Below are 72,089 nucleotides of genomic sequence, written 5' to 3'. Positions count from 1 at the left end.
TTGCCCAGCAATGTATTTAGCTAAATTTTACCAAATCTTTGAATCTTACCTATCTTTGACTTTTCAAGCAGTCTAACCAAACAACAACAATTTTCTCTCAAGTTAGGCCCCTTTATTACATGCTCTCAAATGTCCAGGAATTTTATAATTCATTTGAAATTGTCTTTTACACTAGGATATAAGATCTATGGGCTAGCACTATGTCCCCTTTGTTTGCTGCTCTTCCCTTTGTCCTGTTGCACTGCTTCCTTGTTGAGGGCTTTGCAGGAAAAAGTTAACTTAATAGGCCTGGGTTGCTCATACTCTGCACATTCTCATGATTGGCCTGTTGTCAGGACTGGCCCTTGGCCTGTGCCTGGGAGGTAAATGACCACTTAGCCTTTGGAATATTTTTCCTGATAAGAGTGTTTTTGTATGCCTGAGGCTTGGGTCGTGCGGTATCATTCAGGGCAGACAGTTTCACAATGTGATGGTAAATGCCTATTTTTGTATGCCTAACTCCTTGGGTATATTGTTTCAGCATGACCAGATGGTTTATAGGAGCAATGGGATTTCTGGTGAATGCCTTTTTTTTTCTGGAGGGCTGAAGTCTAGTAGCTGAGATTTGTCCTGTGCCTGCATGTCTATGTGACTGACTTCTTATCAAAACCCTGAACACCAAGGCTTGGACAAGCTTCCCTTGTTGCCAACATCTCACACATGTCACCATACATTGCTGTTGGGAGAATTAAGCTAGTACTTGTTACTTCACTGGGACAACACACCTGGCAGCTTGCACCTGATTTTAAGACAGGGAGCAAAGGCCCTGAGATCGGAGGGTGCCTGTTTGAGGAATACCGAAGAGACTGGTGTGGTTAGAGGAGAAACAAGTAAAAGAGGAATAACTATTCTATCAGGGAGGTAATAGGGGGTCGAGTGTGGAACCTAGGGACTTATTAAGGCAAGAAACAGAGGGGCCTCCAAATCTGCAAAGTAACAAGAAATGGGCCAGGGCGCAGAAACAAAGCCATCCCCCAGAACAATTGGGGCAGGCTATCTAAAAAAGCTGGCAAACTTCTTTAAAGTTGTCTTTCAGAAGCAGCTGGAGAAAACCAGGCCCAGGGACATGTGCAGAACATCCACCTGTGACCTCTGTGTGACCTTCCACCAGGGACAGTGAGGGGCTGCAGCCCCAGCCAGGGAATCAAACCCAGGGAATGAGAGACTGTGCAGGCGTGATACCCCATAATAAGTCCTGCTATGAATCCCACAGGCATCCGGGACAGGAGCCATCTTGGAAAGCTGCTGGGCTCCGCCAAATCCCACCCAGCCTGTGTCTGTGAATAAACATGAATCTTTTCCCATCAGAGAACTTTTAAAAACTCAGGCCCGTCTTTTGTTCTGTGAGACGGGGGTGTGCGTTGCTCTAGGCCCTTCTTGTCTCTGCTTGCAAACCTCTTCAATAAACCTTTGCTCGTGTGGAAAACTACGTGCCTTACCTGCTCATTCTTGACCAGTGAGAGGCAAGAACCTTATTCCGGTAACAATTTCACTCAGATTCCACCCCATGTCAAATCCCTGCTCTGCCCTTGAGCAGCTCTGTGACCTTGGGTAAAAACCCTCTTCTCTGAGCCTCCATTTTGCAATCTGTAAACTGGGATTCCTCAGACTACCTGCCTTCTTGGTTTAAACCAAAAAACCAAACCAGTGGCCTTCGAGTGGATTCCAACTCATGGTGACCCTATGTGTTGAGAGTAGAGTTTTCAAAGAATTCTTCGTAGGGTTTCAAAGCTGTGGTCTTTCAGAAGCAGATCACGTGGACTTTCTTCCAAGGCACCTCTTGGCGGGTTTGAATTGCTAACCTTTTGATTAGTAGTTGAGCATAATTTGGAGAGCGGAGACCTCCTAAATTTTATAGGGCTTGAGCATAGTACGGAAAGCTAGGATAAGTTTCAATTTCCCGTTCCCCTAGTTATATCATAGAAAAACTGGCACAACAAGTTTCCCCTCTGGTTAATAAATAAGTATGCCTAAGTAAAACAAAGAAGAAAATGCTCCATAATGTATGTTATCTGATTTAGGTTAATGGTTCGGGTTCTCATATTGTCTTATAACCACCTTGTGATTATGACTCTGGTTCGCATGATCGTGAGTCAACCACAGTCAGGTAATTAAAACCCAAGAACCAATCTTGTAACCTTTTTAAACCTGTAATTATGTACCTAACCTAGGCATGGTCCCTTCCCGCTTCTGCAGTCCCACCTACGACAGTGATGAATTGACCTGCTATCAATCATGACCTTGGGATGAATTTCCTTGTCCTTTAAAAAAAAAATTTTTTTTTTTTTTTAATAGAATGCAATAGACATCATACTTATGATGCAGTGAATTCCTCCGGCCCCTGTACTGGGTACATGCTGATGGTCTCCCTCATTCAAATGATTGTCTTTGTCTTGGTTTAATAAAAATCTCTTTTGATTAAATTTGAGTCTGGCGTCTTTTTCCCCTATGACATTTTGGAGACAAGGATGGATTCAAAGCCGTCTTCCTTCAGTGGGACACTCGAGGGGCCAAGGAACAGAGTGGGTGCCAGCAACAGGGCCTTTTGTGCCTTACTGTTTCCCTAGACCCCGTAGACCTTGCAAAGGTAAGTGCTCTTGGATTTGAACCCTATAATTTGCAGCATGGTTCTCTGAGATCTTTTTTTTTTTTTTTTATTGTGCTTTAAGTGAAAGTTTACAAGTCAAGTCAGTCTTTCATACAAAAATTTATATACACCTTGCTATATACTCCTAATTGCTCTCCCCCTATTTTTTTTTTTTTTAATGAGACAGCACACTCCTTCCCTCCACTCTCTATTTTCGTGTCCATTCCATCAGCTTCTGACCCCTTCTCATCTCCCCTCCAGATAGGAGATGCCAACATAGTCTCATGTGTCTACTTGATCCAAGAAGCTCATTCTTCACCTGCATCATTTTCTATCCCATTGTCCAGTCCCATCCCTGTCTTAAGAGTTAGCTTTGGGAATGGTTCCTGTCTTGGGCTAACAGAAGGTCTGGGGACCATGGCCTCAGAAGTCCTTCCAGTCCCAGTCTGACCATTAAGTCTGGTCTTTTTACGAGAATTTGGGGTCTGCATCCCACTGCTCTTCTGCTCTCTCAGGTGTTCTCTATTGTGTTCCCTGTCAGGGTAGTCACCGGTTGTAGCCGGGCACCATCTAGTTCTTGTGTCAGGCTGATGTAGTCTCTGGTTTATGTGGCCCTTTCTGTCTCTTGGGCTCATAATTACCTTGTGTCTTTGGTCTTCTTCATTCTTCTTTGCTCCAGGTGTCTTAGATGGCCACTTGCTAGCATTTAAGACCCCAGACTCTGAAATCTTTTATTAAGCCTTTTGTAGTATTTTTCTGTTTGGATCCTCTTGGACATCTTGGTAAGCTTTCACTTGTTTGTGCTGTCTAAATTTGAGCATCTCAGTTGGCACAGAGGTAAATCTACTTTCAAAGAATATTTCTTTGTGGTTTGGGAGAAACTGAGGTAGTTTTTGTTTTTATACAGGGGGCTTGTTTCTGAGATTGCTGCAAGGGTAAGTTAGTGCGCCATCTAGTGACGTATGGCTGTATGTGCATATTTCTGAAATTTTGAGGTTGCACGTGGCCGAACTCTGGTGAACTGGGAATGCCTTTTAGCTCAGTAAATGAGCAGTGGATTTAAAAAAAGGGGCTCTAGAATAAGCCAAAGCTACTGTTTCAGGCACCAAATAAAAGCCTTCTTTCACTCTCCCAGTTGCAGCTGAATGAGCTTGTTGAAGGTTTGTGCTCCCATTTGACAGGTTCTTTTATACTCTTTGGAAACCCTGGTGGCGTAGTGGTTAAGTGCTACGGCTGCTAACCAAAGGGTCGGCAGTTCGAATCCGCCAGGCGCTCCTTGGAAACTCTATGGGGCAGTTCTACTCTGTCCTATAGGGTCGCTATGAGTCGGAATCGACTCGACGGCACTGGGTTTAGTTTTGGTTTGTTATATCCTTTCAGTTTGCTACCAAACTCCTTTGACAGGTTCTGTTGTATCTCTGCTATAAATAAAAAAAAAAAAAAAACTTTTTTTTTTTTTTAAATAGCATCTGTTTAATGGTCTGTTTAACAGCTTTTTGTTTCTTTATTTTCCGATTGCGCACGGTTTGAAAGGCTGCCAAGACTTTGGTCTTCTATTTCTGTTTGTGGTTTGAAACTTTGAGCATGACAATTCCATCATCTAGGGGAAGAAAGATATGACTCCCCATGTAAACCTTTCCTTTTGTTTCTTTAAGGGTGCATTTTAGCTTAGTGCACCTTTCTTTTGTTGGCAAGTGCTGTTGCTTAGTAAGACGGGGGGATGCCACGTCTAGCACACACTAAATTTTTCCACTTGCAAGTTTGAGTTCAAGTTTGACCTAGGTCCGGTAAATGTTTGAGGTTGTGCCTCACAATTTGGCATTGTGGAGGTTACTCTAAGAAATGAGAGACCTAAAGTAACACTCCTCACAGTCATTTTTCTTTTTCCTAACTCATTGAGTGCATATTGGCTAAGTTCTTGCCAAAAAGAGGGCAATGCCAAAGCCCTGCCATGGCACCTTCAGTTTTGTTTTGTCCTGAGAGCTTGCCTCTCTTACTGTTTTTCATGAGACTGAGTTTTTATCTTCTCTATCCGGGCCTTTAGTTGTGTTGCTGTTGTTAGGCACCGTTGAGTCAGTTCCGACTCGTAGCGACCCTATGCGGAACAGAACTAAACACTGCCCCATTCTGTGCCGTCCTCACAATCATTGTTATGCTTGAGGCCATTGTTGCAGCTGCTGTGTCAGACCATCTCATTGAGGGTCTTCCTCTTTTTTGTTGACCCTCTACCAAGCATGTTGTCCTTCTCCAGGGACTGATCCCTCCTGATAACATGTCCAAAGTATGTGAAACATAGTCTCTCTTCCTTCAGTAACATTGGTTCCTGATCATATATTACCTCTGGAAATGGTTGAATGTCGACCAGTTCTTTTTGGCATTGTGACTCTGTGTATTCCTTCCATCTTCTTTTGATGTTTCCTGCGTCGTTTAATATTTTTCCATAGAATCCTTCACTATTACAACTCGAGGCTTGAATTTTTTCTTCAGTTCTTTCAGCTTGAGAAATGTTGAACGTGTTCTTCCCTTTTGTCATAATATTTTACTTATCTTCTCAAGCCGCCCTTTCAAATCTTCTGTTCAGTTCTTTTACTTCATCATTTTTTCCTTTTGCTTTAGCTACTAGACCTTCAAGAGCAAGTTTCAGAGTCTCTTCTGACATCCATTTGGGTCTTTTCTTTCCCTCCTGTCTTTTTAATGACCTTTTGCTATCATCATGTATGAAGTCTGCTGCTATTTATAAGGTTTTCACTGGTTAATTCTTTTCAGAAGTAGACTGCCAGGTCCTTCTTCCTCGTCTGTCTTAGTCTGGAAGCTCAGCTGAAACCTGTCCACCATGGGTGAGCCTGCTGGTATTTGAATACTGGTGGCATAGCCTCCACCATCACAGCTACATAGAAGTCCCCACAGTAGGATCAACTCACAGACCTGTGGGGGTTGTTGATATGGAGACCCTAAAAGCCAGAAAGATGTGTCTGACAGGAATAAATTAAGCTGAAATAGTGTCCAGGTTTGAAATCCATTTTGTGTGAGAAAATCTGTGGAACCAGTTTTGCCTGTTATGAAAATGTGGTTTTTTTCTTTGTAACCAAGCCAAAACTTATTGATGCCAGTTTATTTCCATGTGGCTTTTATATAACTGTGACCATTCTGTGAACTTTTTATGATAAGTGACAGCTAACTAACAAAGCACCCATATCACAAAGTAGAATCTATCTTACTTCACCAAGCACTAATCAGAATTTTGTTAGCTTGTTTCCAAAGGAGCCTTAACCCAAACAGCTTGTCTCTACAGTTTGTTCCCAAGGAGTCTTATAAGCTACCAATTAGCATAATGTCACTAAGTAGGTAATGGAACCCTGGTGGCTGCTAACCAAAAAAAAGGTCGGCACTTCGAATCCACCAGTTGCTCCTTGGAAACCTTCTGGGGCAGTTCTACTCTGTCCTATAGGGTCACTATGAGTCGGAATTGATTTGAGGGCAATGGGTTTGTTTTGGTTTTGGTTGGGTAGGTAACTAGTCAACAAAGCTCTGTAAACCAATCATGATTAAGGTCCCACTTTGTTATCCCACCTTTGTCAATGATATACCTTTATTTCCTTCTGTAACGGTACATTAGAAGCTCCCTGATTGTGATTCAGTGGATTCCGCTAGTCTCTTGTCCCTGGTTCACACTAATGGGTCCCTCATTGTGATGACTGTCTTTATCTTGGCTTATTGACTTTAAGTCTGGGGTATTTTTCCCCTACAACACTGCGTATGAGTGAGTGTGTGAATAGGTGTGTATGTGTGTATTGGGTGTGCATGTGTATGAGTGTGTGTGTGTGAATGTGGGTGCATATATATATAAATAGATATGTGTGCATGTGTATGTGTGTATGTGTGTGTGGGTGCTTGTGTATACGTGTGTGCATGTGTGCATGGCTGCATGCGTATGGGTGCGTTTGAGTGTCTTCTGTGTCACTACTCTCAAATGTTGTTCACAGGTCCTTTGGTGTGGTCCTTTGGGAAATTATCAGCTTGGCAGAGCAACCTTACCAAGGCCTGTGTAACAAGCAGGTGTTGAAATGGGTCATGGATCGTGGGTGTCTGAATCAACCTGACAATTGTCCAGAGAGAGTGTAAGTATAGAAAGGGTGTGAAGTGTCCGGGGTTTTCATGGAACAGGGATTGCTGTTTACACAAATGTGTGTATTTGCATAGCCTATCTTTAAATTCTTGCTTGTATTTGCATATTCTGTCTTTTCATGTGTGCTTTATATATCTTTATAATGGGACTTCTGGAACACTTAATTGTGCTCATGAAGAACCTGTACCTAGACCAAGAGGCAGTTGTTCAAACAGAGCAAGGGGGTACTGCATGGTTTAAAATCAGGAAAAGTGTGTGGCAGGTTTGTATCCTTTCACCATTCTTGTTTAATCTATATCCTGAGTAAATAATCCAAGAAACTGGACTATGTAAAGAAGAACGCAGCATCAGGATTGGAGGAAGACTCATTAACAACCTGTGTTATGCAGATGACACAACCTTGCTTGCTGAAAGTGAAAAGGACTTGAAGCACTTACTAACGAAGATCAAAGACCACAGCTGTCAGTATGGATTACACCTCAATATAAAGAAAACAAAAATCCTCACAACTATATCAATGAGCAACATCATGATAAATTGAGAAAAGATTGAAGTTGTCAAGGATTTCATTTTACTTAGATCCACAATCAACACTCATGGAAGAAGCAGTCAAGAAATCAAATGATGCATTGCATTGGGTAAATCTGCTTCAAAAGACCTCTTTAAGGTGTTAAAAAGATGTCACTTGGAGGACTAAGGTGGGCCTGATCCAAGCCCTGATATTTCCAATTGCCTCATATGCATGCAAAAGCTGGACAATGAATAAAGAAGACCAAAGAAGAATTAATGTATTTGAATTATGGGGTTGGTGAAGAATATTGAAGGTAAGAGGAAGACCCTCAATGAGATGAATTGACACAGTAGCTTCAACAATGGGCTCAAGCACAGCAACGATTGTGAGGATGGCTCAGGACTGGGGAGTGTTTTGTTCTGTTGTACATAGGGTTGCTGTGAGTCAGTACCGACTCAAAGGTACCTAACAACAACTAACAACATCTTTATATGCATGCCTGTATCTGCATGGAAACCCTGGTGGTGTAGTGGTTAAGTGCTACAGCTGCTAATCTAAAGGTTGGCAGTTCAAATCCTCCAGGTGCTCCTTGGAAACTCAATGGGGCAGTTCTACTCTGTCCTACAGGTTTGCTATGAGTCGGAATCGACTCGACAGCAACGAGTTTGGGTTATTTTTTTGTATCTGCCTAGCCTGTCTTTACATGCATGCTGTATTTTTATATCATATATGTACCAGCATGCCTGTATTTGCATAGCTTATCTTTACATATACGCTTATATTTTTATTTCTTATCTTTATGCATGCTTGTATTTGCCTATCATGTCTTGACATGTATGTATTTTCATATCCTGTCTCTACATGTATGCACACATTGGCATATCCTATCTTTACAGGAATGCTTGTATTTGCATACCAGGGTCTACAGGGTGGCCATGAGTCAGACTTGACTCAATGGTAACAGGTTTTTTTTTATCTTTAGAACATTATGTAAGAAACCTGTAACAGTGATTGCCTCAGGAGAAGGGAGCTGTGGTGCAAGAGAAGCTTATGTTTAACTGTCTACTCTTATACACATGAAGTTTTGTCAAGCATATGGATATATATTCCAAAATTAGTTTTTTGTTCTGAATCTTAGCTAAATGACCAAATGGGCAACATGCACACATACACAATTAAATTCTGGGAATATTATCCAGCCTGACTAATAATCCAATAAATACACAGTAAAATAAAAGAAGGCACTATCCTTCTAAATTAGTAAATTAGCAAAAACAAAGAAAAAAATTAATGTACTATTCAGTGCTATAGTGCTTGCCAAGGTATGTGTAGATAACCACTCTCATTCCCTTGTTGTGATAGCTATTCACAGCAATATTATTTAAAGTTGCAAAACAAAATTGAAATGACCTAAATATCCGACAATATGAGAATTGCTAAGTAAATTGATAAATTAATATGATGTTGCAATTGAGATTTTAAATGACGCTTATGAAACTGTAACTTAGTGGACATGCTTATGTTAAAATACTAAGTAAAAAACTCTGTATATATTATATTCCCAAATATGTACAGGTAGAAAAGACCAGGTGTGTACATATATATATAAATAAAACACATACATATATATACACACATATATATACATATATATATATATATCCCCCACGTGTCTATCAGTTTGTCATACTGTGGGGGCTTGTGTGTTGCTGTGATGCTGGAAGCTATGCCACCAATATTCACACACTACCAGGGTCACCCACAGTGGCCAGGTTTCAGCTGAGCTTCCAGACTAAGACAGACTAGGAAGAAGGACCCAGCAGTCTATTTTTGTAAAGCATTAGCCAGTGGAAGCCTTTTGAATAGCAGCAGAACATTGTCTGATATAGTACCAGAAGATGAGTCCTCCAGGTTGGAAGGTACTCAAGAGACAACTGGGGAAGAGCTGCCTCCTCAAAGAAGAGTCGACCTTAATGACATAGATGGAGTCAAGCTTTCAGGACCTTCATTTGCTGATGTGGCATGATTCAAAATGAGAAGAAACAGCTGGAATGTACGAAGTATGAATCTAGGAAAATTGGTAATCATGAAAAATGAAATGAAATGCATAAACATTGATATCCTATGTATTAGTGAGCTGAAATGGACTGGTATTGGCCATTTTGAATGGGACAATCGTATGGTCTACTATGCCAGGAATGACAACTTGAAGAGGAATGGTGTTGCATTCATCATCAAAAAGAACATTTCAAGGTCTATCCTGAAGTAAAACGCTGTCTGTGATAGAATAATATCCACATGCCTACAAGGAAGACCAGTTAATATGACTATTATTCAAATTTAAACACCAACCACTAAGGCCAAAGATGAAGAAATTGAAGATTTTTACCAGTTTCTGCAATCTGAAATTGATTGAACATGCAATCAGGATGCATTGATAATTACTGGTGCTTGGGATGCGAAACTTGGAAACAAAGAAGGGTCAGTAGTTGGAAAATATGGCTTTGGTGATAGAAAAGATTCAGGAGGTCGAACGATAGAGTTTTGTAAGACCAACAACTTCTCCCTTGCAAATACCTTTTTTCGCCAACATAAACGGTGGCTATATACGTGGAAGGAAACCCTGGTGGCGTAGTGGTTAAGTGCTATGGCTGCTAACTAAAGGGTTGGCAGTTCGAATTTGCCAGGTGCTCCTCGGAAACTCTATGGGGCAATTCTACTCTGTCCTAGAGGGTCGCTATGAGTCGGAATCGACTCGACGGCACTGGGTTTGTTTGTTTTATACACATGGACCTTACTAGATGGAAAAGCTCCGTATCATCAGCCAGAACAAGGCCAGGGGCTGACTGTGGAACAGACCATTAATTGTTCATATGCAAGTTCAAGTTGAAACCAAAGAAAGTTAGAACAAGTCCGCAAGAGCCAAAGTACTACCTTGAGTATCCCAAAACCCAGTGCCATCGAGTATATTCCACCTGAATTTAGAGAGCATCTCAAGAATAGATTTGATGTGTTGAATGCTAATGATGGAAGACCAGATGAGTTGTGGGATGACATCAAGGACATCATACATGAAGAAAGCAAGAGGTCATTAAAAAGACAGAAAAGAAAGAAAAGACCAAAATGGATGTCAGAAGAGACTCTGAAACTTACTCTTGAATGTAGAGTAGCTAAAGCAAAAGGAAGAAATGACAAAATAAAAGAGCTGAACAGAAGATTTTGAAGGGCAGCTCAAGAAGACAAAGGAATGTATTACAATGAAATGTGCAAAGACCTGGAGATAGAAAACCAAAAGGGAAGAACACACTTGGCATTTCTAAAGCTGAAAGTACTAAAGAAAAAATTCAAGCTTCAAGTTGCAATATTGAAGGATTCTATGGAGAAAATAATAAATGACACAGAAAGCATCAAATGAAAATGGAATACAGAGAATTACTATACTATAAAGAATGGTCGATGTTCAACCATTCCAGGAGGTAGCATATGATCAAGAACCAATGGTACTGAAGGAAGAAGTCCAAGCTGCACTGAAGGCATTGGCGAAAAACAAGGCTCCAGGAATTGACGGAATACCAATTGAGATGTTTCAACAATCAGATGCAACGTTGGAAGTGCTCATTCATCTATGCCAAGAAATTTGGAAGGCAGCTACCTGGCCAATTGATCCATGTTGTGTTGTTAGGTGCCATCGAGTTGGTTCTGACTCATAGTGACCCTACACACAACAGAGCAAAACACTGCCTGGTCCTGTGCCATCCTTACCATCCTTGCTATTCTTGAACCTATTGTTGCAGCCACTGTGTCAATCCACCTCATTGAGGGTATTCCTCTTTTCCACTGACGCTGCACTTTACCAAGCATGATGTCCTTCTCCATTGGGCAAATACACAGCAAAGGACCTCTTTAAAGTGTTGAAAAGCACCTTGAAGACTAAGGTGCATTTGACCCAAGCCATGGTATTTTCAATCGAATCATATGTGCCAAAGCTGCACAATGAATGAGGAAGACCAGGGAAGAATTGACGCCTTTGAATTGTGGTGTTGGCGAAGAATGTTGAATATGCCATGGACTGCCAAAAGAACGAACAAACCTGTCTTGGAAGAAGTATGACCAGAATGCTCCTCAGAAGCAAGGATGGCGAGACTGCGTCTTACGTACTTTGGAAATGTCGGGAGGGATGAGTCCCTGGAGAAGGACATCATGCTTGGTAAAGTACAGGGTCAGTAGAAAAGAGGAAGACCCTCAATGAAGTGGATTGACACAGCAGCTTCAACAATGGGCTCAAGCATAACAATGAGCGTGAGCATGGCGCAGGACCAGGCAGTGTTTCGTTCTGTGGTACAAAGGGTCTCTATGAGTTGAAACCGACTCGATGGCACCTAACAACAACAACATATATATGTGTGTATATCTCTATCTATATATCTCAGAGTCAGAGTCTGTAGGCAAGTTGTATTTTCTCTATATTTTTGAATCCCTTTCAATTTTTATGATGAGCATTTATTACCTGTAAAGTTCTTTTTCAGCATTTATTAAGAACAACTGTTGCCCACCTGAAAATCTATGGAGGGGACCCATTTTAATGCTTCATCCTTCAAATAATGAGATGTCAACTTAAAAAACCTTGAAAAAGTACAAGGCAGAGTTATTTAGAAACTCTGAGCAAAATATTTCTAAACATTGGCTCCTGGTTTTCCTTTTATAGCCATGACAGTTCATCGTCAGCCTTAGTTCTAGGTCCAGGGAAATTAAGCAGACCTTAGGGTAGAGGTCATCAATTTGAGTAAGAACTGACTCGATGGCAATGGGCTTTTTTGGTTTTAGGGTAGAGGTAAGGAGCCCTGGTGGCACAACGGTTAAGTGCTTGACTAGCTCACCCAAGGTCTGCTGCTCGAACCTACCCAGTGGCTCCATGGGAGAAAAGACCTGGCCATCTACTCCCATAAAGATTACAGCATAGGAAACCTTATGGGGCAATTCTGTTCTGTCCTATAGGGTCTCTACGAGTTCAAATCATCTCTACAGCATGTAACAATGACAGGCTGGGAATCAGCGAACTTTCTGGGAAGGGTCTTGTAAATGTTTTCAGTTCTGTGGACCATATAGCTTCTGCTGCAACTTCTCGGCTCTGCTGTTGTAGCACCAAAGCAGCCATAGACAATCTGGAAACAAATCAGCATGACTGTGTGCCAATAAAACTTTACAAAAACAGTCAGGGGGCCAGATTTAGTCCATAGGCTGCAGTTTGCCAATCCTTGCCCAAAAAGGAGTTAGAGTAGGGAGAAGAAGAGGTAAAATTGAAAGCACACCCCCTCTGCACTTATCCTGAGTGTTCTTGGCTGAGTAAAGTCACAGCTCTGGAGGTCCCAGGTGGCCTGTGAGGATACGTGGCTGGGATCTTCTGTGCCGTGGGGCTTGTTGAAGATTTGCATAGTATGCATCTGCAGATGAGACCTGCAGCATGTCTCTGTCAGATGGATGCCATGTAGCCCACGTGGTGGTGGGGACTGGTCCCTTGCCTGAGTCCCCTCGAGCCACCCACCCGGGTGTGAGGGCTGGGCTTGCAGGAGGGCCTCTGGATCTGGTCCTCTCTAAGTTTGATCCACACAGGTCCCAAGCACCCCAACCCTGAATGGTCTTTTTGCCCACAAAGATTGCTGGTTGGCACAGGGAAGCCTTGTCAAGCGGCCCCCAGGATCATGGTGACCCTGTGTGTGTCAGAGCAGAACTGTGCTCCGTAGGGTCTTTGTTGGATGGTTTTTCAGAAGTAGATCATCAGGCCTTTCTTCTGAGGCATTTCAGTGGACTCAAGCCTCCAACCTTTCAGTTAGAGCTGAATTCATTAACTCTTTCTACCACCCAGGGACTCCTATTCAGTTGCCATGGAGTTGACCCTGACTCATGGGAGCCCCATGTGTTTCAGAGTAGAGCTGGGCTCCATAGAGTTTTCCATGGCTGATTTTTGGGAATTAGATCACCAAGCCTTTCTTCTGAGGCACCTCTGGGTGGACTCGAACCCCCAACCTTTCCATTAGCAGTCAAAGAGTGTTAACCATTCACTTCACTCAGAGCCTGGGAAATAAACCTCATGAAATGCAACAAATGGGAGAAAAAATTAGGGACATCACTACAGAAGGATAAAACGTGTTCAACAAGTGGCAACTTCAGAAGCCCTTCTTGACCTGGTTTTGGAATGGGACAGCTTTCTTTGCAAAAGCAGCTTTCAGCACTAATAGAATTGTCGTTTCAGTCTTCACTGCTGCCCAAACACATGGCTGCCATCTGATGTGAGGACTCATTCTCTGTGGTTGGCAGCCAAAAGAGTGGCAGGTTCTCAGTCCCATGTCTGCCCACTGACATGTCTCTCTCTCCCACAGCACCAGCCTTAAGCGAGCGTGCTGGCAGTTCAACCCCAAGAGACTGCCTGCTTTCCTGGAGATCGTGGACAGCTCAAAGACAACCTGCATCCCAGCTTTCTGGAAGTTTCCTTCTTGCACAGCGTGGAGAACAAGGCTCCCGAGAGTGAGGAACTGGAGATGGAGTTTGAGGACATGGAAAACATCCCTCTGGATCGGTCCTTCCACTCCAAGAGGATGGCGGGTCCTCGCTGAACCTAAAGCACAACGGTGAAGAACACATTCCCTATACCCATAAGAACAGGGACAAGGCAGATTCCGTCACTGCTGTGGTGCAATATCCTTCCTAATGGTGCCTGTGGAGGAGGGGTCCTGTCACCGCTTGCCTCTGGTATAAAGGGCTTCAAAAAACTCAGGATTCTAACAACTTTCCTACAGTGTCAGTCTGAATCTTTGCTGCAGTGTCAACCAGAACCCAGAGATAATAACTACACATTTGTGGTCATTTTGTAACTTAAAACACGTTTGATTGCCAATTTGATTCATCATCAGCGGGTTTAACTGTGAACATGGCGGGCAAGGGATTGTGCAACTGTGGCTTCAGGCCAAGATGTTACATATTTTTTTTCTTGTAGATGGAAAGAAAGCACTTGCTCTTACAAAGACTATTTTTGGAGGGGGTGGGGGCAGGGGCTGGCATCTGAGCTGTAGTATAAAACCTGAAGATTCTTTGTGGAGTAAAAGTTTGAAAGCAAAAAGCCTGTTGCAGCAGAATCCCAAGCATTACAGCTTCAAGAAGTTTTTTTTTTCCATGCAGGCTTTTTTTTTTTTTTTTTAATTTTCACAAAATCAGTTCCATGCAGACTTTTTTTTTTTTTTTAATTTTCACAAAATCAGTTCCTTAAGTTGACCAATAGCTGCTGCTTTCATTGGATGAGTTTAAAGTTTGGTATGTGCTTATGTGTGTGTGCGTGTGTCCAGGTTAGACAAAGGTGGCGGTGTGTGTACAGGTTAGATATAGCTGGCTGTGTGTGTGTGTGTGTGTGTGTGTGCACGCGCATGTGCAAAGTACTCATGGTGGGTTGGTGCTTTAGGGTTCTGCTCTTCTCGAGTGTGCGAGCTCATTTTCATCTTTCCTTTCTTCCTCATCCCCTGGGAGATTGTGCCCGGGACAGAATTTTCTGTGTCTGAGCTGTGCCTCAGGACTCTTCTCTCCCTTAGCTTTGGTGAAAAACATTTTCTGGGAGCCGAGGGAGTAACATTTAGTTTGGAGTGATGGATCTTTTCAAGACCAAACAAAGCCAAGACAAAAAGGGAAAAAAGGGACTGAGATGATTTCAGAATATGCCCAGAAAATGTTTTCAGAATGTATTTGTAACATACTGAATTTTTAAAAAATGTCCAGCATTAACCTCATGAGTTGTCGACTCCTTCTCTTTCCCGAGGGGTCGTGGAGCGAATGGCCTCTTTGTTAGGTCTGAAAGTTATCCATTTTCTGGGAATAAAGCCACATTAGCTGCTAACACTTGTGGACATTTTAGGCCATGTTCAGGGTACGGGTGACTGTGTCTTATAGGTGGTTTGGTTGTGACAGCACCGTCTGCCTGAAGATTCCTGCTTGGTTAAACTGATAGCGACCCAGAGCAGAGCCCTGCCTTTGCTGCCATCTGTGGCTGTGCAGTCCTTTGGTTCCCTGTGGGTACCAAAGGTGCTTCCTTTCCTGGGTGTGCATTTGTAGTTACTGTGCAAACACGACAGCATCCGATCCGAAAGAGCAACCTATGCAGATGAATTTTTGAGAGCATTAAACACCATAAAGCAGGGCATACTGAAACATCTGTTGGTCCTCTCAACACTTTTTTCCCCCACAAATCATTGGTTTATTAGAAAGTTTACAGTATATATATTTCTATCATATGTGATAAAGTTAAAAACAGTGTGTTATGCTTGTAAGTAAGGTCATTTTGTTTTTCCTTCCTTTTTTTTTAAGTTTTAAAATCACTGTTCTGGAAGTTAGAGAAAACTACCCCCAGGAAGGCAGAGAGGACGCCAGAATATGGCTCGATCTGCAAGCTAACGGGAAGCAGCATGGAAATGTTCATACTGTATTATTTAAATATTTACATGCGCTGAAAACAAAGAAAAATAAGTCCCTTCACTTGAAACAGATGATTTCCTTTTTTTTCCAATGCTAGTCATCCAAAAAACAATGCTTCTGAATCAGGTGAGGAGCACCGAACAGGTAGGGGTTGCGTTGCACCCAGTGACCTCAGATGTGCCAGCTGTGGGCAGAACTCTCAGGTGCCTACGGCGTTGTAATCCCAAGGAGAGTGGAGTCTGGAAGCGTAGTCAGCAAGGGACCTTCACACCACCGAGGAATCGCAACTGGGAGTGAATTCATAGTTTCTTCTCTTTGGGAAAAGAACCACAGCTGTTCAAATAAAGGCCACAGTGAACTCTTTCCCTGTCGCCCACAAGTGTGAGAGTATTGCCTCACAAGTCTTTGATTTCTTCTCCTCTTAAGAATTGTGGGACTAAGTGAGACAGAACCACCACAGCGCTGTATTCCTTACCTGGCTTCCTCCCCTACAGTGTTGTTTTGCAAAATTGTTTCCTTTGCTGGGCTCCCCTCCCCCCTCCCCCCAGCGTTGCATTTGAATCCTGCTTTTGCTTGGAGGTTATATGTAAGCCCCATCGTGCCTGTGTAGTACGATTAAGAATGTTGCTGACATTACTTGTATGAACTCTCTACCTATAAACCCCTTTAAAAGTAACTTGCCTGCCCACCCTTGGCAAGCAGGCTTGGCAGCAGTAAGCACCGACTGACTCCATTTCCTTGTACAACGAAATAAAGGTGCCTTTTTTTGCTCTGTCACCCTCAGTCTCTCCTTTACTGGCCAATATGAGTCATGCCGAGTAAGAACCTGGGGTTTCCACCTGGTAGCATTTCTGGTGAGCCAGCCAGGAGCCATCTACTTGGTTCCCCGATGTCTGGCACCACCAGAAGATTTCTCTTAGAGACCTTGGAACAGCTCTGAAAGCTGAGCCCCCACCCCAGGACTCAAATGATGGCTCTGTGAGAGACGTGAAATGTACCTGGGTTGCTTAGTAAGTGCGTAGGTAAAGCCTTAGAAGAGTCTCAAGAAGTGGGAGGAATTGACTGCTGAGGGCATAAAAGGCTCGGGTACCTGTTAAGTTGGTGTACCGGATTGTGTGAGTGTATATGCATGTGTATCTAGAGAATGGAGACCGTTCAAGGGATTCTGAAATGTGGCCCGCTAAGATGTATCCTTAAGAACTGGGAACAGAGACTGGGAAAGACATGGCTCTGGCAGCATGCTTGTCCACTTCCCACTTTTCCCATTTTGAATATATGCTAGATAAAACTTTTTGTTTTGCTTTACTAAACTTTTCAATGTTCTCACCCTACAAGAGTTAGTTGCTGCAGGGATTCTAAAACCATGAACCCAGTTGACCTCGAGGAGACCTGGACTGCGGAGCAGAAGCAAGCATACGGAGGTCCTATCTTCTGGACCCATGTGTTCCCTGTTCCATGTCCCTTCGACACTGACGGGATAAGTGCTCTCAGAAAACAAGAATTTGCTTATTCTTTTTGTTCTTTTTCTCATGTTGTTTAAAGTTTTGTTTGGCATATTGTTTGAAAAACTGGTTGTTTGATTAAGGAGACTCTTTCTTAGATTTTTGCTTGATCATTTGCTTTAAGAGTGATACCTAGTAACCCTAGGTGAACTGCAGTTTAAGTCCGGATTTGGGCATTTGAAACATCAGAGAGGTAATTCTATCTTCAAAGAGTTCTGAGCCACTAAAAGCTCCAAAAATTTGGGCACAGGTCAACCAGTAAAATTTATTAGGGTGGTCACCAGTGCTCATCATGAGCATTAAAGACTTCCGTGACAGGATAAGGTGGTGGAAAAACAGGCTCGAGCACTAGGCTGCCTGCCATCCACAAGAAAACGCTCATGGAATGAAGGTACACCTTGGTCTAAGCAAAGCACTGTTCAAACCCTCTGGCACATTTCTTGCTAGGTTTCTTTTTGTGGCTCAGAGAAAAACTGGAAAGTAGTAGTCTGTTCTGCCAAATTTGCAGGGTGAAGTGGTACTTCCATACCTGTTTTATGATACAGTTTCTTGATAAAGAATCACAATGTTAAAATTAAAATCATCAGTACATACTTATTTCCAATTGGAGCAACTAGTATATTTAAGGTCTAAAGTAAGAGACTAAGTCTCTAGCTATTAGAATGAGTTAAGTTCAAAAAAAAAAAGAAAACAAAAGCTTGAACCATATATAACATTTTTGATAAATGAGCTTAAATTCTCCCCCTACTACTGAGACACTGGTTTGGGGTTCACATTTAAAAACACTATAAACTGAGTATGTTGTTGTTGTTTTTGTTAGGTACCATCAAGTCGGTTTTGACTCATAGCGACCCTATGCACGACGGAACGAAACGCCGCCTGGTCCTGCACCATTCTTAAAATCATTGTTATGCTTGAGCTCACTGTTGCAGCCACTGTGTCAGTCCACCTCGTTGAGGGTCTTCCTCTTCTCCGCTGACCATGTACTTTGCCAAGCATGATGTCCTTCTCCAGGGAATCATCCCTCCTGACAACATGTTCAAAGTATGTAAGATACAGTCTTGCCATCCTTGCTTCCAAGGAGCATTCTGGTTGTACTTCTTCCAAGACAGATTTGTTCATTCTTTTGGCAGCTCATGGTATATTCAATATCCTTTGCCAACACCACAATTCAAAGGTATCAATTCTTCTTTGGTCTTCCTTATTCATTGTCCAGCTTTTACATGCATATAATTCGATTGAAAATACCATGGCTTGGGTCAGGCACACCTTAGTCTTCAAGGTGACATCTTTGCTTTTCAACACTTTAAAGAGGTCCTTTGCAGCAGATTTACCCAATGCAATGCATCATTTGATTTCTTGACTACTGCTTCCATGGGTGTTGATTGTGGATCTAAGTAAAATGAAATCCTTGACAACTTCAATCTTTTCTCCATTTATCATGATGTTGCTCATTGATATAGTTGTGAGGATTTTTGTTTTCTTTATGTTGAGGTGTAATCCATACTGACAGCTGTGGTCTTTGATCTTCATTAGTAAGTGCTTCAAGTCCTTTTCACTTTCAGCAAGCAAGGTTGTGTCATCTGCATAACACAGGTTGTTAATGAGTCTTCCTCCAATCCTGATGCCCCGTTCTTCTTCATACAGTCCAGCTTCCTGGATTTGCTCAGCATACAGATTGAATAGGTATGGTGAAAGAATACAACCCTGACATACATCCTTCCTGACTTTAAACCAATCATTATGCCCTTGTTCTGTCCGAACAACTGCCTCTTGATCTATGTAAAGTTTCCTCATGAGCACAATTAATTGCTCTGGAATTCCCATTCTTCACAATGTTATCCATAATTTGTTATGATCCACACAGTCGAATGCCTTTGGACAGTCAATAAAACAAAGGCAAACATTCTTTTGGTATTCTCTGCTTTCAGCCAGTATCCGTCTGACATCAGCAATGATATTCTTGGTTCCACGTCCTCTTCTGAAACCAGCCCGAATTTCTGGCAGTTCCCTGTCGATACACTGCTGCAGCCGTTTTTGAACGATCATCAGCAAAATTTTGCTTGAGTGTGATATTAATGATATTGCTCTATAATTTCCAAATTCAGTTGGATCACCTTTCTTGAGAATAGGCATCAATATGGATCTCTTCCAGTTAGTTGGCCAGGAAATTATCTTCCATATTTCTTGGCATAGATGAATGAGCACCTCCAATGCTGCATCCATTTGTGGAAACATCTCAACTGACATTCCATCAATTCCTGGAGCCTTGTTTATCACCAATGCCTTCAGAGCAGCTTGGACTTCTTCCTTCAGTATCATATACTAGAAGTAATTTGGGATATCAGTGACTACTTTGAGAAAATGAGCTTTCATTTATTGTCTCTTTCTCTTTGGGGAACTTTGCTTGATGCTCAGGTTTTGTCAAAGGGTCTAACATTCCTTCATCTGAGGCTCTGGCAAGTTAATAAGTTTATCTAGAACCTATTTTTTTCTATTAAATTGAGTCAATATTACCAAAAATTGCTATATACATAGCCTTGTTTTGTGTGATATTTGTTCAATGAGTTTATGTGGTCTTTCTGTCTCCTTTTGTGCTGAAGGTTTTCTTCTGGTCTAGAGCATTGTGTCTAAGTTTCTGTCTTTATCAGGTTGGAGGCTATGGCTGAGAAATGCTGTTTTTTTTTTTTTTTTTTTTGGTAAGGCTGTCTTAGAAACTCAGTTCTTTCCTTATCCAAGAAAAACTGTGTCTTGTGTCTATTTTATGATTTAAATTTTTAGTAGCTATACTGAAAAACTTTATGTTTAAGTCAATCAGAAAAACAAAGCCTTTCTAAGTAACTTAAGCTAGACATTATACAAAATGTCTTTTATTTAAAGAAAAAGGACAATTTTGTCTTAAAGTTAAACAGTTCCAGAGCATGAAAAAGGAGAAAAAAAAATTGCTAAAGGTCTTTGGTATTGACTGGGTAGATAAAAGTTTGTGATAAAGAGAAAGCAAAACTGCTTTTCAAGAGAATAATTAAAGGGAAAAAATTAGTTATCTTTTGCCTTTCAAAATGCCTAGATCAATTTAAACATATGTAAACGAATCAGAATGGCCTGATCTTGTCTTCTATCGTGAGTCAAAAAATAGAAAGGGTAGGACAACATCAGGGTTCCCTAGCCCCCAGTCTCCAAGGTCAAATAGGAATCACAATGAGACACACCTGAAATGGCCTGGGAGAATGTTTTAATCCTAGACAGACACTTAAGGTTATACCTATGTCAATGAATTCGTCAGTTCAACAAAGACTTTGTGATTTCTAAAGCCAGTTGATAAAATCTTTAAGGGCTAAAATTAGATTGGGAAATATTAAAAATTGAATGAAAACTTAGAATGTTTAAACAGACTTTCTTTGAACAAGTTTTATGGTATAAAAACAGGTTTAAAATTATTTCTAACAACTTTTAGGTAACTTACCGATGTTAAATTGAGTTCTTTTATCCTTTTGCTTTTTATGCCACAAGAGATTAAAAAAAAAAGTGTATATTTGGGTATGCTAATGAGTGTTTTTTTTTTAATTTAATGAGTGTGTTCATTTTTGCCATTTAAAGGGATGCAACATAAGAGGTATGCAACAAAGACAATGTTTAAGAGGTTTATTAAAAATAAATTTAATATGGTAAAAAGTTTTATCTGTCTGACTACAGTTTAATGATTTAATTTATGAGATTTTAAGGAGCTTTAAAACATTAAATAAAATATAAAACAAAGAACTGGATTTCTTGCTGTTAAAATAAAATTTTCTTTGATTTCTGAGTTGAAGGGTTAACGTATTCTTTGTGTAATCTGCCTCGAAGGCAGATGTTTGGCCTCTCATTAGAATAAGATTCCTGAGCCACAAAAAAGCTTCGGGCCTTTTAGAAAGAAGTCAAGGTTTTTTTTTTTTTTTAATTTAAGATCTTTGGTTAAATAACTTAGGTACTGTTTCACAGTGACCTATAATAAACCCCTGACAACTTTGAGACTTCATGGAAAGGCACAAAAAATTTTTATAAAAGTGCTAAAAAGTTTTATTTAATAAATTACATGAAGGGTTTTGTCAAAATCAAGAAAAATGCCTGATCCTCTTTGGGTTAAGATTTATATGTTAGTTATTTCCTCTTGTGTTTTTGCCTAATATTGGACAGGAAACACATAGTATAATGTCATAATTTTATTATTACTTCTTAATTGCTAACTTGCTCACAACTTTATCAAAGCCAATTCTTTGAGAATTCACATCATTCATCTTTGAAGTTTTCTTTTATTGTTATTAAAGTATTGGAAGATTTGATAATCTTGGTATATCTCAATTTTTTTTAAAGCATATTTGGCCTTTACGTTATGCTTATAATTAATTTCTATCAGGTCTTTCACTATAAGAGTATTATTTTTATAAGTTAATCATGCCATATTAAGTTTCACCACATGCAGATAAGTTTTTATTTTGCTGATTTGCTAAGAACGTTTGACTAAAATATTTCAACAAAAAGAAGGACTATATTGGACTTGCGAAATAGACTGTGACTAGATTGAATAAAATTTTCAGAACTACTATCAGAAGCTTACCGTGGCTCAGCCAGGATCACATGGAACAAAAAAATTAACTACATAAAACTGAGTAAATGAAAGTATGGGTTTTATGTGGGAACACTGCTGATGTTTTAATGACCTACTTTTGAGGTATCGAAGCCATTTTCCTTTCTCCTAAATGATTTTACTAACAGGTTTAGACATTGTAACTCTTGAATTAGAAGGTCTTCTCTCATAAAAACAGCTTCGTGACACTACTGCTTCTGAGAAAGTGACCCACAGCTGTTAATAGGTGGGCCAAAGAGGGACAGCTGGTCCTTGAGAATGCTTAGTATGTTTTAAACAGATTAACTGAAGGGCTCTCTAACAGGAGAGGTCCATCCTATATCTTCTTGTTAATCATGTATTCTCTAATGAAAATCTGGTTGCCACATGTGCATTCTTCTATACCTCCTGTTTCCTCTAGACAAAATTTGTGTGTGTGGATCCAACTATACTGGTTTTAAATGATCCCTTTCCAACTGACAGTGAGTTTACGTGGGCAATCTCTTGTTTAGATTCCTGGTGAATGCATGGGAGACGCACTTTGAGAATTTTAAGATTACCCTTAGATATTCATAGTAATGATACTAGTAACTATTGAAAAAGTAATATTAAATTGTTACACAGTATAAATTTACTTTCTTTTATAAAATGAGAGTCAAAAGGAAACCCATTGGTCCAAAACTCAAGGTATGATTGGTAGCTTTAACTCCTAGTTATGGTATAGTTGAATTGGAAAAAGTTTTAAGAAATTTGTCAATCATTATGGGACAAATAACAGACAAAGTTACTAATGAGTTAAAAACACAACAGTACTCTCTGACCTCATTAACCAAGGTGATGTGAGATAACAAAATATTCTTAAGATTTTTTATTAGCCCAAGAAAGTATAGTCTGTGCTGTAGCAAATACCTCTTGTTGTATTTGGATAAATAACACAAGAGAAGTAGAACAAGATATACATAGAATTAGACGGCAAGCTACTTGGTTACACACTGTCACACCCTTACAAACACCAGATTTATTTGGTTGGCTACCATCAGGAGTAAATACACGGGCTAGAGGACTACTGCAAGGGACAGTAATTTTCTTAGTCTGCATCCTGATAGTATTAGGCATAATAAAATTTATCTTCTATTGTCTTACACATCTAAAAGGGCAAAAGGTGGCCTCGGGCTAAAATGTTGATATACATTGAGTCTGCTTACTCCGGCAATGCCACTGAGAACATGGCTCTTTCTTAACATCCTGGTGAAGAGTCAAATGGTATCCGGTGGAAAACCAGCACTGTGAGTTTAAAAAGCCTGCAATGGCTGCCATTTAGGAGCTCGAATAAGTCCAGGTATTCATCATCATGTGTTATTTCCAATCTCCAAGCAACAAGAGGGAATGATTTAAAAAATAATATTGAAATCATTATTCCCTGTCCTTGAGCATAGAGAATGTGACCCAGCTGGAGCTGGACTCACAAAGACTCATAAAGACACATCAACTGGGCCCTGAGATATAAAGACAATAGCTAACACAATCCGAATTAAAAAGGGAGACAATCACATACATAGGGCAGAAAAGCCACTCTTTTTCTTTTAATATTTAGTAAATAGTTACAAGGCAACAAGAGGTCAGTAGCCTAAGTTCAATATTTGCCTCTCTCTAAAAATATGCCAAATAATTCTAAGCCTGGCTATAGTTCAAAATGGACACTGGTCTTGAATGACCAATGTCCAAAAAGGAATGGGAGTGAGACAGAACCCCCACAGGCCTGTATTTTTTACCTGGCTTCCTCCCCTACAGTGTTGTATTGCTGAATTGTCTCCTTTTCTGGGCTCCCCGCCTCAGCTTTGCATTTGAATCCTGCTGTTGCTTGGAAGTTGTATGTAAAACCCATTGTGCCTATGTAGTATGGTTAAGAATGTTGCTGACATAACTTGTATGAACTCTCTACCTATAAACCCCTTTAAAGTAACCTGCCTGCCTGCCCTTGGTGAGCAGTCTTGGCAGCAGTAAGCACCGACTGACTCCATTTCCTTGTACAACAAAATAAAGGTGCCTTTTCTGTTCTTTCACTTTGATTTCTCGTTTATTGGCCAATACCAGTCATGTTGAGTAAGAACCTGGGGTTTGCACCGGGTAACATAAGAATGGAATAGAGGCGTAATCACAACATCCAAGCTTTGTTGGTTTTTGGTTAATAATGAGATACAAATCCCAATAGCCTGTTGCTATCTCATTTATATGATTTGAGAAAAAACAGCATGTATAACATTGCCAGTGAAACTCAGTGATTGTGAAAGGGGCAGCGTGAGAAAGAGATTGTAGGCAGCTAACATCCTGGGTACTATAGCATTGTTTCTCCATGGCTTGCTTTTGCATACCCCAGTGATTTTGTGATTTGTGGTTTGTTTCCTCTCTTCTCTCTCCTATTCTCTATGTTCCTCTTGAAGAAGCAGAACAACAATCTGGGACGAGACAACCCGACAATGGGGGCCCATCTTGTGACCGAAACCATCTCAGAGAACAACTGACAGATTCCAGATTCTTCAAGCCTAAGCCCTAACCCTATAAAACCCTCCGGTCGGTCTCTGGCAAACAGACAGATTTTGGAGGAGCCCATTCGCCTCTGTCTCTTGTGTACCAATATACAATAAAGCACTCTTGCTGCTTACCTCACCCCTGTCTCAGTATTGGCTTTACGGCAGGCTGCCTGAATCCTTGTTTTGCGGTAACGACTGCCTACAAGAAGAGTACAAAATTTATTTTCACCAAATTCGTTGTGGAAGCAGAAGAGGGTCTGTTAGTAAAATAGAAAACATGCAGATACAGATATCTGGTACTTTTCCGCCTACTCTCCAAGCTCTCAGTCCTTCCCCCGCCTCAGCCTCTTCTCCGCTGGGCTCTCTCCACCTGACATTGGTTTTCTCTACCACTCCCCGCCTCAGCGGGGCTCTCTTCCTTTAGTCTGCATTCTCTCCGCCACAAATCGGCTAGACTCGGTTCTTCCCGGCACTCTCCGGCTTTTCTCGGTAATCTCCACCGGATCTCAGGTCCCTTCGCCTCCTTCCGGCCCTCTCCGCCACTTCTCGGCTTGGCATGGGCTGGCTTTCTCCCCGAGCCTCGTCTTTCTCCGCCATTCCTGGCTGTGATCGGCAATCTCCGCCTGATCTCGGCTCCCTTTGCCTCTCCCAACTCTCCTCAGCTCTCTCCGCCTGGCCTCGGCTCTCTCCGCCACTCTTCGGCTGGTCTCGTCAATTTCAGCCTAGTCTCGGCTCCCTAGGCCACTCCCCGTTCTGTTCAACCCGCCTCTCTTCGACTGGCTTCGTCTTTCTCGGTTTCTAGCTGCCTCAGCTGAGCTCTCCCCGCCTCTCTCAACAACTCCCTTGCCGGCTTACCTCCGCTTCCTTAAAAATTACAGCCTTAGGAAACCCCACGGGGCCGTTGTACTCTGTCCTATAGTGTCGCTGTGAATCGGGATTGACTACATGGCAATGGTTTTTCTGGCTTAAGGCTTTTTTTGTGTGTGGAGGAAATAAAAACAAGAGGCAGACCCCAAGTCCAAGGGAAAGTGAACGTCCCAGCCACTGGGCGGAGCCCTCTGCGTCCCCACGCGGAATCCGGCCCTTCCTGCGCCGTTTGGCGCAGAGCTCAGAAGGGGAACTGCGCGTGCGCGGCCCGTAGCCTTATTTCGTAGAGGTCCTGCTGGTGTGTGAGGTTCCTTTTCATCGCCGTGGGCGTCTGGCCTGGCCCGGGACCAGGTGCAGCACGCCGGACACCGAGGCTTGTTGGGGTTCTAAGGAAGTGGCTCCGCTCCCGCCCAGTCCTGGCCTTTCCGGCCTCCCTGGATGGTCCAGAGCCGCGGGAGCCCTACTAGCCGGACTTCGCCTGGAGCCTCCTCTTTCCCGCGGCTTCAGACTCGGCTGCCGGCGCAGCGAAGCGCCTGCTCTGACAGCCCCGGCTCAGTACTCCTGCACGGCCGAGGTCGGGACGGCCAGGTAGGTGGGATCGCCCCGAAGCTGGGAGATTGTGAGAAATACAAAGTCACAAGCCTCAGTGAAACCCAGGGTAGGGAGTCCGACGCTATACGTGCTGCCCCCACCTCCTCCAGTTTGCCCCGCACCATGCTTCATTGCATTTCTGTGCCTCAGCAAGCAAGGACATTTGTCAAGTTTTTCGTGATTATAAAAAAAAGTTAAGATTACTGTGAAACATGCCCCCCTCCTCCCCCGGCTTTTAATTGTTAAGGAGCCCCGGTGCTAAGCGCTGGCCGCATATCTGCCAGCCACTGGGCGGAGAAAGATGTGGCAGCCGGCTTCCGGAAAGATTTATGGCTTTGGAAAGCTTATGGGGCAGCTAGCTTTACCCTGTATTATACGGTCGCTATTTTTTTTTTATTAGTTGAGATTGACTGATGGCAGAGGATTTGATTTTTGTTACATTGTTACAGTCGTGTTTGAGAAATCTTTGCTAACTCCAAAGTTATTAACATAGTCTATTTTTGTAATGTTTAGAATTGTGATTCATTGGAGTTGCTATTATGGAATTAGTCTTGTTATTTTCTTTCCCTATTAATAACCACTTGACCCAGATCGATTTACTTTCAAGAGTCCACTTTCCTCACTGCAGTTTCTCAAAGGTGATTTGGTTTCTATGAGTTATCCCTACCTAGGGTTGGCATTTAATCTTTGAAATGCTTGCATACCTGTCTACATTGCCATGATATCAATCCCGTGTAGAGTGAAAGCCATATATTTTACTTTTGGTAACAAGATCTTACATAATCAGGCTTCTGTGTAGCTCTCTACGGGGGGAGTGGGGCGGGAGGGAGATCTTATAAGGAAGAAAGAAATGTTTATTGCAAAATTGACAGGAAAAGTGGTGACGACATCTTACCAAAAAAAAAAAAAAAAGTTTAACTGCCAATAATGAAAAATTAAGGAATCATGATGGATTCATTGACCAAACTGGAAAAATACATTCTCACTGAAAATTCACCCTTGTTGATATCAAATATAAATGTTCATACGAATTTAGAGGGAGCACAGATACCCAGGTGAAACCACAGTCTGAACCGTGGGCCTTTGATACCCAGGGGGAAATCAGGTTCAAGTTTTCATGCCTGTCCAGGCGTGGATGCTTTTCATGCTCTGGGATGAGGAAATTGCTCTATTTGTGATATCCTTGCCCTAACGTTGAAAACTGTAGAGCTGCATGAAGAACATAAATACCCTTAAGGTGGAGCAATACCTTAAGCCTGGGAGAAAGCCTGCCCAGGGAAAGAGTTGGAGCCAAGAGCCTGTTACCCCTGCTTACTCAATACTGTCTCCCCCAACCGTACCTCCCATTTTCTTCCATTTCAGGTCCCAGGTGTGGCTCTGGAAGGACTGGTCCAATCTAGGCAGCTGGGGGTCTATGTCAGACATCTTACACATCTGTAAACTGCAAGTAAGGATTTCAAGTGCTGATTGGCTTTGTAGACGAAACACTATTCATCTGCCTCTGGACTGCATAGTGGCCTAGCTGTCACTCCCATCCCTCTTGCTTTAATTGGCTTTTTGGGCTCAAAGAGGACTTTCACTTAGACTCGCAGAGGCTGGAGCCAGGAAATGGTGAGTACTACTGAGAACTGGGTTATTCTTAGCATAAAGGGGTGAGGCTAAATATGATATCATGGGGAACCAACTGTGTGCTCCGTGTTCCATGTATTTCTGTGGTGTAAAAGGTGGCGGAAGAGGCCAAGGTGTAAATTCTAAAAAGTGCTGTTGTCACAGGGCACTGTCTCCACACACCTATGGTGTTTTAGCCTTGAATGCCTGAATCACCTTCCTTCTGTGACTTCCAAGTTGGCACCATGGGGCTTTACCCTCCCACCCTGGGTCTTGGTGCACTGTCTGCGTTGAATGATGGAATCTCCTGAGCAGAGTCTGAAGATGGAGCAGCTGCGGTTGAGGAGACTGAGCCCCAGGCCCTCCAGAGCCATCCTTGTCCTATCATTGCAAACTGTTCTTGGCTTCCCCCAGGAACTGCAGGCTTTTCTGTACAGTTCTGATACTGTAGCTCCAACTTTCACACAGTGTAAGGGAGTAAAGGATGAGAGAGAGAGTTATTCAGGGGAGGACCCTGACTCTTTGTGGGTCCTGTGTGAGGCTTGGCATGCTCATGACCTCACCAAGGGAATGAGCAGGAGAGTGAGTCCAGCTAGATCATGTGTAGGGTCTCCAAATCCATCATTTTTTCCCCCGCAGTGGGTGGTGGTTTTGGTTGAGGCTTTCAGGTGTGTGAGAAGTATGGTACCCAATCCTGGCCCCTGTCTTCCCAACCTGATTCTGCCTAGAGCTGGTACTAAACTCCTAAATTATTTCACTGCTCCTCACTGTCTTAGATTAGAATCTAAGAGTGGTTTTTTTTTTTTTTTTGATAAAGAAGCTCAGGATGGGGGATGGTTGTATTTAACTTCTCAGGGTTGCAGTTTCCACTGGAGGCAAATTATGGATTCAGGTTGTTATGTTTCTACTAAGAATTTTTCCATTTAATAGTTATAAAACATTCTCACACAGATACATGCCTATTTACTGATGTGAAAGTTACTCTAAAGCTTACCTAAATCTTGAGAAGAATCCTTAAAATTTGTATCACATTTACCATGTCACATAGGAACTCCTAATGTTTTAAATCTTCCAACCATTTTAGAAACATGCTGACTGAGATAAAGCGGAAGTCCAGATTGATGCCTCTGGTCACTATTTAGAAAGAGATCTCAGACTTACATTTTTATGATTTGTTCAAATACATTAGACAGTTTAATAACAGTTAGGTCCTAGGTGATTACATCTTAAATGGTTTTGTACATTTGAATGGAATTTCCTTAGAAACACATTAAGTATCAGATTTGATTTATATCACGTTTAAAAGTAAATGCATATTACTGTATTTTCCAATAGATAATGCCTTCAGAGTTCGAATCTCGTTATGAACTTAAAAAGGATACTTTATCAGAGTTGTTCAAACTCTTGGCTCCTCTAGACTGTTTTGTTTTTCCAGCAGCTATTGCTAGATAGCTGGCTTTATTGTAAAATATCTTAAGCACCTTGCCAGTATTTCTGTATGTAACGTAAGAAATTAGAACTAGAAATTTTTATTTCTCCTACTTTGTTGCACATAAGATCGTATGGAATTTATATTTGCTTTTTACCGTTCACAGATTGTTCTGGAGATTTGTTCATAACAATACATAGACAGCTTAAACGTAAAGTTTTATAAAATTCCATAATACTGCATTTAATGGATCTTAGATTTTACCGATTTTTGTTGTTATTATTGGTGGTGGTTGTTTTTTTAGCCTCACCATCGTGGATGGACACTTCCATGGTCTCTAGTATTTTGTTTTACAAACCTTACTGTATTTTATAAGTTTAAATTTTTAAGATTTAGGCATAAAAAATTGTGGACTCAAAGCTCTTGTGATCTAATACAAGTTAAATCAAAATAAAGGGATTGTCACATTACTAGGTAAAATTAATATATGAAGATCACATTTCTTTCCAGGTTTTAAATAATGCTTTAAGTTTTCTATTATAAAATACATTATAAACAAAGAATGCATAAAACTTTTCATGTAATGTTTTAATAACACTAATATGAACACCTGATTATAAATAACACTTGGGGTGTTCTTAGAGCCTCCCAGTGTGTCCTGGCCTGATCTCATTAACCTGAAGGTAACTATTGTTAGGTGTCATCTAGTCGATCTGACTCGTAGTGACCCTGTGAACAACAGAATGAAACACTGCCCGATCCTGCGCCATCCTCACAGTCCTTCCTATGTTTTAGCCCATTGTTGCAGCTACTGTGTCAGTCCACTCCTTTGAGGGTCTTCGTCTTTTTCACTGACCCTCTATCTTGATAAGGATTATATCCTTCTCCAGGAACTGGTCCATCTTGATAACCTGTCCATACTACATGAGATGAAGTCTCACCATTCTCGCTTCAGAGGCGTGCTCTGACTGTACTTCTTCCAAAATGGACTTGTTCGTTTTTTCTGGCAGCCGAGTCTTTGCCAACACTGTAATTCAGAGTCATGTTTCTTATTCTGTCTTCTTTATTCATCGTCTAGCTTTCACATGCTTATGAGGCTTTTGAGAATATGGCTTGGGTCAGGCACACGTTAGTCTACAAAGTAGCATCTTTTCAACACTTTAAAGAGGGCTTTTGCGGTAGAATTGCTCAATGCAATATGTCGTTTGATTTCTTAACTGCTCCTTCCGTGAGCATTAATCGTGAATCCAAGTAAAATGAAATTGTCAGCAACTTCATTGTTTCCTCATGATGTTGCTTATTGGTCCAGTTGTGAGGATGTTTGTTTTTATGTTGAGGTGTAATCCATACTGAAGGCTGTATTCACTGACCTTCCTCAGTGTTTCAAGTCCTCTTGACTTTCAGCAAGCAAGGTTGTGTCGTCTACATAATGCAGGTTGTTAATATTCACCAATCCTGATGCCACATTCTTCACATAGTCCAGCTTCTTGACTTAACTTGCTCAGCATACAGATTGAATAAGTATGGTGAAAGGATACAACCCTGACACACACCTTTCCTGATTTTAAACCATGCAGTATCCCATTGTTCTTTTTGAACGACTGCCTCTTATTCTGTGTACAGGTTCCTCCTGAGCACAATGAGCTATTCTGAAATTCCCATTCTCTGTAGTATTTTCCATAATTTGTTATGATCTACACAGTCAAATGCGTTTGCATAGTTAATAAAACACAGGTGGACAGGTTTCTCATATTCTGTGCTTTTAACCAAGATTCATCTGACTTCAGCAATGATATCCCTTGTTCCACGTTCCCTTTTGAATCCGGCTTGAATTTCTGGCAGTTCCCTGTCAGTGTTTTGCTGCAACCGTTTTTGAATTACCTTTGGCAAAATTTTACTTGTGTGTGATATTAATGACATTATTCGATAATTTTTGCATTTTGTTGGATTACCTTTCTTTAGAATGGACACAAATACAGATCTCTTCCTCAGTTGGCCAGGTAGCTGTCTTCCAAATTTCTTGGCATAGATGAGTGAGCACCTCCAGCACTGTATCTGTTGATACATTTCAGTTGGTATTCCATCAATTCATGGAGCCATGTCTTTGACAATTCCTTGGACTTCTTCCTTCAGTACCATCCTGTTCTTGATCATATGCTACCTCCTGAAATGGTTGAATGCCGACCAGTTCTTTTTGGCACAGTGTCTCTGTGTATTCTTCATCTTCTTTTGATGCTTCCTGCTTTATTCAATATTTTCCCCATAGTATCCTTCAAAATTGTAACTCGAGGCTTCAATTATTTCTTCAGTTCTTTCAGCTTGAGAAATACTGAGTGTGTTGTCCCCCTTTGGTTTTCTAACTCCAGGTCTTTGCGCATTTCATTATAGTACTTTGTCTTCTTAAGCCACCTTTTGAAATCTTCTGTTCAGCTCTTTTACTTCATTGTTTCTTCCATTCAGTTTAGCTACTCTACTTCAATAGCAAGTTTCAGAATCTCTTCTGTCATTCATTTTGGTCTATTCATTCCTGCCTTTTCAGTGACCCTTTGCTTTCTTTGTGTATGATGTCCTTTATGTCGTTTCACAACTTGTATTTGGTCATTAGTGTTCAACGTGTCAAATCCGTTCTTGACATGGTCTTCAAATTCAGGTGGGATATAGTCATGGCCGTATTTTGGTTCTTGTGGACTTCTTTTAATTTTTTTCAGTTTCGACTTGAATTTGCATATGAGCAGTTGATGGTCTATTCTGTAGTTGGTCTCTGGCCTTGTTCCGACTGATGATATTAAGCCTTTCCATCGTCTCTTTTCTACAGATGTAGCCAGATTTGATTCCTGTGTATTCCACCTGGCAAGGTCCACGTGTATGGTCATCATTTATGTTGTTGAAAAATGTGTTTGCAGTGAAGAAGTTATTGGTCTTGCAAAATTCTCTCATGTGATCTCCAGCATTGTTTCTATCACAAGGTAGTATTTTCCGACTACCGATCCTTCTTTGTTTCCAACTTTCACATTTCAATCACCAGTAATTATCAACACATCCTGATTGCATGTTCGACCAATTTCAGACTGCAGAAGTTGGTAAAAATCTTAAATTTCTTCATCTTGGGCCTTAGTGGGTGATGTTCAGATTTGAACGATAGTCGTATTAACTGTTCTTCCCTGTAGGCTTATGGATATTATCCCATCTGTTGTACCTTGGGATAGATCTTGAAATGATGTTTTTGACGATGAATGCAATGCCATTCCTCTTTGGTCATTCCCAGCATAGTAGACCCATATGATCATCCGATTCAACATGGCCAATATCAGTCTGTTTCAGCCTAGGATATTGATATTTATGTGTTCCATTTTATTTTTGACGATTTCTAATCTTCGTGGATTCATACTTCATACACTCCACGTTCCAATTTGTTTTAGTAGTGTATTATTTAATTTCCATGTATTTATTCTTTTTTCCTTATTTATCCTGTTGTCGAATATCAGCTTCGTATCGTTGTGGTCAGAGAAGATGCTTTGTGCGATTTCAGTCTTTTTAAATTTGTTGAGATTTGTCTTGTGTCCTAACGTATGGTCTGTTCTGGAAAAGATCTATGTGCGTTGGAGAAGGATGTGTATTGTTCTAATATATCCATTAGATCCACTTGGCTGATGGTTTTATTTAAGGTCTCAGTGTCCTTAGTGATATTCTTTTTAGGTATTTGAAGTGTCTATAATTGAACATGGTGTGTTGAAGTCCCCTACAGTTATTATGGAGTTGTCTATTTCTCCTTTCGTATTACTCAGAATTTGTTTCGTATATTTTGGTGCATTGCTATTAGGTACCTATGTATTTATAGTTGTTATGTTTTCTTGCTGAATTGACCCTTTCATTGTGTAATGTCCATCTTTATCTCTTTTAATACATTTTGATTTAAAGTCTCTTTTATTTGAGATCAGTATGGGCTGCAAAATACCATGGCCAATTTGTGCCGCTTCAAAACTCGGGCTAGAGCTTCCTCAGATTAGCTCCTTTTCTGTGTTCCCTTTTTGGGGTATTACCCATCCCCATCCCAACATGGCTGCAGTGAACGAGTATTCCTGTTGTTAGCTGGTAGGATCTCCTGGCTTCTTTGGCAATCTCCATCCTCTTCTCCCCAACTTTTGGACCCACCCCGACTCTCCAGTTCCTCAGCTTCTGTTTGGAGTTCTGAGATCTCAGGCTGTGCTTAGTTTGATTTATTGTTTAGTGAGTTAATTGCTGGGGGAGTAAATGGGAGCATCCACTCACTTCACCATCTTGCTCTACCTCCTGTGTTTTCCATTCGAGTTTAATTTTTCAACTGCTTTGAACTAGTGTATATAAATATGTAAAATAAACCTTACATTGATATTTTCCAACCTGAAAAACATGCTTAAATTTCTGAGTTCTAGAATCATCTGTGTGTTCTTTTGGGATTCTGTATGTATGTTATTTATTTATGCTATAAAATTGAACAGGCTGTGGTTTTTTCCCTTTAAAATGCTTAATACTTTTTTTTTTTTTTTGAAGGGAATGTACTGGTTAAAATCTCTAGGATAAGGTTTGTTAGGAATGGAATACTGGATATTCTTGTTTTTCACCTGCTGTTCTGGAACATAGTTGAACTTTTCACTGTCTACATCGATGCGCCCATTGTCATGGATTGAATTGTGTCCCCAAAATTATGTGTTATATCCTAACCTCTATGCCTGTGGTTACAAGCTCATTGGGAATGCGTTTTCTTTGTTATAATGATAAAGCAGGATTAGTTTAGGGTATGTCTTGAGTCAGTCTCTTTTTGGGAAATAAGAGATTACTGTAAAAAAGCAATTGAGCAAGCAGAGATGGGGAAAGAGACAGCCAAGCCACGTGAAGATTGCCCAGGAGCAGAAGCTCAGAAGAGAGAAGGACCTTCCTCCAGAGCTGACTGAGAGGGAAAGCCTTCCTCAAGAGCCAGCACTCCAAATTGGATACCAGGCCTCCTAAACTGTGAGAAAATAAATTTCTGTTTGTTGAAGCCACCCATTTATGGTATTTCTTTTATAGCAGCCCTAGGTATACTGTAATAATTTAGCAATTCTATTTTTTGACAGTATTTGGGAAATTTCCATTTGGGACTATTGTGAAGAGTGCTTTTATGGTCTCACCTCTTAAATTTAGGTTGTTTGATCTATTTTGAATTAATTTTTGTATATGGTGTGACATGTAGGGGTCCAACTTAATACCTTCGCATGTGGAAATCCAGTTGTGCTTACACCGTCTGTTGTACAGACTCTTCTTTCCCTTTACAAACAGTTCTTTAAAGTACATTTCTTGTTTTCTATATCTTAGATGTGGTATCCTCATTTCAGCCTCAGCAAACCCCAAGTAACATCTGCATTCTTTCCCATAAAGTGTGCTTCCTTCAGGCTTCACATCTATGGTAATGGCACTCTACCTTTTCACTTTCAATGGCAAAAATCTTGGATTCATGCTTGCCACCTCTCTCAACACCAACCTTTAGTCCATAAGGAAGTTCTTTTGACTCTACCTTGAAAGTATCTAGGGACCATCCCTTGCAAACTCACTTTTATTGCCACCACTCTAGTCTCAACATTTCTTTGTTTTATTGTACTTTAGATGAAGGTTTATAGAACTAGTTTCTCATTAAACAGTTAGTACACATATTGTTTTATGACATTGGTTAACAACTCCACGGCATGTCAACACTTTCCATTCTCTACCTCGGGTTCTCTTTTACCAGCTTTCCTGTTCCCTCCTGCCTTCTAGTCCTTGCTGGTGGGCTGGTGTGCCCTTTAGTCTTGTTTTGTTTTATAGGCCTGTCTAATCTTTGGTTGAAGGGTGAACCTCGGGAATGACTTCATTACTGAGTTAAAAGGGGGCCTGGGGGCCATACTCTCAGGGCCTCTCCAGTCTCTGTCAGACCAGTAAATCTGATCTTTTTTTTTGTGAGTTAGAATTTTGTTCTATATTTTCCTCCAGATCTGTCTGGGACTCTCTGTTTTGATCCCTGTCAGAGCAGTTGGTGGTGGTAGCCAGGCACCATCTAGTTGTACTGGACTCAGTCTGGTGGAGGCCGTGGTAGATGTGGTCTGTTAGTTCTTTGGACTAATCTTTCCCTTGCATCTTTAGTTTTCTTCATTTTCCCTTGCTCCCGAAGGGGTGAGACCAGTGTTGCATCTTAGATGGCTACTCAGGCTTTTAAGACCCCCAGTCTCAATGGTTCTTGAGATTATGGCCATAACCTTCTCACAAATCTGCCAGCTTCTGCATTTGCCCCTACACAAGATCTTTTAAGAGCTGTCACATCAGTTTCCTCTTCTACTCCAAACCAAACCCAACCCACTGCTGTCGAGTCGATTTTGACTCATAGTGACCCTATAGGACAGAGTAAAACTGCCCCATAGAGTTTCCAAGGAGCACCTGGCAGATTTGAACTGCCAACCTCTTGGTTAGCAGCTGTAGCACTTAACCACTACGCCACCAGCGCTTTCCTCTTCTATTCAAAAGCCTGAAATTGCTATGCGTTTCACTCAAAAGCCAGAGGCTTTACAATGGCCAACAGGTGTCATAGAACATATGTCCACCTACCCTAATCACCTTTCCAACTTTCTCTACTATTGCCCTCCCATGTCTCACAATGCTCCTGTCACCATCAAACTGGCATTTGGCACACTTTGGCTAAGGCACATTCTAACTGTTTGGCATGCTTCCTCTTCCTAGAATAAACTATTGTCAGATATTTACTTGGATAACTCCTTCACATCCCTAAACAGAAAAACCAGTTGCTGTCGTGTCAATTCCAATTTATGGTGACCCCATATGTGTTCAGAGTAGAAGGCTCCATGGGGTTTTCAATGGCCATTACCTTTTGAAAGTAGATCGCCAGGCCTGTTTTCCGAGGCACTTCTAGGTGATATAATCTGTCAACCTTTCAGTTAGTAGCCTTGTCCTTACTAGTTTGTGCCAATCAGAGACTCACTTCACAACTCTAGGTAAATGGCAATTCTGTGTTTATCTTCTTGAGGAATTGCCAAATTGTTTTCAACAGCGCATGCATCATTCTACATTACTGCTAGCAATGGATGAGGGTTCTAATTTCTCCACACCTTTTTTTTTTTTTGGTTTTAACAAAGAGAAATTTATTTCTTCACAGTAAAGCAGGCCAAAAGTCCAAATTCAAGGTGTCAGCTCCGGGGGAAGGCTTTCTGTCTGTCGGCCTCCTCATCAATGTTCCCTGGAACTAGGAGCTTCTTCACACAGGGATCTCAAGTCCAAAGGACATGGTCTGCTCCCGGCACTGCTTTTTGGTGGTATGAGGTGCCCAACTCTCTGCTTGTGTCCCATTCATCTCTTGAGAGAGAAAAGGTGATGTAGGCCACACCCCAGGAAAACTCCCTTTACATTGGATCAGGGAGGTGACCTGAGTAAAGGTGTTACAATCCCACCCTAATCCTCTTAACATAAAATTACAATCACGAAATGGAGGACAACCACACAATGCTGGAAATTGTGGCTCAGACAAATTGATATACACATTTTTGGGGGGACATAATTCAATCTATGACATTCCACCCTTTGGCCCTCAAAAAATCACATCCTTGCAACATGCAAAACATATTCAGCCTATCATATAATAGCAAAAGTCTTGAATTAACTCCAGGTCCAAAATCCAAAAATTCCTCTTCATCTGTGAAATCTAGAATACAAGTTATCTGCTTCCAGTGGTACAGGGGTAGAACAGGCACAAGCTAGACATTTCCATTACAAATGGGAGACACTGGAAGGAAAGAAAGCATAATAGGCACCAGACAAGTCAACAGAACATATTACAGTAGCCCTCAAAACTTTGAAAATACTCCTCTCTTCTCTGAGACAATTTACATAATGGCCCTGCACTCCAGATTCTAGGTATTGTCCACATTCTCTGGATTGTGAGTGGAGGCCTCTTGGCTCTGAGCTTCAGCTCTGCCTTCCAGGCCCACTGGGACAGCAACTCTGCTCCCTCGGCTTTAGGCGCACCATTCTCTTAGTCAATCTGAGTGGAGACTCCATCCTTAGAAACACCAGAGGCCATGGGTCCACCCTTTGAAACCTCTCAGGTCTCATACCTTTTGATACTGAGGCAGCCTGGCTTCTTGTGTTCTTTGTCTCATCTTCTGCTTCCTGGTTCCTTAGCCTCTGAGCCCCTCGGGCTATGCACCCGCATCTGCCAGGCACTCAGCTCTCTTGCTGTGTGGGTCAGCAATCCTAGCTCTACTGATAAGTGCCCAGAGGCACCCCAATCTGCTGGGAAGCCTCCTGCGCACAGGTACTCAGCTCTCTTGCTCCATGGGTCCGCTCCAGTGACGTCTTGTACTGGTCTCCTGGCTCTGCTGCTGTTGGTTCTCTGGTGCTGCCACTTCTCTTTCGCTACAGGTTCTTTGCTGCGTTTGTTGGTCCTCTGCTGCTGTCGCAACTCTATTCATTCATAGTTTCAAAACTGCTTCCACATTTTAGGTACCTGGTAGAGCAGCACCCCACTCTGTCAGTACCAAATTCTTAGTTATCTAGTGCTGCTGTAAGAGAAATACCACAAGTGGATAGTTTTAACAAGGAAAAATTTATTTCTTCACAGTAAAGCAGGCTAAAAGTCCAAATTCAAGGTGTCCGCTCGGGGGGAAGGCTTTCTGTCTGTCGGCCTCCTCATCAATGTTCCCTGGAACTAGGAGCTTCTTCACACAGGGATCTCAGGTCCAAAGGACGTGCTCTGCTCCCGGCACTGTTTTTTTGGTGGTATGAGGTGCCCAACTCTCTGCTTGCTTCCCTTTCATCTCACAGAGAAAAGGTGGTACACGCCACACCCCAGGAAAACTCCCTTTACATTGGATGAGGGAGGTGACCTGAGTAAGGGTGTTATTGCTTTCTTGGTAGTATGAGTTCACCCTCCCCACATTCTTGATAACACTTGTCATTTTCAGTTTTTTTAAAAAAATAATACCATCCTAGTGGCTGTGAAGTGGAATGCCATTTTGCGGATTTGACTTATATTTCCCTAATGACTAATGATGTTGAGGATCTTTTTATGTGCTTTTTGGCAGTTATCTTCCTTGGGAAAATGTCCATTTAAGTTTTTAAATGGGTTCATCTTTTTGTTGTTAAGTTGTAGGAGCTGCTTATATGTCTTAGATATTAAGTCCTCTTCAGATCTTTGATTTATACGTATTTTCTTCTATTCTGGAGGTTGCCTTTTCACCACTTGATAATGTTCTTCAATGTGTAAAATTTTTAATTTTGATCAAGTGCGGTATACCCATTTTTAATTTGGTAGCTTGTCCTTTTGTTGTTGTAGCTAATAACCACTGTTTTAGTTCTTATATTTAGATAATTGATTCCTTTTGATGTAATTTTTGCATATGGTGGATGCCCTGAGTGGCACAAACAGTCGTGGATTAGTTGTCATAGCTAATAGTCCACTGCTAAATTCAAGGTCATGGAGATTTATCCATGTTTTCTTCTGTGAGTTTTATGGTTTTAAGTTCTTATAGTTAGATCGTTGATCCATTGTGGTGTAATTTTTGTACATGGTAGATTCCCTGGGTGGCGCTTAGCTACTAATTGAAAGGTTGCTGGTTTGCATCCACCCAGGAGTACCTCAGAAGAAGGGCCTGGTGATCTACTCACAAACGATCACAGCCCCTGAAAACCCTATGGAGTGTAGTTACCCTTTACACACATCGGGATTGCCATGAGTTAGAATTGACTCGACTGCAACCGGTTTGATTTTTAGCTTTTTTTGTGTGCGTGTGTTTTTTGTATATGGTGAGAGGTAAGGTTGAACTTCATTCTTTTGCATGTGGAAATCTAGTTGTCCCAGCACCTTTGTTGAAGAGACGATTCTTTAGCTGTTGACTGATCTTGGCATTCGTAATGGAAAATCAGTTGAGCGTACATTTGGTCTATTGGCTGTCAATTCTGTTGCATTTTATATGTACATCCTTATACCAGTGTAACACAGTTTTGGTAAGTGGAGCTTTGTAGTAATTTTTGATGGCAGGAAATGTCCATCATCCCAAATAGTAGTTCTTTCTTTCATTGTTTTGGCTCTTTGGGCCCTTTGGAATTCCATATGAATTTGAGAATCCTCTACTCCATTTCTGCCTAAAAGGCATTGGAGTTTTGACGGTGATTATATTCCTGTTTATATAGCACGTTGGGTAATACTGACATCTTAACAGTATTAAGTCTTCCAATCCATGAAGATGGATTGTCTGTGAATTTGTTTGGGTCTGTATTAATTTTTTTCAGCAACGTTTTATACTTTTCACGTAAAAGTCTTTCACTTTTTTGGTTGTTTTTATTCCTTGGGTATTCTTTCTTTTAAATGAAATTGTTTTCAGAATTTTATTTTCAGATTGTTGCTTAATCATTTTTAAAAACACAACTGATTTCTTTTTTGTGTTTTTGTTTTGTTTTTAATCATATTAAATACATATGTAACAAGACATTTACCATTTTTACATTTCTGTATATACATTAAATACATGTTCAGTGACATCGTGTTCATCATGTTGTTCAAACATTGTCATTAACCAGTCCTGAATTTTTGCTTCACCCTTAACAGAAACTCAGTGTCTCCTAATCGTTTTTTCTTTATTTCCCACTCCCTACTACCTGCCCAAAGTAACCAGTAATAAACTCTGATATCTATACACTTGACTTTCCTAGATATTTCATTTAAGTGGGATCATACAATATCTGTCCTTTTGTGACTGATTTATTTTTCTTAACACGTTTTCAAGGTTCATCCATGATTGTAGCATGTATCGGTACTTCGTTTCTCTTTATGGCTCAGTAGTATTCCATTGTATTTACGTACATATGTACTACGTTTTCTTTATTCATTCATCTGTTGTTGGACAATTACCCTGTTTACACCTTTTGGCTCTTGTGGATAGAGCCACAGTGAATATCTTTGTACAAGTATCTCTTTGTGTTTCTGCTTTTAGTTCTATTGGGTATATGCCCAGGAGTGAAATTGCGGGATCATGTAGAAATTCTATGTTTTAACTCTTTCAGGAACCACTACATTGCTTTCCACAGCCACTGTACCATTTTACAACCCCACCAGCAATGGAAGAAGGTTCCAGTTTTCCCCCATCTTTGCCAATACCTGTTTTTTCCTTGGTAACCATCTTAATGGGTGGGAAGTGATACCCCATTGTGGTTTTGATTTGCATTTTCCAAATTACTAATGATGTTGAACATCTTTTCACGTCCTTGTTGGCCATTTGAATTTCTTTTTTGGTGAAATGTGTATTCAAGTGCTGGATACTAAACCATTAGTATATGGCTTCCAGTTTTTTGTTTGTCTCTTCACTTTCTTGTTATAGTGCTTTGATGAATGAATAGAACTGATTTTTACATGTTAATATTGTATTCTACAACTTTGCTGAAATCCATTATTAGGTCTAATAGCTTTCTTTTGTATTTTTTGGGACTTTCATTCTGTATGATTGCGTCATCTTAAAATAGTTTTGGGTGCCATTTCTTTTTCATGCATGATTTCTCTGGCTGCAACTAGCATTGGTGAAGAGCGGCATGTCTGTCTTGATCTTAGGGAAAAGCTTTCATTCTTTCACCAGTGAATATGAGATTAGCTATGGATTTCATGAATCCCTATTGTCATGTTAAAAAATTTACATTTGTTTCCTAGTATGTTGAGTGTTTTTATCATTAAAGGGTGTTGGATTTTATGAAATACTTCTTTTTATCACTTGAGATATTATGTGTTTTCCTTCGTGTTACTGGTGGGGTGTATTACATTGATTTTCTAATATTTAAGCATCCTTGCGTTCTGGGATATTGATATTAGGTTTCCTAGTATTTTGGTAAGGATTTTTTTGCCTATATTCCTGGGTTACATTGCTTTGTCATTTTCTTTTCTGGCCACATCTGTATCTGCGTTTTGTATCAGAGTAATGTTTGTCTGATAGAATGAGTTAGAAAGTGTTCCTTCATCTATTTTTGGAGGAGTTTGAAAAGAGTTGCTGTGAATTCTTTAAAGGTTTGGTAGAGCTGTGCAGTGAAGTCATCAGGTTCTGGTGGTTTCATTCTTTTTTTTTAAATTGTGCTTTAAGTGAAAGTTTACAGTTCAAGTCAGTTTCTCATACAAAAATTTATACACACATTATTATGTGACCCTAGTTGTTCTCCCTATAATGCAACAGCACACCCCGCCTTTCCACCCCAGTTTTCCAGTGTCATTCAGCCAGCTCCTGTTCGCGTCTGCCTTCTCATCTTGCCTCCGGACAGTAACTGCGTATTTAGTCTCATGTATCTACTTGAGTTAAGAAGCACAGTCTTAACGAGAATCATTTTATGTCTTATAGTCCAGTCTAATCTTTGAAAGAGTTGGCTTCAGGAATGGTTTTAGTTTTGGGCTAACAGAGAGTCCTGGGGTCATGTCTTCTGGGGTCCCTCCAGTCTCAGTCAGACGATTAAATCTGGTCTTTGAGTTCTGCATCCTTACTTTTCTCCTGCTCCATCAGGAACTCTCCATTGTGTTCCCCACTGGGGTGGTCATTGGTGGTAGCCAGGCACCATCTAGTTCTGGCCTCAGGCTGATGGAGGCTCTGGTTTATGTGGCCCTTTCTGTCTCTTGGGCTAATATGAATGGAAGGAATACATAGTCACTGTACCAGAAAGAATTGGTCAGTGTTCAACCATTTCAGGAGATAGCATATGATGTAGACTGATGGTACTGAAGGAAGAAGTCCAAGCTGCACTGAAGGCACTGGCAAAAAACAAGGTTCCAGGAGTTGACACATTACCAATTGAGAAGTTTCAACAAATGGATGCAGGAGCATTGGAAGTACTCACTCATCTATGCCAAGAAATTTGGAAGCTAGCTACCTGGAAAACGGACTGGAAGAGATCCATGTTTATGTCTGTTCCAAAGAGAGATGATCCAGTCGAATGCGGAAATTATTGAACAATACCATTATATCACATGCAAGTTCAGTTTTGCTGAAGATAATTTAAAAGTGGCTGCAGCAGTGCATCGACAAAGAGCTGCCAGAATTTCAAGCCAGATTCAGAAGAGGATGTGGAACAAAGGATACCACTGCCGATGTCAGATGGATCCTGGCTGAAAGCAGAGAACACCAGAAAGATGTTTACCTGTGTTTTATTGACTATGCAAAGGCATTTGACTGTGTAGATCATAATAAATCATGGATTACATTTAGAAGAATGAGAATTGCAGAACACCTAATTGTGCTCATAAGGAACATGTACATAGATCATGAGACGGTCATTTGAATAGAACAGGGGATACTGCATGGTTTAAAGTCAGGAAAGGTCTGTGTCAGGGTTGTATCCTTTCACCATACGTATTCAGTCTGTATGCTGACCACATAATCCGAGAAGCTGGACTATATGATGAAGAACGCTGCATCAGGATTGGAGGAATACTCATTAACAACCTGCATTATGCAGATGACACAATCTTGCTTGCCTGAAAGTGAAGAGGAGTTGAAGCACTTACTGATGAAGATTAAAGACCACAGCCTTCAGTGTGCATTACACCTCAACATAAAGAAAACAAAAATCCTCACAGTTGGACCAGTAAGCCACATCATGATAAGCAGCGAAAACATGGAAGTTGTCCAGGATTTCATTTTACTTGGATCCACAAGCAATTCCCATGGAAGCAGCAGTCAAGAAATCAAACGATGCAAAGTGTTGAAAAGAAAATATGTCAAATATGTCACCTTGAAGACTACGGTGTGCCTGATGCAAGCCATTGTATTTTCAGAAGACTTATATGCGTGCAAAAGCTGGGTGATAAATAAGACCAAAGGAGAATTGGTGCCTTTGAACTGTGTGGGTGAAGAGTCCTGAATATACCATGGCCTGCCAAAAAAATGAACAAATCTGTCTTGGATGAAGTACAACCAGAATGCTTTTTAGAAGCAAGGATTGCAAGACTAAGTCTCACGTACTTTGGGCATGTTATCAGGACAGATCAGTTCCTGGAGAAAGTACATCATGCTTTGTAAAGTATATGGTCAGCAAAGAAAAAGAGGAAGATTCTCAACGAGATGGATTTTCACAGTGGCTGCAACAATGGGCTCAAGCATAACAACAATTGTGAGGATGGCGTAGCACCTGGCAGTGTTTCATTCTGTTGTACATGGGATCACTATAAGTCAGTATACATTGGATGCATGCCATATCTCCAAGGAAAGTCCGTTTCAACCGATTAGCTTCTCATGAGATATCTCACCGTGGAGGAGATTACATTATATCAGATATCATGGAGGTGATTACATCATTACATAACTGCCAAACCACTGAGCATCATGGCCCCAGCAGGTTGACACACAACCTTAACCATCACAGTCTACCCCTCGTTAACTTGGTACCTCTACGCATCTCATTAAAACACACATAATCTCTAAATAATAGAAATTATTAAATCATACTTGAACTTAATGTGATACAACTAATGCCTGTACAACCGAAAATGCACTAGCCCTGTTTACATCTTATATTTTATAAGTGAAGAAAACTGAAATATTTGGTGAACACATGCAAAAAAGGAATACTCATAACAATACAGTCCTTGTTTATGCAACTGTTCACGTGATTGTAGCTGGTATTTAGAACTGCCTTCTTCCACCAGACATTCTGTATTCCTTTACCCTCAGCAAGCACCTCAGCTGGTTGTCATTCTTTGCCTGGTTAGATGACCCAAACCTTCATTCCTGAAGGTTGTGGGTCATTAGTAGTCATTTTGGAAAAGTGTTGCTGTAGTTTTTCATTGACTTTAATCACAGGGCACAGTAGTACTAAGAAGGGCCCGATGGGATCGCTTGTATTCCAGACATACTCTTTTTTACCTATATTTAGTAATACCAATCCAATTTCCTCTAGGTAATTAGGATCAAACATATCAGCCATTATGGTAACTTCCTTCTTTGCCTATTGATCCAGAGACATAAGGAGCTCAGTTTGGCCTGGTGGCATTTTTCAGTTTCCAGTTCAGTGGAATCAGTGATTTGTCACCAGGTGTGGGAACATTCCGCCTTTTGACTAAGACCTCTAATCTCGCAGAGCATAGGGTTGCGGGGACAGGAAGCAGAAATTTTGTGAATGAGTGAAGAGGGGTAATAGTGGTGTCACTCCCATTTCCACTCCTTGATTCCTGCACCCATGAATCCTGGCCGTGGGAGAAACAGCACCATATACTGGACACTAATTTAGAGCATATACAGCCTCCTGGAGAACATTGCCCCAATCCTGCAAGGTATTGCCACCTAGCTGGCTCCATAATTGTGTCTTTCAAAGGCCATTCTATTGTTATGTCAAGCTAGCTGCTTCAGGATTATGGGGAACTACACTGTAAGACCAGTTGAATTGCATGAACATGGGCCCATTGCTCCACTTCATTTGCTGTGAAGTGAGTCTCTTGATCCGAGGCAATGCTGTGGGATACCATGATAAGGCATTCTGTAAGTCCATGGATGGTAGTTTTGGCAGAAGCATTGCGTGTAGGGAACACAAAACCACATCCAGAGTAAGTGTCTAATCCACTAAGAACAAAATGGAAGTGGTTTCCAAGGTGGAAGTGGTCTAATGTAATCAACTTGCCATCAGGTTGCTGGCTAATCACCTCAAGGGATAGTGCCATACTGGGGACTCAGTGTTGGTCTCTGCTACTGGCAGATTGAATATTCAGAAGTGGGTGAAGTTGAGTCAGCCTTGGTGAGTAGAAGTCCATGTTGCTGAGCCCATGCATAAGCTTCATCCTTGCCACCATGGCCACATTGTTCATTAGCCCTTTGAGCAGTGATGGGAGTGGCTGGGGGAAGAGCATGACTGGTTTCCGTAGAATGCATTATCCTGTCTACTTGATTATTAAAATCATCCTCTGCTGAGGTCATCTTTTGGTGAGCATTCACATGGAAGGCAAATATCTTCACTTCTTTGGTCCAGAGAGGTGTATACATATACCTCTTCCGCGTACCTCGTCTCCAGTTTTACAACCATGTTCCTTCCAAGTCCCTGACCATCCAGTGAAACCATTGGCCGCAGCCCATGAATTGGTATACATTTACACATCTGGCCACTTTTACTTCCAAGCAAAGTGAACACCCAGGTGCACTGCATGAAGTTCTGCCTATTGGGAGGATTTCCCTTCACCACTGTCCTTAAAGGCAGTCCCAGAAAGAGGCTGAAGTGTTTCCACTGTCCAGTTTCAAGTGGTGCCTCTACATCATGCAGAACCATCTGTAAAATGAGTTTTCTCTTCCTCAGTCACGATCATAAGCAACTCATGAAGCCATAGGTGCACACTGGGAGAGGGCAGATAGTGTGACAGGAGTGGAGACCATGGGCATTCAGGCTACTTCCTCATGAAACTTGTGCTTTTAGGTCCTGCTCAGGCCTGATCTCATATGTACCACTTCCATTTAATGATGGAGTGCTGTGGTGCCTGTCCAACTTTATTGCTTCGTGGGTCAGACAACACCCAGTTTATGACAGGCAGATCAGGCCGCATGGTATCTTGGTGGCCCATGGTTAAGTGTTCAGTCTCTACTAAGGCCCAGTAACAAGTCAAAAGCTGTTTTCAGAAGGAGAATATTTATCTGTAGTAGATGACAGGGCTTTGCTCCAGAATCTAAAGGGTCTGTGCTATGATTCACCAATAGGGGCCTGCAAAAGACTCTAAACGGCAGCTCTATCTGCCACTGACACGTCAAGCACCATTGGATCAGCTGGATCATATGGCTCTAGGAGCAGAGCAGCTTGCACGGCATCCTGAATCTGTTACAGAGCCTTCTCTTGTTCTGGCCCCAGTCAAAACTAGCAACTTTTTGAGTCACTTGATAAGTAGGCTGGTGTAGTACAGCCACATGAGGAATGTGTTTCCCCCAAATTCAAAGAGGCCCAGTAGGTGTTGCACCTCCTTTTTAGTTTTGGGAGCGGCCAGATGAAATAACTTATCCTTCACTTTAGAAGGAATATCTTGACATGCCGTACACCACTGGACCCCTAGAAATTTCACTGAGGTGGAAGGTGCCTGAGTTTTTGTGAGATTAATTTCCCACCCTGTAGCATGCATATGTTTTACTAATAAGTCCAGAGTTATTGATACTTCTTCCATACTAGGTCCAGTCAGCATGTCGTCAATGTAATGGACCAGTGTGATGTCTTGTGAAATGGAAAGGTGATCGAGGTCCCAGCAGAGTTAATTATGACATAGTCCTGGAGAATAGATATATCCATAAGGTAGGATGCTGAAGGTGTATTGTGAGCTGAAGGCAAACTGCTTCTGGTGGTCCTTCAAAACAGGTGTGGAGAAAAAGGCATTAGCCAGATCAGCAGCTGCATACCAGGTACCAGATATATATTAATTTGCTCAAGCAATGAAACTATGTCTCTAACAGCAGCTGCAGTTGGAGTCACCACCTGGTTAAGTTTTCAATAATCTGCTGTCATTCTCTAGGATCCATCTGTTTTTTGCACAGGCCAGATAGTCAAGCTGAATGGGCATATGGTAGGAATCACCACCCCTGCATCCTTCAGGTCCTTGATGGTTGCGGTAGTCTCTGCATCCATCCAGGAATGCAGTATTGCTTGTGGTTTACTATTTTTCGAGGTGGGGACAGTTCTCGTGGCTTCCACTTGGCTTTCTCGACCATAGTAGCCCTTACACCACATGTCAGGGATCCAGTATAGGGGATTCTGCTAGTTGCCGAGTGTATCTATTCCAATTATGCATTCTGGAATTGGGGAAATCACTACAGGATAGGCTTGGGTACCCACTGGACCTGCTATGAGATGGACATGAGCTAAGGCTCCATTAATAACCTGAACTCCATATGCACCCACTCTGACTGGTGTGCAACAGTGATGTTTTGGGTTTCCTGGAATTAATGTCAGTTCAGATCCAGTATCTGGAAATCCCTAAAAAGTGTGATTAATTCTTTTTCCGCAGTGAGCAGTCTTTCTCGTAAAAGGCCATAGATCTTTAGGGAAGGCTGGGAGAAAGATTAACAGTATAAGTTTTTGGCAGTGTATTGGAGTCCTTCAAGGGGACCTGGCCTCCCCTTCGTTCAAGGGGCTGTGGATCTTCAAACTTGTTCAACTCTGGGAATTGATTGAAGGGCCGTGGCTCTATTCTGGCAATTCACGTTTGCTTGTGTTCGTCATTGTCATGGATTAAATTATGTCCCCCCAAAAATGTGCATATCAACTTGGTTAGGGCATGATTCCTAGTGTTCTGTGGTTGTCCTTCATTTTGTGATTGTAATTTTATGTTCAGAAGATTAGGGTGGGATTGTAACACCACCCTTACTCAGGTCACCACCTTGATCCAAGGTAAAGGGAGTTTCCCTAGGGTGTGGCCTGGATCACCTTTTATCTCTCAAGAGATGAAAGGAAAGCAAGCAGAGTTGGGGACCTCATACCACCAAGAAAGGAACACCGGGAGTAGAGTGCGTCTTTTAGACCCAGGGTTCCTGCGCAGAAAAGCTCCTGGTCCAGGGGAAGATTGATGAGAAAGACCTTCCCCCAGAGCCAACAGAGACAGAAAGCCTTCCTCTGGAGCTGACGCCCTGAATTTAGACTTCTAGCCTACCACACTGTGAGAAGATAAATTTCTCTTTGTTAAGGCCATCCATTTGTGGTACTTCTGTTATGGAAGCACTAGATGACTGTCTTGGAAATACCACAAGTGGATGACCTTAACAAAGAGAAATTTATCTTCTCACGGTCTAGTAGGCTAGAAGTCCAAATTCAGGGTGTCAGCTCCAGGGGAAGGCTTTCTGTCAGCTCTGGAGGAAGGTCCTTGTCATCAGTCTTCTCTTGGTCTGGGAGCATCTCAGCACAACAACCTCAGGTCCAAAGGATGTGCTCTGCTCCCAGCACTGCTTTCTTGGTGGTATGAGGTCCTCATGTCTCTCTGCTCTCTCATATTTCAAAAGAGATTTGCTTAAGACACTATCTAACCTTGTAAATCTCATCAATATAACTGCCACTAATCCATCTCATATCAGTGATTGGATTTATCACACATAGGAAAACGAAATCAGATGACAAAACAGTAGACAATCATACCATACTGGGAATTGTGACCTAGCCAAGTTGACACAGTTTTTGGGGACACAGTTCAATCCATGACACTGCTGTTCACTTGACCTAGAATTATTCAGCTTGTACAGATGAAGAAAATATTTAGTAGGTTTCCTATCTGTTTCACTCCTAGGGATACCATGACTAAGTTGCCAAAGCCGTAAGTCCATACAGGTCACACTATTCTGATTACTGCTTTGACTCCACTCTCCATTATGGTAACCTTGCCCACCTTGCCTTTGTTGACTGAGTGCTGCCAGTTGACCCCTACCGCCATGGGTTCAAGTCAGCCCCATTGTAGTTAGGTGTCTTAATTCAGTTAGGGCAATTCCCATTGTCAAATCTGACTTACATAAAGTGGTGATCACAGCAGTCTTCAAGGATGCTGGAGTTTCCTTCACAAATTTGTTCCTCACTGTTGTGGTAAAAGGTATGTCTTCTGGGTACTCCATGTGTGGGTCTGTGGGTCTAACATGATAAATCCTTTCTAACATCCCAATTTCTTTAAGTCTTTGGATACTTTGTTCTATAGTATACCGAGGCAGGTCTGGTACTTCAGCTTGATTTGGTGTAGGCCACTGTGTAATCCATGCTTCAGCAATTCAACCAAATAAACTATCAGATCCTTCTCTGACCCCTCGAGCTGAAACATTGAATGAAGAATCTGTACTTCGTGGGCCCATATCAATAAACTCAGACTCATCCATCTTTATGTGCCTTGCAACATTGTCCCACAGCCTTAATAGCTATTCTCATACATATTCCCCAGGTTTCTGTATACATTAGTAAAGTCAAGCAGTTCTTTTGGAGTATAGCCTACTTCTTCATAGGTCACACTTTGTACTTGACCTTTTGGGGCCCACTGGGACTTGTCTATAGGTCTAGAAGCAAAAATGAGTGGTGGGGATGTGTTTTGAGAACACTTCAGCAAAGTCTTGTAAAGCATGTGCTTCAGGCAATGTCCCAGATAATGACTCAGATACCTTCAGAGTCAGTATTTCAGAAAAAGGCTCTTTACACACAGTTGGGTTAATCTCATCAGATGGGGGTGGAGGGGTTAATGGTTTTGTTGACAAGAGATTCAGACGAATTCAGTGGCTCAGTGTCCATGTCCCCAGCTTCTTCTGGGTTATCTGCCCATATGTCCATATCCCAAGTTTCAGAATCTCATTTCTTCCCAATCAGTGCTGTTATTGTAACTTCAGACACCATTTGCAGTTGGGAATTAAATTCTAATTGTAATTCAGCCACTCTTAGGATAGGATCCTGGGTATGGTTTTTGGCAATATCAGTTCTGTTACAAGAAATAAGGCTTTCTTTCAGGTGGCAAGTGGCAACTTTGAGGTCATTTATGTGGGACTTGAGCTTTGACTCTGAAGCCCTGAGCTCATCTCTTTTCTCACCACTTTGTCTAGTGAAATGAGGACCAACCAACCAGCTTCCTTCTACTTCTCATTCTGGCAAAATTGTAGAAAAGTATCAAATGAGCATCCAGAGCATATCCTCTCACCAGTACCTGATATATTGCTGATATTTTGTGTATTTCTGATGGCACCTTACAGTATGAATTAATGGTACACTATTTACTGCTGGAAGCAAAGTCATCAACATCTTTAATGAAACTTGAGAACCAATTTACCATTTTGTTTCTCTACAACTACTCTCAGTACCAAATATCTTAGGCTGGGTTCTCTAGAGAAGCAAAACCAGTGAAGCATATAAATATGGTAGAGGGGATTTATATCAAGGAAATGGCTCACACGAAAAAGTCCAAAGTCCATGGACCAGTGTCAGGCTGGAGGCTACTTCTTACTCCCATAGTTGTAGGGGCTGACAAACCCAAGATCTGCATTCAGACAGTGGGCTGCTGGCTTATGGGCTGCAGAGGCTGAGGAATCCAAGGTCGCAGGTAAGACAGCAGGATGCTGGCCCAAGTCCCAAGAAGTAGAATTCAGATGATGAGCTGAGTGCAGGATCAGAGCAAAGGCCAGCAAGCTTTGCCAGAATGTCAGTATATATTGAATGCAGGCCATACACCCAAGGAAACTTCCTTTGAATTGATTGGCTGCTCATAGCAGATCGCATCATGGAGATGATCACATTACACCAGATGTCTTCATGGAGGTGATTAAATCATTACATAACTGCCAAACTACATCATGATTGCCAAACCACTGAGAATCATGGCCCAGCCAAGTTGACACAGCCTTAATCGTCACAGTCTGCCTTTTAATTTTTTCTTGGAAGATGAACAATAGTATAGATAGTGATGTACTGGGTAAAAACGGTAAATTGACCTTTAGATTGATGTTTTATGGTTATGTGGCTAGAAATAGACTGTGTTTCTTGTAGCTGTATGTGTGAGAGGCTAAATTTTCCTTTTTTTTCCCCCTCCCCTCTTATTTTTGGGCTTCGCTAGAGACTTCTTCTTAAATAAGATTTTAAACTAATAATTCTTTCAGTTTTAATCCCTTTTTTAAATACAGGGGCCCTGTTGGTGTGGTGGTGTATGTGTGGAGGGTGAGGAAGCATTCTTTAGTCCTGTAATTGGATTTAAGTATTTTAGTGAGCCCGATCTCCTCAATTGGCACCGCCACAAGTACTTCACAGCTTTCCTCCTCTTACATTAAAAAAAAAATAAATAAATTAGACAAATATCCTAGATGGAATTGGAGTTGGGTATTTTGCTTCTCTCAGTTCATTTAGGCTCTTATAAAAGCCTCAGTTGGTTAAAGATCACATGAAATAGTTTCCTTTGAGAGAATGTCTTTTTACGGAGAAGAGAATGATTTGGGCGTATTTCAAAATGGCTACTTTTTCCTCTACCTGCTGGAGACTCCAAGTGGTTTGTCTTTGATCAACACAATAGGATAGGAACACACAGGTCAAGATGTAAATGTAGATAGTGAAGGGAAGAAGCTGATGGCCAAACTGTAGAGTAGAATACAGCATCTTGTGTGACCTTTCTGAATTCTCCATTCGCCTGCAGTGACAGACTCATCTTTGCTTTCACACACTTTGAGGAAGATGATTCCTTTCTGATCCAGAACATTTGGGCTGTTTTAGGACTCACTGGTGTTTGAGGATGTGACCGTGGACTTTACCCAGGAAGAATGGGCTTTGCTGGATTTTTCTCAGAGGAAACTCTACAGAGATGTGATGGTGGAAACCTTCAGGAACCTGGCATTGGTTGGTAAGGAGGACTTCATTTTTCTTATTTTTTTTCCATTAGTGAAAGATCGTATCTTACTTGTTGACCTCGTTTCAAGGTTTGGTTTGAGGAATGGGAATAAACTGGAACACAATGAAAAACGTTCTCAGCTCTCATGGAGCTTAGTCTCTAGAATCTTTCCTGTGAAAGCAAAAATCTACAGACTATACTGTGGTTGGATTTCTTTTCTGGCTAAAATCCTTTAGGATTTTTAAGTGTTGTAAGTGTGTGCATTGGCTTCAGGGGTCACTTTGGACACAGGGAGATTCGTAGATTGGTTCCAGAGTTTTACTGTATTTATTACAACTTTAAATGTGAGTATTTTGCTGTAAATAAACTCATACCAGTCCATTTATAGAAACTCTGGAGACCAAAATATTGGCCCACTGTCAGAGAAATGCTGCAGTCCACTATCTTTTCTCATGATCGGCATTCCCCATGAACACCATCAGCCACACCCACATGTCCTCCGAGGAAAAAAATCTAAGGAGAGTGGAGGTAGGACTTATCCAGAGCCATGGTGCCAACCCACAGGAAAGGCAAGAATCCTTTGAAGGATGAGCCCAGTATGGAGGGAATTGCATTTGAATAAATCATCCTGAAAAAGTCTTTTGGTTTGAGGAGGCTCAATGTCCACATATACCTGTTATTTTATTCACGGAACAGATCTTCATTTCTCTTTTAGCATTACCTTTGCACACATGCGTTGTTTACAGTACCTTTCTACTGTGCTTTCCTAATTACACCCCATTTATGATGCTGTCACTTTCAATTGTCAAGGAATTAGTTTTTAGTAAATCGGTTACCCTTTTGACCATTGCCAAAGTCTTGGAACTTCCAAATGCCTCAAAGTCTTTCTGTGCTCCCAGGTGTCTGTTGTTCATAAAAGTTCCTTACCATTCTGTTTCATATTGTGAAACTCCACTTAAAATTATTGGGTTAGTTTCTCAACAGGTTGGTAATGGACAAATGATGTCCAGTGAACATTTAATAATGCAATTCATGAAGAATAACTCCTGGCATACCATGTTAGGAGAAATCTGTGAATTCTGTGGCATTGAAGAGCAGCATAACAATCTGGGAAGGCATGCCAGGTGAGTGTCATTCACAAGTGTGAGCAGTACCTCAGGAGGGAATCTTAAGATATCAGACATTCGTGTGTGTGTGTGTATAAAACTCCAAAGCTGCGTGTTCATGTAATTTTCACAACACTGTGTTTCCATAAGTATAAATGAGACATTAAGTATCTGAACCATATTTCACTGTACACAATTATCGGAAGGCCCCTTTATTTAGAAACACTAACATGAATGGAATTGACCTCTACGAGATGATTCAAACAATTCAATGTGAGATAACTTAAGTGCAGAAAACACACATTTACTGTGTACTGTAATGATGAAGTGATAACAAACTTAATTCTAGCATGCCACCTATTTTTGACAGAACGCATACAGTTGAGAGCCTCTGTGAAGGTAAACAAGGGAAAGTAAAGAAAAGGAAAGAATGTACTCAGTGTGGAAAACCTGTCAGCAAGATTGAATATCTTACCAAAAGAAGTCCTGCTAGAGAAAATCCTTCTGAATGCCATGAGTACGGAACAGCTTTCATGAATTACTCTTCATTTAAACGTCATGTCATTTCTCACACTGGGTGCAATAGCTATCAATATAAGGAATGTAGACTAGCTTGCAGTTGTTCTTACCTAAGCACACATGTAAAAACGCTTATTGGAAAGAAAATTGGTAAATGTGAGGAATGTGGCATCACCTGTAGTTGTGCGTCATCCCTCACTACACATATAAGAGCTCACAGTGGAGAGAGGCCTTATGAATATAAGGAATGTGGAAAAGCCTTTAGGCAGTCCTCACAGCTGATCAGACATATAAAAACTCACAGTACAGAGCAACCTTACAGTTGTAAGGAATGTGTGAAATCATCTTGTCATTTCTCAAGCCTCAGTACCCATATAAAAACTCACTGTGCAGAGCGACCTTATGAGTGTAAGGAATGTGGGAAAGCATTTAGCCAGTCCTCACACTTAAGTAGACATAAAAGAATTCACAGTGGAGAGAGGCCTTATGAATGTAAGGAATGTGGAAAAGCCTTTAGCCGTTCCTCCAACTTAAGGATTCATGTAAGAACTCACAGTGGAGAGAGGCCTTATAAATGTAAGGAATGTGGAAAAGCCTTTTGCCAGTCCTCTAAGCTGACTAATCATGTAAGAACTCACAGTGGAGAGAGGCCTTACACTTGTAAGGAATGTGGAAAAGCTTTTAGCTGTTCTTCCAGCCTGAGGATCCATGTAAGAACTCACAGTGGAGAGCGGCCTTATGAATGTAAGGAATGTGGGAAAGCCTTTAGCCAGTCCTCACACCTCACTAACCATGTAAGAACTCACAGAGAGAAATCTTATGAGTGTACAGTGTGTGGGAAAGCTTTTAGTTGTGACTCATCCCTCACGGCACATATGAAAACTCACAGTGGAGAAAAGCCTTATGAATGTAAGGAATGTGGAAAAGCCTTTAGCAGCTCCTCAACGCTGACTGTCCATATACGAACTCACAGTGGAGAGCGTCCTTATGAATGTAAGGAATGTGGAAAAGCCTTTTGCAGTTCCTCAGCGCTGACTAACCATATAAGAACTCACAGTGAAGAGAGGCCTTATGAATGTAAGCAATGTGGAAAAGGCTTTCGCCATTCCTCTAGCCTGAGGATTCATATAAGAACTCACAGTGGAGAACGGCCTTATGAATGTAAGGAATGTGGGAAAGCCTTTATCCAGTTCTCACACCTCACTAAGCATGTAAGAACTCACAGAGGAGAGAGGCCTTATGAATGTAAGGAATGTGGGAAAACTTATACTTCTGATTCATCCCTTAATGCACATATAAAAACTCACAGTGGAGTGAGGCGTTATGAATGTAAGGAATGTGGGAAAGCCTTTAGCCATTCCTCAAAGCTGATTCTCCATATAAGAAGTCACAGTGGAGAGCGGCCATATGAATGTAAGGAATGTGGGAAAGCCTTTAGCCAGTCTTCAAAACTGACTAACCATGTAAGAACTCACAGTGGAGAAAAGCCTTACAAATGTAAGGAATGTGGAAAAGCCTTTTGCCATTCCTCCAACCTGAGGATCCATATAAGAACTCACAGTGGAGAACGGCCTTATGAATGTAAGGAATGCGGGAAAGCCTTTAGCCAGTCCTCACACCTCACTAACCATGTAAGAACTCACAAAGGGGAGAGGCCTTATGAATGTAAAGAATGTGGGAAAGCTTTTAGTTCTGACTCATCCCTTAATGCCCATATAAAAACTCACAGTGGAGTGAGGCCTTATGAATGTAAGGAATGTGGGAAGGCATTTAATCGGTCCTCACACCTCACTGAACATAAAAGAACTCACAGTGGAGAGAAGCCTTATGAATGTAGGGAGTGTAGAAAAGCCTTTAGCCAGACCTCACAGCTGAAGAGCCATATAAGAACTCACAGTGGAGAGAGGCCTTATGAATGTAAGGAATGTGGGAAAGCATTTAGCCGGTGCTCATATCTAACTGTACATATAAGAACTCACAGTGGAGAGAGGCCTTATGAATGTAAGGAATGTGGGAAAGCCTTTAGTTGTGATTCATCACTCACTACACATAAAAGAACTCACAGTGGAGAGAGGCCTTATGAGTGTAAGGAATGTGGGAAAGCCTTCAGTCAAGCCTCACAGCTCTCTAAACATACAAGAACTCACAGTGGAGAGAGGCCTTATGAATGTAAGGAATGTGGGAAAGTCTTTAGTTGTTCCTCATACCTTACTATGCATATAAGAACTCACAGTGGAGAGAGGCCATATGAATGTAAGCAATGTGGGAAAGCCTTTACTCGGTCCCTATCTCTCACTCACCATATAAGAACTCACAGTGGAGAGAAACCTTATGAATGTAAGGAATGTGGGAAAACCTTCAGTCAGGCCTCACATCTCACCAAACATATTAGAACTCACAGTGGCGAGAGACCTTATGAATGTAAGGAATGTGGGAAAGCGTTTAGCCAGGCCTCACATCTTACTAAACATATTAGAACTCACAGTGGAGAGAGGCCTCATGAATGTAAGCAATGTGGGAAGGCCTTCATCCAGGCCTCACATCTCACAAAGCATATAAGAACTCACAGTGGAGAGATCCTTTAGGAATGTAAGGGTAATGGGAAAGCCTTTAGTGGGTTGCTGTATCTCACCGTATAAGAACTCAGTGAAGCAAGGCCTATGAATGTAAGGAATGTGGAGAAGTGTTTGTTCCTCAGACCTCACTAGACATAAGAACTCGCAGTGGGTAGGCTTTTTGAATGTAAGGAATGAAGGAACACTTTCAGGTCTCTTTTGAGAATGTAAGGTACACTGAAAAGAAATAGTATATGTCTTATATATGTGACAGGTCCTATGAATATAGAATATAAGGGAAATCTTCAGTATCCATACTTCAGGACTTCTACGAGACCTCATACACTGGAGAGACTGCAACTCTAAGCAAAGAACTTGAGTTATAGCCCATGACTTGGAATTTTCATGGAAATGTTGTTTTGGTTCCATTATACAAAAACTGTCTTTATTACAAAATTTCATCAACCTTTGGTGTCTTCAAATGTGTTTTTCTTTTAATCAGCTATTTAAAAAGTTTTATTTATATCTTTTTAAATTATAAAGCCATATGTTCTCATTGTAGAAAAAATTGACTTTTAACGGAAAATAAAAACGAGAAATCTCAGAATTCCACCACTCTCGTTATTTTGGGTATTTTAGTCTTTGTAAACAATACAGTGCCTTCTTCAAGAATCTGGATTATACAGTGTGTGTAGTTTTTTTTTTATTGTGTTTCTTATTTGCCCTCTCCAACTACTATGAACCCTGGTTTACTAATGAGAAAACTGCACAGAGAATTTTAATGTATATTGACCATTTCACGTAGAAGTCCATTTGAAATAGTGTTGTGAAAAATAGGATTTTTTATGGAGGGCTCACATTGGGAATACATATAGATGGTGGGCACTCACAGACCCGCAACCTGACTGAGATGTAATGGAGCTTCTGTCCAGGACAGGCATGAAACCTGTATTTTGAAACAGTCCTGCTTTTGGTAATTTTGTGGTTCCAAGAGAGAGCACTAGGCCATGAGTTGAGACTGCAGTTGCTGGACTGGGCGGTACAGGTGGCTACTGCGCCACCTGGGGTGTGGACCTGCTGCAGGGTCTGAAGGTTTATACAGAACTCTCCTGCCCTACAATGCACTGGACCCTATTACATGACTTCTCTCGTAAGAAGCTTGGAAGATGGTGCCTGTAGGTAGCAGGAGCCTTCAAATTAGGCCTTCCTTTAGTCCAGCAATTCCCCTTTCAGAATCATCATATGGAAATCTTACAATTCCCCTTTCAGAATCATCCTATGGAAATCTTACAGTACCTTGGTAATAGTGCTAGATTGTGGAAATAGTGAAAGAGGGTAAATGGTGTCAGTGTCCTACAGTAAGGCAATCTTTAGATAAATGCTCTGCTACATGTCACAGTATTCATCATCCATGGAAGCACTAATCAAGAAATAAAGTAGTGCCCCATTGCATTGGGCACATCTGCTGCAAAAGACCTCTATAAAGTGCTGAAAAGCAGAGATGTCAGCTTGAAGACTGATGGCACCTGATCCAAGCCATGGTGCTTTCAGTTGCCTCATATGCATGTGAAAGATGGATGGTGAATAAGGAAGACTGAAGAATTGATGCCTTTGAATTGTTGGTGAAAAATATTGAATATAGCACGGACTGCCAAAAGAATGAAGAAATCTGTGTTTGAAAAAATACAGCCAGAATGCTCCATAGAAGGATGACGAGACTACATCTTACATACTTTAGACATGTTATCAGGAGGGATCAGTCCCTGGAGAAGGACATCATGCTTGGTAAAGTAGAGGGTCAGCGAAAAAGAGGAATATTCTCAATGAGTTGGATTGGCACAGTCTTTACAACAATGGGCTCAAGCATAACAATGATTGTGAAGATGGTGCAGGACCAGGCAGTGTTTCATTCTGTTGTATATAGGGTTGGTATGTGCCGGAACTGACTTGATGACACCTAACAACAACACGTGACAGTATTGTACTGCCACTACATGATTTCTTTAGGAGGCGGAGCCAAGGTAGTGTAATGGTCAGATGCTTCCTGTGGTTCGTCTTATTACAAAGATGTGAAAAAACCAGTGAATCAATTATATGTGACAGTCTAGGAGCCCTGAACATCAAAGACAAAGTTAAGCAGTCGCGCTCAGTAGCAGGGTGAGGGAGTGACAGTTCAGAAGCAGTGAGGAGGTGCCATAACATGACCTGGCGAGCACCTGGCAGGCTGGATTGTTTGGCGCACATGAACTGAGGCAAGCAATAGTGCTCAGGATGCATTTTTCACGTCGAGAGAAGCCAAGTGGCAGACAGTTTTTACAAGCCTCTAGAGCTAGGGAAAGTGGCACTGGGTCTTCGAAAGTTAAGTGCAAGGATCTAACCTACTGCATGGGACCAAAATAACCCCTCTGGGAAGTGCCTTTCTTACCCTTACCCACCCCATCCCCACTCTGATCCAGTCCCAGTCTGGCAGCGTTCAGTGGCTGCCATGCCCTGTAGGCCAGAAGTCAGACCCATCGTGTGCTTGACCCAGTCTCCTGGGTTTGGGGAGGGGACAAGTAAGTGAACAAACAAGAAAAAAGAAACTCAGCTCCTCCAAGTCAGGAATCAAGGCAGGAACTGCCCCTCTGCCTAGGCACAGGCATAAGGGGTCCATGGATTTTGAATGCCTTTCACCCCTGCCTAGATCTATGTGGACCTATTGAACAGCATAGGTCCTCTTTAGCATAGTGCAACAGGGTATATACCCCAAGCCTATTTTCAAGTGCAACAGCTAAGGTGGAGTGGCAGATTCACGACATTTGACACCACTCTGCCCATTAAGCATGGTCCTTACCAACATTGGGGCCTGGGAACTAGTGGCTCCACTCACTCCACCTAACAACTCACGACAGGGATCCGAGAATCAGTGCTGCTTCCCAGTCCCTACAACAAGCAGTTTTGGGTGCCCAAAGTCTGCCTGCAAAACCCATTCACCTGTGTGCTCTAGGGGACAGGGACATGCCTTCCACCGAGGCACTTGGGTAGCTGTCAGCCCCCTACCTTGCTCAACACATAGCACCCTAATGTAGCCAGATACCTGTGCCTGCTCATCACCCCTACGTATCCCTGCTCATCTAGGATCGTAGATGAGAGCCTGCACCACCCACTCAGTGGCCGACAACCTGGTCACCTGAGCTGAATTCACACAAGAAAAGTAAATGGACTGCTGCACTCACATACCTAGTAGTAGATCTAATCACCTCGTGACATATCCAGCAATCCCACTCCTTGGAATATATCTTAGAGAAATAAGAGCCTTTACACAGATATCTGCCCACCCATGTTCATTGCAGCACTGTTTACAATAGCAGAAAGATGGAAGCAACCAAGATTACCATCAATGGATAAATGGATAAATAAATTATGGTATATTCACACAATGGAATACTACAGATAGATAAAGAACAGTGATGAAAACATGAAACATTTCATAACCTGGAGGAATCTGGAAGGCGTTATGCTGAGTGGAATTAGTTACAAAAGGATCAAAATTGTATAAGACCACTATTATAAGAACTCAAGAAAGAGTTTAAACAGAGAAGAATATATTCTTTGATTGTTACAAGAAGGGGGAGGGAGGGAGGGGGAAGGTCTTAATTATAGTAGATAAGCATTATTTTAGGTGAAGGGAAAGACAACACACATTACAGGAGAGGTCAGCACAATTGGAATAAACCAAAAGCAAAGAAGTTTCCTGAAGAAACTGAATGCTGAGTTGGGGTGGAGGTTTGAGGACTGTGGTTTCAGGGGACATCTAAGTGAATTGGCATAATAAAATCTATTAAGAAAACATTCTCCATCCCACTTTGTAGAGTGGTGTATGGGGTCTTAAATGCTAGCAAGTGGACATATAAGATGCATCAATTGGTCTCAACCCACCTGGAGCAATGGAGAATGAACAACACCAAAGACCCAAGGTAATTATGAGTCTAAGAGACCAAAAGGGCCACTTAAACCAGAAACTACATCAGCCTGAGACCAGAAGAAATAGATGGTGCCCTGCTACAACTGATGGCGTAGTGGTTAAGTGCTATGGCTGCTAACCAAAGGGACAGCAGTTTGAATCTGCCAGGTGCTACTTGGAAACTCTATGGGGGCAGTTCTACTCTGTCCCATAGGGTCGCTATGAGTCGGAATCGACTTGATGGCACTGGATTTGTTTTTTTTGGTTTTGCTACAACTGATGACTGTTATGACAGGGAACCAACAGAGAACCCCTGAGGGAGCAGTGGAATGCAGACCCCAAATTCACGTAAAAAGACAAGACAATGGTCTTACTGAGACTAGAAGGACCCTGGTGATCATGGTCCCCAGACCTTCTGTCAGCCCAAGACAGGAAGCATTCCCAATGCCAACTCTTCAGACAGGGAGTGGACTGGACAATGGCATCGGAAATGATACTGGTGAAGAATGAGCTTCTTGGATCAAGTAGACACATGAGACTATGTTGGCATCTCCTACTGGAGGGGAGATGAGAGGGCAGAGGGGTTCGGATGCTGGCAGAATGGACAGGAAAAGAGAGAGTGGAGGGAAGGAGTGTGCTGTCTTAGTAGGGGAGTGCAATTAGGAGTATATAGCAAGGCGTATATAAAATGTATGAGAGACTGACTTGATTTGTAAACTTTCACTTGAAGCACAATAAAAATTAAAAAAAAATCGATAAAGCACTGGCGAAACTGGCAAAAGAAAAATGAGAGGAAGCAGATAACTGGAAGAAGACATGAGTTGGGTGATATCACAACAGTTGCAACTGAAATTTAAAGAATTATAACACAATAGTATGAAAAATTATACTCCAACAAATTGTACTCCAAGAATTTCCAAATTTCTAGAAACAGACTACACACCTAAAACAACATGAACTGAGGTAGAAAAATAGAATAAACCCATAATAAAAGAAGAGGATGAAGAAGTAATTAACAGACTCCTAAGAACAACAGCAACAAAAAAAGTCCTGGCTCTGATGGCTTCACTGGGGAATTCTACAAAACTTTTGGAGAAGAGTTCACAGCAACACTACTAAAGGTATTTCAGAGCACAGAAAATGATGGAATAGTCCCGAACTCATTGTATCAAGCCAGCGTAACCCTGATACCAAAACCAGTTAAAAATATCACAAAGACAATTGCAGACCAATATCACTCATGAACATAGACGCAAAAATGGTCAACAAAATTCTCTGCAATAGAATTCAACAACTTATCAAAAAATAATTTGCTATGACCAAGTAGGATTCATACCAGCTATGCAAGGATGGTTCAACATGAGAAAAACAATCAGTGTAATCCACCACATAAATAAAAGATAAGAGCCACGTGATCTTATCAATTGGCTCAGAAAAGGCATTTGACAAAGTCCAATAGCCATTCATGTAAAAAACTCTCAGCCAAATAGGAATAAAATGGAACTTTTTTGACATAATGGGCATTTATGCAAAGCCTACAGCCATCATCATCCTAAATGGGAAGAGTCTAAAAGCACTCCCCTTGAGAATGGGAACCAAAGAAGGATGCCTTTTATCACCACTGTTATTCCACATTGTACTGGAGGTCCTAGCTGGAGTAATAAGGTAAGAAACAGAAATAAAGGACATCCAGATTGGTAAAGAAGAAGTAAAAGTATCCCCTTTTTGTGTATGATATCATTTTACACACAGAAAACCCCAGAGAATCCAGAAGAAAACTACTGGAACTAATGGGAGATTTCAGCAATGTATCAGGATGCAAGAGAATTATACAAAGATCAGTTGGATTCCTCTACATCAACAAAGAGAACTTCGAAGAGGAAATAACCAAATAAATACGATTTGCAGTAGCCTTCGAGAAGATAATATACTTAGGAATAAATCTAACAAAGATGTAAAAGACCTATACAAAGAAAACTACAAGACGCTACTGCAAGAAACCAAAAGTGACCTACGTATATAGAAAAACATACCATGCTTATGCATAGGAGGAGCGATCATTGTGAAAATGTCAATTCTATCCACAATGATTTACATACACAGTGCAATCCTGATGCACTTTCCAATGATGTTTTTTAACAAGATGGAGGAACGAATCACCAACTTCGTGTGGAAAGGGAAGAGGCCCCAGATAATTAAAACATTAATGAAGAAGAAGAATAAACTGGGAGGCCTCATGCTACCTGATTTTACAACCTCTCATACCACTACAGTAGTCAAAACAGCCTGGTACTGATACAACAGACACATAGACCAATGGAACAGAATTGAGAACCCAGATGTAAATCCATCCACCTATGAGCAGCTGATATTTGACAATGGCCCAAAGTCCATTATATGGGGAAAAGACAGTCTCTTTAACAAATGGTGCTAGCATAACTGGATATCATCTGTAAAAATGAAACAAGACCCATACCTCACACCATGTAGAAAAAGTAACTCCATATGGATCAAAGACATACACATAAAATCCAAAACTGTGAAGATCATGGAAGAAAAAACTGGGACAAAGCTAGGAGCCCTAGTACATTTCATAAACAGAATAAAACCCACTGCTGTCGATTCCGACTCATAGCGACCCTATAGGACAGGGTAGAACTGCCCCATAGAGTTTCCAAGGAGCGCCTGGTGGATTTGAACTGCTGACCTTTTGGTTAGCAGCTGTAGCACTTAACCACTATGCCGCCAGGGTTTCCGAATACAAACCATAATTAGCAATGCACAAACACCAGAAGAGAAACTAGATAACTGGGAGCTCCTAAAGTCAAACACCCTCATCAAAAGACTTCACTAAAAGAGTAAAAAGACAACGTATAGACTGTGAGGAAACCCTGGTGGCATAGTGGTTAAGAGCTACGGCCGCTAACCAAAAGTTTGGCAGTTTTAATCCACCAGGCGCTTTTTGGAAACCCAATGGGGCAGTTTTACTCTGTTCTGTAGGGTAGCTATGAGTCAGAATCGACTCCACGGTAATGGGTAGTAGTAGGTCGTACAGACTGGGAAAAAATTTTTTGGCTACCATATGTTTGATAAGGGCCTAATCTCTAAGATCTACAAGATACTGCAACACCTCAACAATAAAAAGATGAATAACCCAGTTAAAACATTGGCAAAGGATCTGAACAGACACTCCACCAAGGAAGACATTCAGGCAACTAAAAGATATATGAGGAAAAGCTCACCATCATTAGTCATTAGAGAAATGCAAATAAAAACTACAATGAGATACCATCTCACCCCAACAAGGCTAGCATTAATCCAAAAAACACAGAAAAATAAATGTTGGAGTGGTTGTGGAGAAACTAGAACACTTATACGCTGGTGGTGGGAATGTAAAATGGTGCAACCACTTTGGAAATCGATTTGTTGCTTCCTTAAAAAGGTAGAAATAGAAGTGCCATATGACCCAGCAATCCTATTCTTTGGAATATATCCTAGAGAAATAATAGCTATCATATGAATAGGTATATGCACACCCATGTTCATTGCAGCACTGTTCACAGTAGCAAAAAGATGGAAACAACCTAGGTGTCTATCAGCAGATGAATGGATAAACAAATTATGGTACGTACACACAATGGAATACTATGCAACCGATAAAGAACAATGAAGATCCTCATAGCCTCACAACATGGATGAATCTGTATCTATGTTTGCTTGTTGTATCCTAGCTTCTTGCTTTGTTTTGTTTTGATATGCCTAAATAGGCTACTTGAGTGAGCTAGCTTGATTATTTGCACCTTTGAAACTCTAACATTCTGTCACCAGATGGCCAGAGCTGTTACCAGGTATATGAGCCTAGGATTCCATTCACTTTTCTTGTATGGATCGAGCTCAGGTGTCCAGGTAGTCAGTCACCAAGTGTGCGGTGCAGGCTCTGTCCTACAGTCTTAGAGGCGCAGGGGTGATTGGAGTAGGCACAGGTATCTGCTTGCAATAGGGTGTCACACTCTGAACAAGGCAGGGGGCTGACTATTGTCCCCTGAGTGTGAGGAAAGTGCATCCCTGTTCCCTAGAGCGCACAAGTGGGTGGGTTCCACAGCTAGACCATGGGCACCCAATGCTTTTGGTTGTAAGGACTGGGAGGTACCACTTATCCTTGGACCCTTGTCACTGGTGACTAGGTGATATGGGTTAAGCCACCAGTCCACAGGCCCTTGATGTGGGTGAGGACCCTGTCTAATCAAAAACCTGCCTCTTCACTGCACAGCTGAAATAGTTGCAGTCTGCCAACAAGGGCCCACACAGGTCCATGCAGGGGTGAAAAGTATTGAAAGTCCTCAGACCATTTGTGTCTGGACAGGAGCTGCTTCTGTCCTGTGCTCCCCAGCTTAGTGGAGCTGGCAGATTACCTTTTCCCCCAAGAGTTAATTTATTCCTTCTTCGAGGCCGTGAGAATGGCTCAGGGCGTACAGCAGGACCTATCTCAGGCCCAGGGAAATCGACAACCCCTGAAGCAGGCTTGGGGGCTGGGGGCACAGTAAAATAAATGCAAGTACTTAGCTTTTGCCTAGAGCACCATTCTTCTCTGGTTCCAGAGGTGTGCGTAGGCTGTGTGGCTCACTGTCTCTCCCTGAGGAAACCGCATCTGGAATGCTACCGGCAGCCCTGCTGTGGTCGCTCCAGGGGATAATGCTTGAGAGTTCCCATGGAGTCAGGTTTAGCAACTCCTCTCTGCTTTTGAACTGTCTTACCCCTCCCCCCCCCACTGCTCAGTCCATTTTCTAACTTTGTCTTTAATGTCCAGGGCTTCTAGCTTGTCATATATATAATCGTTTCACTTGTTTTTTCAGGTTTTTGTTGTAAAAGGGATCACCGGAAGCGTCTGACTACTCCATCTTGGTCTCAACTCCCCTCTTTTTTATTTCTTGACTGCTGTTTCCATGGGTGTTGATTGTGGATCCAAGTAAAATGAAATCCTGGACAACTTCAATCTTTTCCCTGTTTATCATGATGTTGCTTACTGGTTCTATTGTGAGGATTTTTGTTTCCTTTACATTGAGGTGTAATTCATACTGAAGGCTGTGGTCTTTGATCTTCATCAGTAAGTGCTTTAATGAAAATGTGAATTACAGGAATTGGCATAAAACTTAGATATGTTATTGTTGTTAGGTACCGTCGAGTTGGTTCTGACTCACAGTGACCCTATGTACAACCTAGTGAAACATTGCCTGGTCCTGTGCCATCCTCAGAATCGATGCTATGTTGGAGCCCATTGTTGTAGTTACTGTATCAATCCATCTCGTCAAATATCTTCTTCTTTTACACTGCCTCTCTGCTTTACTGAGCATGATGTCATTCTCCAGGGACTGGCCTCTTCTGATAATGTATCCAAAGTACATGAAATGAAGTCTTACCACCCTCACTTCCAAGGAACCCTCTGGCTATGCTTCTGTCAAGACAGACTTGTTCGTTCTGGCGGTCCATGGTACATTCAATATTCTTTGCCAACACCATAATTGACAGGCATCGATTCTTCTTTGGTTTTTCTTATTCATTGTCCAGCTTTCACATGCATATGAGTTGACGGGAAACATCATGGCTTGTTCAGGGGTATCTTAGTCCTTAAAGTGATGTCTTTGCTTTTTAACATTTTAAAGAGATCGTTCGCAGCAGATTTGCCCAATGCAATGTGTCGTTTGATTTTTGGACTGTGAATTCAAGTAAAATGAAATCCGTGACTTCATTGTTTTTTCTGTTTATCAAGATGTTGCTTATTTTTCCAGTTGTGAGGATTTTTGTTTTCTTTATGTTGAGGTGTAATCCATATAGAAGGGTATGGCCTTTGATCTTCATCAGTAAGTGCTTCAAGTCCTCTTCACTTCAGGAAGCAGTGTTGTATTATCTGTATAATGCAGGTTGTTCATGATTCTTCCTTCAATCCTGATGCTGTATTCTTTTTCATATAGTCCAGCTTCTTGGACCATTTGCTCATCATACAGATTGAATAAGTATGGTGAAATGATATAGCCCTGACATACACCTTTCTTGACTTTAAGTCACGCAGTATCCCCTCGTTCTGTTCGAACGTCTACCTCTTGTTCTATATACAGGTTCCTCATAAGCACAATTAAGTGCTCTGGAATTCCTGTTCTTTGCAATTTTATTCGTAATTTGTTATGATCCATCCAGTCAAATGCCTTTGAGTATGTAGTCAGTAAAACACACGTAAACATCTTTCTGGTATTCTCTGCTTTCAGCTAAGATCCATCTGACATCAGCAATGATATTCCTCATTCCATGCCCTCTTCTGAATCTGGCTTGAGTTTCTGGCAGTTCTGTGTGGATGTATTGCTGCAATCGATTTTGAATGATCTTCAGCAGAATTTTACTGGTGTGTGATATTAATGATACTGTTCGATGATTTTAGCGTTTGGTTGAATCACTTTTCTTTGGAATGGGTACAAACATGGATCTCTTTTAGTTGGTTGGCCAGGTAACTGTCTTCCAAATTTCTTGGCATAGATGAGTGAGCACTTCCAGCACTGCATCCATTTGTTGAAATGTGTCAATTGGTATTCTTTCAGTTCCTGGAGGCTTGTTTTTCGCCAATGCCTTCAGTGTAGCTTGGACTTCCTCTTTCAATATCATTGGTTCTTGATCATATGCTGCCTCCAGAAATGGATGAATGTTGTCCAGTTCTTTTTTGTACAGTTACCTGCTTATTCCTTCCATGTGCTTTTGATGCTTCCTAAGTCGTTTAATATTTTTCTGGCAGAATCCTTCAATATTGCAGCTCGAGGCTTGAATTTTTTCTTCAGTTCTTTCAGCTTCAGAAATGCTGAGTATGTTCTTCCCTTTCGATTTTCTATCTCCAGGTAATTGCACATTTCTTTATAAAACTTTACTTTGTCTTCTCGAGCCACCCTTTAAAATCTTCTGTTCAGCTCTTTTAGTTCATCATTTCTTTATTTCCCTTTAGCTACTCTACATTCAGGAGCAAGTTTCAGAGTCTCTTCTGACATCCACGTAGTTCTGTTCTTTCCTGTATTTTTAATGACTTCTCGATTTCTTCACGTATGATGTCCTTGATGTCATTCCACAACTCTTCTGGTCTTCAATCAATAGTGTTCTATGCATCAAATTTATCCTTAAGATGGTCTCTAAATTCATGTGGGATATATCCAAGGTCATACTTTGGCTTTCATGGACTTGTTCTAATTTTCTTCAACCTCAACTTGAACTTGCATAGAGCGCTTGATTGTCCATTCCACAGTCCAACCCTGGCCTTGTTCTGAGCGATGATATTGAGTTTTTCCATTGTCTCCACAGATGTAGTCAATTTGATTTCTGTGTATTCAATCCACCTTTTATGTTGTTGGAAAAAAGTATTTGCAATAAAGAAGTCATTGTTGTTGTTATGTATCATCCAGTTGGTTCTGACTCATAGCAACCCTATGTACAACAGAACAAAACACTGCCCCATCCTACACCAGCCTCACAACAGTTGTTATGCTTGAGCTAATGGTTGCAGCCACTGTGTCAATCCACCTCGTTGAGAGTCTTCCTCTTTTCCGGAACACTGGTGGTATAGTGGTTAAGAGCTAGGGCTGCTAACCAAAAGGTCAGCAATTTCAATCTACCAGGCGCTGCTTGGAAACTCTATGGGGCAGTTCTACTCTGTCCTATAGGGTCACTATGAGTCAGAATCGACTCCAGGGCAATGGGTTTTCAATTTTCCCCATAGAATCCTTCAATATTATAACTGGTGGCTTGTATTTTTTCCTCAGTTCTTTCAACTTGAGAAATGCCAGGAGTGTTCACTGCCTCACCTTGGCTTTCTTCTCCACTCCCTGGCTTGTCTTGGGTCTCTGTGTTTGGTCTTGGCTCTCCCAGCCCTCCTCCTCCAGTCCGTGGCTGGCCTCGGTTCTTCCCGCCACTTCCCCAGCTCTTGGTAATCTCTGCTTGTTCTCTGGTCCCTTCACCTCTCCCTGGTCCTCTTTGTTTGGTTTTGACTCTTTCAGCTTCTCTCCGCCTCTTCTTGGCTTGGCATGTCTTGGCTCTCTCTGCCACTCTTAGGCTGGTCTCGGAATTATCACGCTGGACTCGGCTTCGTTTGCCTCTTAGGTCTTCGCTCAGCTTGGCTCTATCTGCTTGGCCTCAGCTTTCTCCTTTTCTCACTGCCTCAATTGGGCTCACCCTGGCTTTCCTCGCTGTTCCGTTGCTGTTGTGGCTCTGCTTCCCTAAGGATTACAGCTTTGGAAACCCTATGGGGCGGTTGTACTCTGTCCTGCAGGGTCGCTGTGAGTCAGGATTGGCTAGATAGCAACGGCTTTTTTGGTATAAGACTTTTCTTTATGGGGGAAAGACAATAGACAGATCCCAAATGCAAGGAAAATTTCCAGAACGCCACGGCCACTGGCGGAGCCCTCTGTGTCCACGCACGAACTGCCTTCATTCCCACGGAGCGTCTCACGTCTCAAAAGTGTAGCTGCGCGTGCGCGGCCAGCAGGCACGTTTCGTAGAGGTCCTGCTGGTGTCTGAGGTTCGCTTTCGCCGCCTGGCGGCCGGCCTGGCCCGGGACCAGGTACAGCCCGCCGGACACCGAGGCTCGTTGGGGTTCTAAGGAAGTGGCTCCGCTCCCGCCCAGTCCTGGCCTCTCCACCTCCCTGGATGGTCCAGAGCCGCGGGAGCCCCACTAGCCGGACTTCGCCTGGAGCCTCCTCTTTCCCGTGGCTTCAGACTCGGCCGCCGGCGCAGAGAAGCGCCTGCTCTTGACAGCCCCGGCTCAGTACTCCTGCACGGCCGAGGTCGGGACGGCCAGGTAGGTGGGATCGCCCCGAAGCTGGGAGATTGTGAGAAATACAAAGTCACAAGCCTCTTTGAAACCCAGGGTAGGGAGTCTGACGCTATGCGTGCTGCCCCCACCTCCTCCAGTCTGCCCCACACCATGCTTCATTGCATTTCTGTGCCTCAGCAAGCAAAGTTATTGGTGGTTATTAAAAAAGTAAAATTACTGTGAAGAATATTCGTTCCTCCTAGTTTGTTAAGGAGCCGGTTGTGGCAGTGGTTAAGAGCCGACTGCTAACCCAAAGGTCTTTGGTTAGAACCCACCAGCTGCTCTGCCAGAAATAGATGTAGCAGCCTGCTTCTGTGAAGATTTACAGCCTTGGAAACCCTATGGGGCAGTTCCGCCCTATCCTATAGGGTTGCTTTGAGTCAAGATTGACTGGATGGTAACAGGTTTGGTTTTTAGTTTGTTGTACAACTTTAACATAGATGAACAATTAAAAAACAGGAAATGGAGCTAGTGTGTTCATTTAGGACCAAATTTATCCCCACTTGAGGAGGAAATATTAAGAGTCACATTTCCAGGAATTTATTTGGCTCTAAGGCGGAAATTTCTGCCACCGTCGTGTGCAATACGGCCAACCTGATATGGCTGAACAAGGTAAACGTAGGAGACAAGCAGTTTAGAGAGCTCACACACACCCATTGTTTCTCCAGGATCCTAAGCATCGATTGAGACAGGATCTGTACCAGATTGGATGCTACTGAGTTGCCTGTAATTTCTGCTACCAGAGAGCCACACTTAATAGGTTGAATGCCTCTTGCAATAAAAAGTCGTCCTATTTCCATTATTAGAGCAGCAAATATGGGGAATGAGGGCAAATTGAGAGGCGTGCATTATGGAAGTATTCAAAATATTTCAACACACGGTGATCAGCCCCAGTACAGTGAGGCTGAGTGTACCTCATTCTCTAAAATAATGATTTTAGAATGTGCTCTTACTTGGATAAATACGAAATGTGCCAACTATTGGAAAGGGTTAATATATAGGACATGACTTTGAAAATGAAGAAGTAGAACTTAAATTGATGAGTAATGTGTGTAGCATTTGTAGTATAAATAAAACAAAACAAAACAGAACAAAAATAGAGAATATGTATTTAAACCAAATGTGATAATGTTGAATGAAGGTAGTGTGTGTATATCAAATCTGTGGAAGCTAAGAGTAACAAAAAGATACCATTTTATATAGGACAAAAAAATATAGATAATAATCAAACAGCAACTGCATATATTTCAAAACTTAAAATGTGTAATTTTAATTGTCCTGTTTGAGAAATCATTGCTAACTCCAAAGTAATTACCAATCTATTTTTGTAATATTTAGAATCTTAATTCACTGGAGTTACTATTGTGGAAGTAGTCTCATTATTTTCTTTCCCTGTTAATAACCACTTGATCCAGATCAATTTACTGTAAGAGTCCATTCAAAAATGGCTGTAGCAGTATAGTGATAGAGAACTGCCAGAAATTCAGGCTGGTTTGAAGAGTATGTGGAACCAGGGATATCATTGCTGTTGTCAGATGGATTCTGGCTGAAAGCAGAGAATAGCAGAAGTATGTTTACCTGTGTTTCATTTACTATGCAAAGGTATTCGACGGTGTGGATCATAACAAGTTATGGATAACATTGCGAATGATGGGAATTCCAGAACACTTAATTGTGCTCATGAGGAACCTTTGCATAGATCAAGAGGCAGTTGTTTGAACAGAATAAGGGGATACTGATTGGGTTAAAGTCAGGAAAGGTGTGTGTCAGGGTTGTATTCTTTCACCACACGTATTCAATCCGTATGCTGAGCAAATAGTATGAGAAGCTGGACTATATGAAGAAGAACGGGACTTCAGAATTGGAGGAAGACTCATTAACAACTTGTGTTATGCAGGTGACACAACCTTGCTTGCTGAAAGTGAAGAGGACTTGAAGTACTTACTACTGAAGTTCAAAGACCACAGCCTTCAGTATGGATTGCACCGCAACGTATAGAAAACAAAAATCCTCACAACTGGACCAATGAGCAACACCACGGTAAATGGAGAAAAGATTGAAGTTGTCAAAGATTTCATTTTACATGGGTCCACAATCAACAGCCATGGAAACAGCAGTCAAGAAATCAAAAGACGCATTGCATCGGGTAAATCTGCTGCAAAGGACTTCTTTAAAATGTTGAAGAGCAAAGATGTCACCTTGAAGACTAAGGTGTGCTTGACCCAAGCCATGGTATTTTCAGTCACATTGTATGCATGTGAAAGCTGGACAATGAATAAGGAAGACCGAAGAAGAGTTGACGCCTTTGAATTGTGGTGTTGGTGAAGAATTTGGAATATACCATGGACTGCCAAAAGAACGAACAAATCTGTCTTGGAAGTACAACCAGAACGCTCCTTAGAAGCAAGGATGGCGAGACTGTGTCTTACATACTTTGGAAATGTTGTCAGGAGGGATCAGTCCCTGGAGAAGGACATCATGCTTGGCAGAGTACAGGGTCAGTGGAAAAGAGGAAGACCCTCAACCAGGTGGATTGACACGGTGGCTGCAACAATGAGCTCAAGCATAACAATGATTGTAAAGATGGCTCAAGACCGGACAGTGTTTCCTTCTGTTATACATAGAGTCGCTATGAGTCAGAACCAACTCGACGGCACCTAACAATAATAACAGCAACAGGCATGGGTGCTTCTCATGCTAAGGGATGAGAAAATCGCCCCATCTTGATTTCCTTGCCGTAATGTTGAACCTGTACAGCTGCCTGAAGAATGCAAATACCCTCAAGGTGGAGCAATGCCTTGAGCCTGGGAGGAAGTCTTGCCCAGGGAGAGAGCTGAAGCCAAGAAGCTATCACTCCTGCATATTCACACTGGCTCCCCTACCCTACCTCCCATCTTCTTCCAGTTCAGGTCCCAGGTGTGGCTCAGGAAGAACTAGTCCAGTCTAGGCAACTGGGAACCTAGGGCGACCATCTTACACATCTGTAAACCAAAGCAGGGATTTCAGCTGCTGGTTTTGTAGACAAAACATTATTCATCTGCTTCCAGAGTGTCTACTGGCCTTGCTTCCTCTCCCATCCCTCTATCCTTAACTGGATTTTTGGGCTTAGGAAAGACTTTCACTTAGACTTGCAGAGGCTGGTGCCAGGAAATGGTGAGCACTACAGAGATCTGGGTTATTCTTAGCATAAAAGAGTGAGGCTAAATATGATTTGTTGGGAACCAACTGTGTACTCTGGATGCTCTGTGTTCTGTGTTTCGTCTATGATGTAAAAGATGGCAGAGGAGGCCGATGCGTAAATCCTGAGAAATGCTATTGTCACAGGGCCCTTTCTCTACACATGTGTGGATTTTAAGCCTGTAGTGCATGGGTGACCTTCCTTATGTGATTTCCAAGTTGGCACCGTGGGGCATTACCGTATCCACCCCTGGGCCTTGATTTTTGTTGTTAGGGGCCGTCAAGTCAGTTCCGACTCATAGCAACCCTATGTACAACAGAATGAAACACTGACCTGTCCTTTGCCATCCTTACAATTGTTGTTATGCTTGAGCCCATTGTTGCAGCCACTGTGTCAATCCATCTACTTGAGGGTCTTCCTGTTTATTATTGACCCTCCACTTTACCAAGCATGATGTCCTTCTCCAGGGACTGATCCCTCTTGACAACATGTCCGAAGTATGTGAGACATACTCTCGCCATCCTTATTTCTAAGGAGCATTCTGGTTTTATTTCTTCCAAGACAGATTTGTTCATTCTTTTGGCAGTCCATAGTACATTCAGTATTCGTCACCAACACCACAATTTTAAAGGCATCAGTTCTTCTGTCTTCCTTATTCATCGTTCAGTTTTTGCATGCATACGAGGCAATTGAAAACACCATGGCTTGGGTAAGATGCATCTTAGTCTTCAAGGTGACGTCTTTGCTTTTCGACACTTTAAAAGAGGTCTTTTGCAGCAGATTTGCCCATGGTGTTTG

The 72,089-nt window shown here is 41.7% G+C and overlaps 1 protein-coding gene across 2 annotated transcripts; it reads left to right on the top strand.

The window, feature by feature from the left end:
- The first annotated feature begins 25,061 nt into the window (after positions 1-25,061).
- LOC126072106 (zinc finger protein 14-like) lies at positions 25,062-58,905 on the top strand. Of its 2 annotated transcripts, XM_049876772.1 has the most exons (6): positions 25,062-25,808; positions 27,174-27,422; positions 51,037-51,163; positions 52,125-52,275; positions 52,628-53,704; positions 53,789-58,905. In XM_049876772.1, the coding sequence occupies exons 2-6, from the start codon at positions 27,420-27,422 to the stop codon at positions 55,359-55,361; spliced, it is 2,931 nt and encodes a 976-aa protein (XP_049732729.1). In that variant the 5' UTR covers positions 25,062-25,808; positions 27,174-27,419; the 3' UTR covers positions 55,362-58,905. The 2 variants fall into 2 exon arrangements, with proteins under 2 accessions (XP_049732729.1, XP_049732728.1); XM_049876771.1 differs by having other exon boundaries at positions 25,063-25,808; positions 52,628-58,905.
- The last annotated feature ends 13,184 nt before the right edge of the window (positions 58,906-72,089 follow it).

Source organism: Elephas maximus, chromosome 3, assembly GCF_024166365.1.
Source record: "Elephas maximus indicus isolate mEleMax1 chromosome 3, mEleMax1 primary haplotype, whole genome shotgun sequence".
Classification (NCBI taxonomy): Eukaryota; Metazoa; Chordata; class Mammalia; order Proboscidea; family Elephantidae; genus Elephas; species Elephas maximus.
The sequence above is the reverse complement of the archived record's forward strand: the minus strand, read 5'-3'. Positions and strand labels throughout refer to the sequence as shown.

Bases quoted from the DNA above. Each gene is read 5' to 3' on its own strand.
- LOC126072106 (XM_049876771.1), top strand. The intron at 51,164-52,124 runs GTAAGGAGGACT...TTATTGGGTTAG, and splicing joins CAGGAACCTGGCATTGGTTG to TTTCTCAACAGGTTGGTAAT. The intron at 52,276-52,627 runs GTGAGTGTCATT...TATTTTTGACAG, and splicing joins AATCTGGGAAGGCATGCCAG to AACGCATACAGTTGAGAGCC.